This window comes from Oncorhynchus tshawytscha, linkage group LG26 (assembly GCF_018296145.1).
Source record: "Oncorhynchus tshawytscha isolate Ot180627B linkage group LG26, Otsh_v2.0, whole genome shotgun sequence".
In the NCBI taxonomy this organism is placed as follows: domain Eukaryota; kingdom Metazoa; phylum Chordata; class Actinopteri; order Salmoniformes; family Salmonidae; genus Oncorhynchus; species Oncorhynchus tshawytscha.
The window spans coordinates 34,885,012-34,957,100 of NC_056454.1; the positions used below are offsets into that span (position 1 = coordinate 34,885,012).

At 41.5% G+C, this 72,089-nt stretch overlaps 1 protein-coding gene across 7 annotated transcripts; it reads right to left on the reverse strand.

Annotated features, from left to right (window-relative positions):
• Positions 1 to 26,769: 26,769 nt before the first annotated feature.
• On the reverse strand, positions 26,770 to 57,983 carry LOC112225571 (zinc finger protein Helios). Of its 7 annotated transcripts, none has more exons than XM_042306516.1 (9): positions 57,790 to 57,983; positions 56,636 to 56,684; positions 49,774 to 49,820; positions 41,599 to 41,706; positions 38,361 to 38,549; positions 36,621 to 36,788; positions 32,885 to 33,022; positions 32,348 to 32,479; positions 26,770 to 29,437 (listed from the first exon to the last, which is right to left on the reverse strand). In XM_042306516.1, the coding sequence occupies exons 3-9, from the start codon at positions 49,805 to 49,807 to the stop codon at positions 28,575 to 28,577; spliced, it is 1,632 nt and encodes a 543-aa protein (XP_042162450.1). In that variant the 5' UTR covers positions 49,808 to 49,820; positions 56,636 to 56,684; positions 57,790 to 57,983; the 3' UTR covers positions 26,770 to 28,574. The 7 variants fall into 7 exon arrangements, with proteins under 7 accessions (XP_042162450.1, XP_024245421.1, XP_024245420.1 ...); XM_024389653.2 differs by lacking the exon at positions 57,790 to 57,983 and adding an exon at positions 49,072 to 49,126 and having other exon boundaries at positions 56,636 to 57,769; XM_024389652.2 differs by lacking the exon at positions 56,636 to 56,684.
• Between the last annotated feature and the right edge of the window lie 14,106 nt (positions 57,984 to 72,089).

Below are 72,089 nucleotides of genomic sequence, written 5' to 3' on the forward strand. Positions count from 1 at the left end.
GCCCGTCTGTAAATGTCAAATAGAGCTTCTGTTAGTAAGCAACATAACTCCAAAGAGGGGTTTGCACCGGGTGCGTTATATCAGAGGGGCAGCTGTGAAACACCCAGCGGTACACGTGGCAAGGTTGAAGTGCTGAGGTATGCCTCTCTCGCCTCACAACACCTCGTGCTTGACCTCCTGTCCAGTGGATGTTGGGGATCATAATACACGCAAACACAAGGCTACACATAGACCAATACATACACTCACACACGCAAGCGGCAAATTGCAGCAGATGAAGCATCAATATGGCACACAACTTCAGTCTGATATATAGACAGTAGAAAGAGCATAAGTAATTGCCTGGAAGTCTGGAATCGAGAAATACTACTTAAAATTATGTCACATTTTGACAACAATATTTTATTGTTCTAGTAATGTTTTAATAATTACTCAGACAAAATGTGTAGGTAATCGGCTAAACAGGTCTAATCACAAATGCAGCACGGACAGATTAGGCTATTTATTCCCTCCCCTGTCCTCTTATCTTTCAATCTCTTTTTTATCTAAAGGCTATTCAATCAACGTCCTGTCGTCCCGGCTTTATTGCATGTGTAGTTTTGAACAAACCGCATGCACAGGAGTGTGTGGTGCTATAGTTAATTCCTTGCTGTTCACAGGTCTATAAAATGTTTAGAAGCGAGAGTTGAGAACACCTGCCAAATCTGTTTTACTATAACAAGTTTTTAGAAGAAAAATAAATACATTTCCAATTAAGTATTGGTTTGTGTCTATGGTCCGTGCTCACAAAAGCGCTCTCTCCATCTCTCTGTAGTGTGTGTGTATGTATGTGTGTGTGTGTCAGTCAATCAGTCAGCGCGCGCTCTGTCCCTCTGCATGGCTCGGAGCTGAGGATAAAGATTTCCAGAGAGTTTCTCCGGTTCATACTACACTACCACCTTGTGGAGAGCTGCTCTGTTCCAAGCAGGGACCGACAATAAATGTGAGCAATGTAAAAAATTTAGTTCAGTTCTTTACAATACTCGCTTATAGGATATATTTTATATTTTTATTCCATAACCTATACTACCACTATTTATATACTACTACTGCTACTAGTACTACTATTTATATATTACTACTAAGCCTATAACAACTGATAATAATTATAATAATAATAATAATAATAACAATAAGAAGAAGTACCAGTAGAATAAGAATAGCCAGCAATTGTAATTACCAATTAGTATAAATAAATAATAATAATAATAATAAATGTGCCCTTTCAAAATGACAAAAGTACCTGGGACTTGTACACCAAAGCCAACAAAACACGTTGTTTTTCTCTGAAAACAAACAAACACACCAAGACGGACAGATGCACACTATAAATGCCCACCACCACCCCTTACTCTCACAGAGCGAAGGACGACGCGATATGAGAATAATGAAGCAGTAGCAGGAGCCAGGAGGATAGGGTGGACTTGGTCTTGGTTTGGTCTCAGTGATGTGATGTCCACTGTTTGTCCAAGCCAAAGGACACGTGTGACGAACATTCAGTGCGAACACACGTTTTCAATGGAGCCAGGGTGATTTTATAGCAGATATTAACGAAAATCAACATAGAGGGTATAGACAATTTAAAGTACAACACCGATACATTTGAAACAAAACGGACAAATGTGTGGGGACTGTTGCGGCACACAAAATAACACTTTGTTCCGTGCGCAACGCGCACGAGTGATAAGGGTAGCCAAACACCTTGCGCTGCGCATCAGCCAGGCAGACACCGAAATGTCAGTCACTCACCTGCTTGTGAAGAGCTTGTCCGAAACATCGCAGAAGTGAGCAGAAAGCCGAAGCAACAAAGAACCGATGCTAGTAGCTTCATTTTCAGGGGTTCTCAATAACTCCTTTGATTCACATGTCCAGAAGCAAAAACCCTTTCGGATTGAAAAATATGAAAATGTAGACGTAGCTTGTTGTGTCAATTTACAGTTAGGTTATTGATTTGGGTTAGTAGGCTAATTAGTCCATCTACTTCTTCTCCCGGTCTGGTTTATTTATGTCTCGTGAATAAAAGTTCAAACAGATTGATTAGCTTCCAACCAGGTTCCAAAGTAGCGCTGTAATATGGCTTGTCAAAATAGTAAAGCAATTCTCATCATGCCAATACTCTCTCGGAGTTGGTTAGTGCACGAAGCGACGTCTCGCAGTCTAAGAGACACACCCCCTTGCATGTTTGTGTCCTCCCACAGTCAACAGGATTGGTCGACAATAGTGCTGATTTATTGAAGCCCGCCTCCTAGAACTCCAGGGAGGCTCCCATTGGCTCTTTGAAGTTGCCAAAATTATTGAATTTGTTGCGTCGGTTCCTGTCGTGCCCCTCGCACCTGTCTCACAGTCTAGAAAAACATATTGCTTGTCAAAATTATGTATAATACCTGTTTTGGGAGACAAACATGTAAGCACAATAAACTATATACGGGCATTTTTTCTTACAGCTTAAAATACATTTCTAGAGACAGTTATCTAAGTGATAATAATTAATAACATTATGAGTAGCATAGGCAATGGTATTTATTGTCTTAGATAATGTGTTGTTTAGAATAGGACTGAATTCGTTGTGATTCAGCTTTGACTTTTGAATAAAAAACAAAACAAATGACAACTGAAGTTCGAGTCATTGGATAGAACGTAAATAGTGTCTGTCCACATCAGAACATCAGAACGACCTACCTCTCAATAACACTCCTCTCTCTCTGTCACACCTCAAGTGAGGTGTGACCACCCTCTGAGCTGCAATATGCCAAAGCAGTCTGGTCAGAAATGCAAATTGTTCTATGTTGGGCGCACATAGGATGTACACACGTACATACACACATACACTCACACACACACACACACACACACACACACACACACACACACACACACACACACACACACACACACACACACACACACACACACACACACACACACACACACACTCACACACACACACACACACACACACACACACACACACACACACACACACACACACACACACACACACACACACACACACACACACACACACACACACACACCACCAAGCCTTCTGCATGTTGTTTTTCCCTGAATTAAACTGTATTATGAATATTCATGTTACAATGTTAAAGAGGACTGTAGAGGTAAATGATAAGGTACACATATTAATGTGTTGATTTGTAAGGATACCTGGCCTACAATGATGACTGGCAGACATAATATTGGGTAATTTTTTAACTATGGAAAGGGACTGTTGCTTCGAGACTGAACAAAAAAAATAGCACAACATGTGTAGTGTCCCATGTTTCATGAGCTGAAATGAAAGATTCCAGAAATGTTCAATATGCATAACAAACAAAAAGCTCAAACATGTTATGCACACATCCGCTACATCTGTGTCCGCAAGCATATCTCCTTAGCCAAGATAACCCATCCACCTTTCATCATTATACAGGTGCACCTTATGCTGGGGACATTACAGTTTTTTTCGATTGCTAAACGACAGTGGACACAACTGGAGTCACATGTGCAAAACTCTAACTACAGTCTGCACTGCAGCAGTTCATGTGGACCAAACTCTAGTTCGTTTTTCATTGCTTGAACACAGTTTTCAAAACTCTACACACTTATCCCATGACTTTAACCACAACCTGCACAACACTGTGGATTTACAGCACTTTGTTCAAATGCTAACACACTGCTGTCAAAACTGTGAACCACACATTCAAAACGGAATAGATTTCAGCCTTGTGCCTTTCAAACACTGCTGATTGCAATTTCAGCTGAAAGGCTAAGCAGGTGTAAATTAACAGTAAATTAAAACATTACAGGAATCTATTTTGTATTGCAATTATAGAATATTTACACCGATATATGTTACAGTAAGTTTGACTGTAAAATATATTTTTACAACAGGACCCAAAGGCTGCCCCCAATAGGGGGAAGAGGAAAAATATGTTCAGATGCACAGGAAAATGCTATTGTTGACATGGTTGTTGTCAACAATGCAATAAAACTGCGGGAGATTCAAGATAGAGTGCTGGCTGATAATGATATATTTGAAAATGTTAATTCTGTCAGCACAACAACTATTGCTCGAGTCCTAAAGAAACACCAAGTTACAGTGAAACAGTTATACACTGTACCGTTCGAGAGAAACAGTGAACGGGTAAAAGAGCAAAGATACCAATATGTCCAGGTAAGACGTCTGAGGTTACGTACACAGCTATACAAAATATTTACAGTAAAAAAACACTAGCATTTCTACAGTAAAACTGTGCACTTACTGTTTTTCAGAGAGTAATGGAGGTGGAAGCACTGGAAAGACCACATTCATTTGTATTTATCGATGAAGCTGGATTTAACCTTGCCAAAACACGGCGCAGAGGAAGGAATGTTATAGGTCAAAGGGCCGCTGTGGAGGTTCCAGGCCAAAGGGGGGGAAATATCACCATGTGTGCTGCAATGGCCAATGATGGTTTGCTTCTCAACACACCACTCATTGGCCCATACAACACAGAAAGGCTTATAGCTTTCCTAGAACAGCTCTATGCTCAGCTAGTGCCAGCAGAACAGGGGGAGCCAGTAAGAAACCCCCAAGTTTTTGTCATAGTTTGCGATAACGTTGCTTTTCAACACTCTGCAGCTGTCACAGATTGGTTTGCAGCACATCACAGATTTATGGTTTTGTACCTGCCTGCATATTCACCCTTCCTCAACCCAATAGAGGAGTTTTTCTCTGCCTGGAGGTGGAAAGTGTTTGGTCACCACCCACATGACCAAATGTCTCTTTTGGAAGCCATGCGTGCCGGATGTGAGGACACGAGTCCAGAGGACTGCCAGGGATGGATAAGGCACTCCAGAAGATTCTTCCCCAGGTGCATGGCAAGAGAAAACATTAGATGTGATGTTGAAGAAAACCTGTGGCCTGATGCTAGAGAGAGGCAGGATTAGCCGCTCAATTATTTGATCGAATTACAGTATGTACTTTTAGTTTCTACCTTTTTTTTCTCATTACTGTAATTCCGTAAATTACTACAGACTATTGAAGCAAACTGCTAATTTTCATTTACCTTAAAGAATTATGTTCTAAAAAAAAATATAAATCATGTGAAAGAATGTCACTCTTTTCTTTGAAGAAAATATTACTTTGTATGAAGTCACTGAAATTGTTCAAACTGTAAAGATGAAAAGTTTGTATTTTCTGTATTGGTGTTTGATGCTAGTGTTTTTACTCTCAGTGTGTTCTGAGTGACAGTGTGTGTTATCTCAGTGAGGGTTGTGCATAGTGTTTGGCTGCACTGAGCGTGTTTTGAGCCATGTGTTAAGAGTTGTGTTGCTTGGAATGAGTTTTGCAGGTGATGTGAACTGTTTAGCTCAGGTGACTGTTGGTAGTGCAGACTGTAGTTAGAGTTTTGCACATGTGACTCCAGTTGTGCCCACTCTCGTTTAGCAATCGAAAAAAACTGTAAAAGGCCACTAAAATGTGCAGTTTTGTCACACAACACAATGCCACAGATGTCTACAGTTTTGAGGGAGTGTGCAATTGGCTTCACGGTTGGGATGGTGTGCTTCGGCTTGGAAGCCTCCCCCTTTTTCCTCCAAACATAACAATGGTCATTATGAACAAACAGTTTTATTTTTGTTTCATCAGACCAGAGAACATTTCTCTAAAAAGTAAGATCTTTGTCCCCATGTGCAGTTGCAAACCGTAGTCTGGCTTTTTTATGGTGGTTGTGGAACAGTGGCTTCTTCCTTGCTGAGTGGCCTTTCAGGTTATGTCGATTTAGGACTCGTTTTACTGTGGATATAGATACTTTTGCACCTGTTTCCTCCAGCATCTTCACAAGGTCCTTTGCTGTTGTTCTGGGATTGATTTGCACTTTTCGCACCAAAGTACGTTCCTCTCTAGGGGACAGACTAGAGGAACGCGTCTCCTTCCTGAGCGGTATGACGGCTGCGTGGTCCCATGGTGTTTATGCTTGCGTACTATTGTTTGAACAGATGAACGTGGTACCTTCAGGCTTTGGAAATTGCTCCCAAGGAGGAACCAGAATTGTGGAGGTCTACAAATTTTGTTTTTGAGGTCTTGGCTAATTTCTTTTGATTTTTCCATGCTGTCAAGCAAAGAGGCACTGAGTTTGAAGGTAGGCCTTGAAATACATCTACAGGTACACCTCCAATTGATTTAAATAATGTAAATTAGCCTATCAGAAGCTTCTAAAGCCATGACATAATTTTCTGGAATTTTCCAAGCTGTTTAAAGGCACAGTCAACTTAGTGTATGTAAACTTCTGACCCACTGGAATTGTGATACAGTGAATTAGAAATGAAATAATCTGTCTGTAAACAATTGTTGGAAAAATGACTTGTGTCATGCACAAAGTAGATGTCTTTACTGATTTGCCAGAAATATAGTTTGTTAACAAGAAATTTGTGGAGTGGTTGAAAAACGAGTTTTAATGACTCCAACCTAAGTGTATGTAAACTTCCAACTTCAAATGTGTATATATATATATATATATATATATATACATGTATAATTGATATAATTTAAATGTTGTTTGAATTGCTTTGTGTATTACAATGCTCACTGATTCCAAATTGCTTGACATACAGTGGCCTTTCAAAGAGCTTTCAATAAAGGCGATGTCATGAATATAAGCTCCGCCCACTCAGCTTTTCTTTTTAAACTTCCTGGTAGTTAGCCATGGGAGAGAAAGTAGTTTTCAGAATGACTGTTCAGGACCTTTAAATGTTAAGCAAATGGCCCTGTTTAACTTTATGTCCTTCTTTCATGTTCTCTTCAAATGATCCTTGAGTCCTTCCCCAAAGACTTTGAACATTGGAAGTTTGCAATGCTCACTTTGCAGAAAGTCACTAAGGACTGTTTTCTGCTTGAGTGCAAAATGAATAATGACGCATTGAACTGCCTGACATCTTCAGCACTGCAACTGTAGTTCTGACCTTTCACCACAGGGGGGAGGTAGACTATCACCTCCGAGGTCACAGTGTCATGATGCATTTAGCATAAAGCTAGCAGGTGGGATGACTCAATGCATGCCTCCCAAATGGCACCCTATTCCCTTTATAGTGTGCTACTTTTGACCAGAGCCCTATGGGTCCTGGTGACATGTAGTGAACTACATAGAGAATAGGGTGGGATACACACAATGACTCAAGCAGGTACCAACAAGTTTACTGTCTCAGTGTCTTTTAATTTGACACATCGGAACATCTTATCATTTAGACACATTGTTATTAAAATACGACTCAGTGTGATGAGCATTTAATATCACTGACAAGTGATTAAGAAATATTAAAATTAGTTTTCAATTTGAATAGGGGCTGCGGCTTATTCTCGCTCTTAAGCAACTCCAGTGACTGCCGTTTATCATTTTAATAATACCTCAAATGCAATTCAGCCCACTCTATTTTTTTCTTCAATTTCATTATATATATTTTAAAGATCGCTCCTCTGACAGTATCTTCTTAATGCTGTCAATTACATAATTTATTCCACAGATTATTATGAAACAGAATCATAAAACGATAAGGTTGTGTGTGTGTGTGTGTGTGTGTGTGTGTGCGTGTGTGTGTGTGTGTGTGTGTGTGTATGTGTGTGTGTGTGTGTGTGTGTGTGTGTGTGTGTGTGTGGGTGAGTGTGTGTGTGTGTGTGTGTGTGTGTGTGTGTCTACCTGCCTGCCTGCTTTAGCTCCCCTGGTGCCAGTGGTGTACCTAATCTAATACATAAGTCCCTGATTTGTTTAATGGATGAGACTTTGCTGCATGAGGCGAGCCAATAAAACCATAGCAGCCTCCAGAGGGCTAATGCCTCATAATGATTCCACACACACAATGTTCTGCAACTTATGAAGCAACTTTATCATACTCCTCCTCACACATCCCAGTGCTTATTTGTTTCACTGCTACCCTGCAACCAATGCAATCTCTCCCCCTGCAGCAAAGGGTATTCACAAAGGCTTGCAACCCAAATGTAACCCTATTCCCTATATAGTGCACTATTTTTGACCAGAAGAAGTGCACTATATAGGGAATAGGGTGACATGTGAGATGCATTTGTGGGCATTCATTCAACAGCCTGTCTGGCTGTCACAATATATTAACCACGTGTTGAATCAGAAAGGGAAGACAGCAGGCAGACTGTATTCAATGTATCAATGTGTCACAATATATTAACCACATGCTGAATCAGAAAGGGAGGACAGCAGGCAGACTGTATGGTTATTTAATGTATAGTACAAGCTAACTGCAGATTGAATACCAATAATCACATTACTAACCATGTATGTATTTGCCATTGGAAAGTGTGCCTTGACTGCATGGTACTCTAGGAAATAATCTTATGTATAACATGTTTATTGAAATGCTGAAAGTATACATTGTTTTTATAATTTTATCAGTAATTTACTGTATTAATCAATAGTATCATACTGTATAAACTGAATACAGTAGATTACCATAGATTGCACAGTAAAATACCGTACATTTGTTTTACAGCACACTGTAAGACCTTTCTCTAATTTCAACAGTTTCATAGTATTAATTATGGTGCATTGTGGGAAAATGTTGTGGGCAGGGAACGAGTCTCTGTCTCATTAACATATTTTAAGGCGATACTTGTAAGAGGCTGAATTTGTTGTACCCGTGTTTGAGAATGCTGTACCAATGTAAGTCATGTGCTCGTGGTGGTCTAACAATAATAAATAAAAAAGAAACGTCCTCTCTGTCAACTGTGTTTATTTTCAGCAAACTTAACATGTGTAAATATTTGTATGAACATAACAAGATTCAACAACTGAGACATAAACTGAACAAGTTCCACAGACATGTGACTAACAGAAATTGAATAATGTGTCCCTGAACAAATGGGGGGTCAAAAATAACAGTCAGCATCTGGTGTGGTCCTTAACCAGTTAACCAGTTACTACAACATTTTCAGTAACCGTTACAGAAACATTTTACTTGCTGTGACTGACTGTGACTGTGACTGTGACTGTGACTGTGACTGTGACTGTGACTGTGACTGCACTGAGTGTAAGTTGCTAATAACAAGAGCGCCTGCTAAATGACCAAAATGTAAATGTAAAAATCAAAACTTACTAAGAACACTGGGTAATATGTCGCTGCATGGGCAATTCCAGTAACATACTGTAAATTATATTACAGGGATATTTCTGGTACTGTAAAATGGATTACAGTAGCTGGACTGTAAAATATGTTATAGTAACTTATTGGCCAATTGCAGTCAGTAAGTTACTGTCAATTTTACACTAAATGTTTTACAGTGTACATTAAGAAGTGTAGGATACTGTGGGCAACACATCATTCCACACCATTCCACAACATAATTATCTATGTCAAAAACATCATTTGAACAATCTGGAAATCTAAAGACAACAGAGAACATGACAGACAGGTCTGTTTCTCTCCTTCTAAGCATCTATTCCCTTCCAATATAATGTCTGAGAAAATAAAATACATTCATATTTTATTGAAAGAGTGATTCATGTCCAATTCTGAGACACTGACAATATCCCAAATAGCACCCTATTCCCTATAGAGTGCACTAATTTTGACAAGAGCCTTCTGGGCCCTGGTCAAAAGTAGGTCATAGGGAATAGGGTTCCGTTATGGGACGCAGACTGTGGCTGTGGAGAAGCTGCAGTGCATACATGTATTTTTGTAAGAGCTCACCTTGTCTTTGAATAGATTGAGAATACATTCAAGGTCTTACATGTCCTCTTCACAAACAGATATTCTGTTCCCAGAAAGGCAAACGCTTTCAATGACAAACTTTACTGTAGAGTAGTGTACACTGGCTTCATTAGAGTGTGTGGTGGATAAAGCAAACCAGTATAAGCCTCAGCATTTATCTAAAATGCTAAATAATTATATTAAATGTCTACTCGTGTGACTGTAAGGTGCATTTCATTGTACCGCAAATTACATGAAATGCTTTGAAAGGCTATTCATGGCTCACATCAACATCATCATCCCAGACACCCTGGACCCACTCAATCCACATGCCACCCCAACAGATCCACAGACGTCACAATCTTTATTGCGCTGCCCTCACCTAATACCTATGTATGAATGCTGTTCATCGATTACAGCTCAGCATTCAACACCATAGTCTCCTCCAAGCTCATAACCAAGCTAAGGACCCTGGGACTGAACACCTCCCTCTGCAACTGGATCCTGGACTTCCTGACGGGCCGCCCCCAGGTGGTGAGGGTAGGCAGCAACACATCCGCCGCACTGACCATCAACACAGCCCCCCCCAGGATGTGTGCTTAGTCCCCTCCTGTACTCCCTGTTGACCCATTATTGTATGGCTGCGCACGGCTCCAACACCATCATCAAGTTTGCTAACAAACTGATCTTGGACTACAGGAAAAGGAGGCGCCCCCATCCACGTCAATGGGACTGTAGTGGAGCGGGTCGAGAGCTTCAAGTTCCTCTGCGTCCACAGGAATTAACATGGTGCAGACACACCCACAGAGTTGTGAAGAGGGCAAGCTGTAAGACTGCTAAACAAGGGTGCTAAACAAGACTGCTAAATAGCTAATCAAATGGCTACCCAGACATGGACCCTTTTTTGCACTAACTCTCTTACACTGACTATGCACACACACTGGACTCAACCCACACACTCACACATACTTACACTGACACCCCAACGCACACACGCACACACGCACACACACATACTGATGCCACACACACACACTATCACACACACACACACTTCCACATTCACCACATACGCTGCTGCTACTGTCTTATCTATCCTGTTGCCAAGTCACTTTACCCCTACCATTATGTCAGAGGAGGCTGGTGGGAGGAGCTACAGGAAGACGGGCTCATTGTTATGGAATGAATGGAACAGAGTCAAAAATGTGGTTTCCATATGTTTGATGTGTTTGTTATTGTTCCATTCATTCCATTCCAGTCATTACAACGAACCTGCCCTCCTAGAACTCCTCCCACCAGCCTCCTCTGCTATATGTACATCAGTATCTCAATTACTTTGGACCTCTACACATCTAACTCGGTACTGGTGCTCCCTGTAAATAACCATGTTATTTTTTTTACACGTTACTGTTATTGTGTATTTGTTCCTCGTGTCACTATTTACATTTTTTGAATATTATTTTTATCTCTAACTCTGTATTGTTGGAAAATGACGCGTAAGTAAGCATTTCACTGTTAGTCTACACATGTTGTTTACGAAGCATATGACAAACATTTTATTTGATATAGTTGTATTTTATTTGATACACCCCTCTGTATCTTCTGCATATGAAAAATACACTTTGATAAGATTTTTTGGGGCAAAACCCAGAAGCTGTAGGGTTGTAGGGGTTAAATCTTCAGATTAGGATGGGTTAAAACCAGTGATGTCTCATAGAGGTTTAGAGTTCCCTCTGAATATGTCTCTATCTCTATCTGCCTCAACTCTATGGGCTCCGCTCGCGAGTCACAGAGCAATAAGCTGCATTACCACATTACACACACATGATTACATGGCCAATTCCTCAGCCAACAACTCTCATCAGAAGTCACTGAAGAACCTACTGACTGTGTAATTGTTTCCCATTAGGGGAAATGTTCACTCCCATCCCATCACATCTCACCCTGGCGTTGTCTGCTGATGGATGTATGATGCTCAGTCGCCAGGCAGTGAGTCAAGATAATTCTGTATAAGGGACAGTGGGCTGTGGGGCTGCAGGACCATTCTGTTTTAAGACGCTCAATATCCAGTCAGTGAGGCAGGATCATTCTCTGTATATCGGGGGCCAGTAGGGGTTGTTGATCCAGTCTGAATGAGGGGCAGTGGGTTTGTTGATTCAGTCTGTGTATAGGGGGCCAGTGGTGGTTGTTGATTCATTCTCAATAAGGGCCAGTGGGGTTGTTGATCCAGTCTGAATAAGGGGCAGTGTGATTGATGATTCAGCCTGTATATGGGGCCAGTGGGGTTGTTGATTCAGTCTGAATAAGACTGAATAAGCGGCAGTGGGGTTGTTGATTCAGTCTGAATAAGGGCCAGTGGGATTGTTGATTCAGTCTGTATATCGAGGGCCAGAGTGGTTGTTAATTCATTCTGAACAAGGGGCAGTGGGGTTGTTGATTCATTCTGAACAAGGGGCAGTGGGGTTGTTGATTAAGTCTAAATAAGGCGCAGTGGGATTGTTGATTCAGTCTGAATATCGAGGGCCATTAAGGGTTGTTGATCCAGTCTGAATAAGTGGCAGTGGGATTGTTGATTCAGTCTGTATATCGAGGGCCAGTGGGGTTGTAGATTCATTCTGAACAAGGGGCAGTGGGATTGTTAATTCAGTCTGTATATTGAGGGCCAGTGGGTTGTTGATCCAGTCTGAATAAGTGGCAGTGGGGTTGATGATTCAGTCTGAATAAGGGGCAGTGGGATTGTTGATTCAGTCTGTATATCAAGGGCCAGTAGGGGTTGTTGATTCATTCTGAAAAAGGGGCAGTGGGGTTGATGATTCAGTCTGAATAAGGGGCAGTGGGGTTGTTGATTCAGTCTGAATAAGGGGCAGTGGGGTTGTTGATTCATTCTGAATAAGGGGCAGTGGGGTTGATGATTCAGTCTGAATAAGGGGCAGTGGGGTTGTTGATTCATTCTGAATAAGGGGCATTGGGGTTGTTGATTCAGTCTGAATAAATGGCAGTGGGATTGTTGATTCAGTCTGTATATCGAGGGCCAGTAAGGGTTGTTGATTAATTCTGAATAAGTGGCAGTGCCTAGGTTGAGGGCTGCCTGCATTGATCTCTCTGAGGGCTGCCTGCATTGATCTCTCTGAGGGCTGCCTGCATTGATCTCTCTGAGGGCTGCCTGCATTGATCTCTCTGGGGGCTGCCTGCATCGATCTCTCTGAGGGCTGCCTGCATTGATCTCTCTGAGGGCTGCCTGCATTGATCTCACTGTGGGCTGCCTGTATTGATCTCTCTGAGGGCTGCCTGCATCGATCTCTCTGAGGGCTGCCTGCATCGATCTCTCTGAGGACTGCCTGTATCGATCTCTCTGAGGGCTGCCTACATTGATCTCTCTGAGGGCTGCCTACATTGATCTCTCTGAGGGCTACCTGTATTGACCTCTCTGAGGGCTGCCTGCATTAACCTCTCTGAGGGCTGCCTGCATTGATCTCTCTGAGGGCTGCCTACATTGATCTCTCTGAGGGCTGCCTGTATTGACCTCTCTGAGGGCTGCCTGCATTGACCTCTCTGAGGGCTGCCTGCATTGATCTCTCTGAGGGCTGCCTGCATTGACCTCTCTGAGGGCTGCCTGCATTGATCTCTCTGAGGGCTGCCTGCATTGATCTCTCTGAGGGCTGCCTGCATTGATCTCTCTGAGGGCTGCCTGCATTGATCTCTCTGAGGGCTGCCTGCATTGACCTCTCTGAGGGCTGCCTGCATTGATCTCTCTAAGGGCTGTTAAGGTAGATAGCTTACATTGCAAATTGTTTGCCGGTCAGAAGCTCAGACAGGGTCAGATGTGTCAGGGTCAGAAGTGAAACTCCTGGATGAGGCTGAGAGGACTTTTCTCAAGTTATTACTGGGGTGTTTCGTTTTTTTCTCTCTCTCTCTCTCTCTCTCTCTCTGAGTTGTGGTTTAATGATGATTAGGGATATTGGAGGAAACATTTGTACACTGTACACTGCTGCCATCCACTGGATAAAATAAATTATTGTCTCTGGTTTGTTACTTTTTGAAATATACTGGCAACTACTGGGCATAGGTAGAAACTTCAACTATAGTAAACATGGCAAAAGATCCCATGATCATCCCAGGGTGTTTGAAAAGTGCTTAAGGGGTCTGATCATCATACTGCTTTATGGTAATTGAATGAATTAACCAGATGTTAATTTATCACGTCTTTATCCATATCTTGTCTCTTTTATGTGAAGCATTTTATCTAAGTGTAGTACCACTGGAGGGCAGCACAAGAGTGAGAATGAGTTCCGTTTTTATAGTAGCAGTAGTTTACTCACTAACTACATGGTTGTGTGTGTGTGCGCGCCCGCGTCAACACACACCTTGGCAGGACTTTACAGTTTGTGTTGATGTCCACCCTCGCAGTTAACCATGAGTGTGGAAACAAGACTGAATGACTGGTTTAATCTGAGCAACACTGAGAGTACAGCATCATACCACTCTGCCCTTGATGTCAATGCGGGGGCTGGGACTTGAGTAGACTCTCACAGCGTAGGGTTAAATCATATCACATTGGTCACATTGACTGATCAGTACTATCTGTTACGTTATGTGACTGAAGGAAACTTGAATGATAAGAGATCATTTCAGGCAAACCACAGGCTTCAAATGTCATGAATAACGACAGTTTGAATATGGTCATTGAACACATTATCTAGAGGCCGTATAAACCAGATTATCTTTGAGTTTGTAACCCACCAATACAAGCATGTTTTAAAAGGATTACAGAACTCATACTAGTAGCGCAACCCGACTGCACAACAGGACATTACACTACACCAGAGAGAGGCAGTGAGTGGCTTTCTAGAGATATTTCCCCAGATAGTTCACTTTGAAGTCAATCCCTATCCATGCATCTCTGCCCTGTATGTTGCAGCAGATCTGGTCTGTGTGCATGCATTGAATTGGTATCCTTATAGAAAGTTTAAGGGGTCCTATGGCACAGAGTTTTTTCATCTCTTTCTGAGTGTTGTTCTGTATCTAAGTCGTTTACTCCTGTCTTGACCAAGGCCCAGCAACCGCAAAGCTAACAAAAGAGCTGACATTTAAAAGGGGAGATAACCGTGCCAAGAGTTGCAGAGACAACATGTTTCTTTTCTCTCTTTTTTTTACCCAGAGGAGTGTCTCCCTTTAGCAGCCTCAAATAGAGATAGGTAGCAAGGTACAATGAAGTGCTGAAAACGCATCTGACTAAACACAGTCTATCTATTGTGGAAAGCCTATCTTTATTTACATATATTTCCTGTTTTCACTTCAGTTTAAGGCAGCTGTGAACCCAGTTATGTCAAACCACAGCTGTCTGTATCCTTGTATCCCCAGCTAAAACCAACAGCTTCTCCAACACCACAACCTCTCTCTCCCTCTCTCTCTCTCTCTCTCTTCCCAATACTAACTCACAAACCAAGCAACCACGCAGGTGTACGCTGATCCACAAAACCTGCCTGCCCGCCTGTCTGTCTGTCTGCCTGTCTGTCTGTCTGTCTGTCTGTCTGTCTGTCTGTCTGTCTGTCTGTCTGTCTGTCTGTCTGTCTGTCTGTCTGTCTGTCTGTCTGTCTGTCTGTCTGTCTGTCTGTCTGTCTGTCTGCCTGCCTGCCTGTCTGTCTGCCTGCCTGTCTGTCTGTCTGCCTGCCTGCCTGCCTGCCTGCCTGCCTGCCTGCCCGTCTGCCCGTCTGTCTGCCTGCCTACCTGCCTGCCTGCCTGCCTGCCCGCCTGTCCGTCTGTCCGTCTGTCTGTGTCTGTCTTCTCTTTCGCTCTCCCTCTCTCTTTCTCTCTCTCTCTCTCTGCATGCCGTTTGCACCAAAGTTCCCCTAGTGAGAAGAATTGCTATATAACTTGGGAGAGAGAGAAAGAAAGAGAGAGAGGGAGAGAGAGAGGGAGAGAGAGACGAAGGAAGGTGGAAGTTTCCCCATAGTCCAACATCCTCCTCACATGTACATCTCAACCTGCTCTTTGAGCTGCCTGACCACAAACCAGCCCACATTACCCATAGGCCTTTGCACTGACACCAGGTTGGTTTGGTTTCAGAAGTCATCCTAATAATCATTCCTTACAGAACATTACATTGCTCTCTACTGTCATAGGAAATACACATTAGATTGTTGTGCCTAAATGTAACCCCTAGACAACCGAGAGGTTAAAGCACAGCGTGAGCCATAGATTAGTGTAGCGACCCCTGGAGGAGATGGTGCTTGGACCCTATGATTAGTACATTATCCAGCTTAAATGTACATATTCCAGTGTACCTCTGTGAGATGGGTTCTTTGGTAAACAATGACAGTGCCAGGAGAACTGTTTCCAGTGTAATAGATTTTAGGGCTAGACTACTGCCGACATCAGTTGAGCTGGATTCCCCTAACAACACTCCCCAGTCCTTACAGCTCCTGTCTGGAGGCCCCTCCCATTCCACTCCCTAACCTTACTGACATGGTTCTGACACTGTGCTGAACTGAACTGAACTGACATCACATTAGTCAATCTCTGCACTGCGAGCGTCTGCACGCACAGGAACACGCACACACACACACGCACAAATATCACAGTCTCTTTATCTAAATTTCTATTCCTAACATAGGTCCTAAGACAGGGCTGAGTGGTACAGTAACCTGGGTTACCATAGAACCCTTTTTGGTTCTCGCGCCATTTCTCTAGCAGTCTATGGCCTGGACCTGCATTGTCTTATGGATGTGTGCTGGGTGTTTATTGGAATGAGAGAGAGAGAGAGAGCGAGAGAGGTAGAGAGAGTGGGAGAGAGAGTGGGAGAGAGAGAGAGAGAGAGAGAGAGAGAGAGAGAGAGAGAGAGAGAGAGAGAGAGAGAAATGGTGTGTGTAGCAAACCAGCCCTAAAATCCCCATGGTCAGGCAGGAAAAACAGGAATAAGAGTCACCAGGCAGTGATTGCACAACTACACAGTGGATATATCTGGGCTTAAGATATCAGGAACCTCCTCCTACTGTAACGTCTAACTCACAAGACAATGCCCTGCCATACAGCCATACAAACGGCTGGTTATTTTCCAAGCTTAGACAAAGCCAGAAACGGAAAAATGGAATTGAATCATATACAGACTACAGTAATCCTTGCTGAGGTGATATTAATAAACTGTTTTTTTGATCAGGTAGTCAAGTACTCTTTTACAACTGGGTCACATCTTAGAACAGGCCTGATCAGTTTATTTTTACAGGATACCAGAGAAACTTCAAAGAGGAAGTATCTCACAACGATGGCTCAGCTTAGCGCAGGGAGGCCAGGGGCCACTCAGTCTTTTCTCCTGAAGTAAAAAAACTATAGTAGTCTGGCTGTATGGCCTCCTACACACTTGAGTTGTACCCCTGATGTACAACACATTTGGAACTACGGTTGTGATGCAACTGAGGGTTTTTCTGCACAAACATGAATACATAAGTGTTGTGAAGAAACCACGCAGTGATAATTTTTTGTTTGTTGTGAAGACTTTGTTTTATCACAAAAATATCAGTTTTATCACAACCATTGTGTGAAATGTGTTGTACAGCGTGAGTGTGAACAGGGTGAGAGAGAGAGACAGTATGGGGTCCCTAAGTGAGATTTGGTTGGGGGGCACCCCCATCTTGCAGTAAAACATTTTAGTGGCCCCCCTCTTGACGGTGGAGACATTTTTTTTTGTATGTGAATTTCCTGCAATTCTACATATTTTAACACTGGGAAAAGACAAAATGCTGCAATTCTACATATTTTAACACTGGGAAAAGACAAAATGTTGCAGCGTTAAAGCAAGTTTTCTGCCATTATTCACATTTCACCATAGGATGGAAAGAACTGCAGTTTAAAAAAAATTAGAGCATGCAATTCTACTAATTTTGCCATAGTATGGAAAGAACTGCAATTTTATTTGAAAAAATCATGCAATTCTACTCATTTTGCCATAGTGCAAAATAAATGTTGAATATTTGCAGTTCATCCTGCAATTCTACCTATTTTGCCATGGGGTGGAGAGAAATGTTTGTGTCACGCCCTGACCTTAGAGATCCTTTTTATGTCTCTATTTTGGTTTGGTCAGGGCATGAGTTGAGGTGGGCATTCTATGTTTTGTGTTCTATGTTTTCTATTTCTGTGTGTTTGGCCGGGAGTGGTTCTCAATCAGAGGCAGCTGTCTATCGTTGTCTCTGATTGAGAACCATACTTAGGTAGCCTTTTCCCACCTCTGTTTTGTGGGTAGTTATTTTCTGTTTTGTGTGTCTGCATAAGACAGAACTGTTTCATTTGTTCTGCGTTGTTATTGTTTGTTCTAGTGTTCAGTTTTATTACAAATCATGAACACGTACCACGCTGCATCTTGGTCCTCTTCTTCAAACAGCTATTACAGTTTGTTGATTTAAAGCACTTATCCTGTACTTCTACACATTTTATAATTACTTATGCCATGTTAATAAGATATCTAGTTAACTAAAGGTAGAATAAATAAATAAAAATAAGAGACCTGAGTGAGAATGACTAACAAAATCAATGGGGGCCCACTGGAGGGCAGGGCCCCTGGGTAAGTGCCCGGTCAGTTTTCAACCATGATTACTACAAGTTTAGATAGCTGGTTAGATTAAATACCAATCAAACAATTGTTAGCTGACATGGCTAATTGAGTGACTGACATAACAAGAGAAAAACTGCTGATGCACAACCAAATTTAGAAATTGCACCTGGTGTATTCTTACTCTCAATACACATCACTGTACACGTCACTTCCTGTTGAACACGGAACGAAGGAGAGATCGGTTTGTTGTTTTGGAAAGTTTTGAACATTTTTTGAGTAGTTTTAGTAGCTAGCTACCATTTGAGTTAGGATCCAGCGAGGTGTTTGGAATCAGTTGCTGGCGCGCTACAGTACTATCTGTCCAGTGATCCTGCCGACCAAGGCCAAGCAACTTTTACTGGTTCTAACAGCTGACCTACCAGCTTGCTGCCAGCTCTTAGCAAACTGGTAAAAAAAATGGTGTTTGATCAAATACAATGCTGTTTCTCTGTAAACAAATTAACAACAGACGTTCATTGGAATTATAGAGAAGGGCACTCAACATGTATTGCACTGACACAAATGTCTGATGATTGGTTGAACATTTTTTATAATAATAGGATTGAGGGGGCTGTACTGTTAGATTTCAGTGTAGCCTTTGACATTATTGACCTTTTGTTGAGAAAACGTATGTGTTATGGCTTTTCAACCTCTGCCATATTGTGGATTCAGAGCTATCTATCTAATAAAACTCAGAGGGTTTTCTTTAATGGAAGCTTCTTTAATGTCAAATATGTAAAGTGTGGAGTTCCACAGGGTAGCTCTCAAGCCCCTCTACTCTTTTCTATTTTTACCAATAATCTGCCACTGGCTTTAAACAATGCTTGTTTGTCCATGTCTGCTGATGATTCAACCATATACACATCAGCAACCACAGCTAATGAATTCACTGAAACCCACAAAGAGTTGCAGTCTGTTTTGGAATGGGTGGCCAGTAATAAACTGGTCCTGAACATCTCTAAAATGAATCAAATCAAACCAAATCAACTGACTGTATGGACGGAGACAGTATATCCGGAGAGAGACATAATTCCTTGAAACCATACAAAATGCCAGAAACTGAAAAATGGAATTGAATAATATACAGACTACAGTAATCCTTGCTGAGATGATATTAATAAACTGTTTTTTTTTTTATCAGGTAGTCAAGTACTCTTTTACAACTGGGTCACATCTTAGAACAGACCTGATCAGTTTATTTTTACAGGATACCAGAGAAACTTCAAAGAGGAAGTCTCTCACAACGATGGCTCAGCTTAGCGCAGGGAGGCCAGGGGCCACTCAGTCTTTTCTCCTGAAGAAAAAAAACTGAACATTAGCAAGTAAAATACTCGGAAGCGGTGGATGGTGTGCACGCCTCCTGAGTCGGACTAGAAGTCCACTCCGAATATCTCTTCTCTTCTCCGGAATTACGTTTTTAGACATTTTTGAAAACATATTCAAAATGAAAAGCTCAAACGTCTTGAGTCAATAAGTATTCAACCCCTTTGTTATGGCAAGCCTAAATGAATTCAGGAGTAAAAATAAGTTGTACGGATTCACGCTGTGTGCAATAATGATTTTTGAATGACGACATAATCTACAGTGCCTTGCGAAAGTATTCGGCCCCCTTGAACTTTGCGAACTTTTGCCACATTTCAGGCTTCAAACATAAAGATATAAAACTGTATTTTTTTGTGAAGAATCAACAACAAGTGGGACACAATCATGAAGTGGAACGACATTTATTGGATATTTCAAACTTTTTTAACAAATCAAAAACTGAAAAATTCAGCATGCAAAATTATTCAGCCCCTTTACTTTCAGTGCAGCAAACTCTCTTCAGAAGTTCAGTGAGGATCTCTGAATGATCCAATGTTGATCTAAATGACTAATGATGATAAATACAATCCACCTGTGTGTAATCAAGTCTCCGTATAAATGCACCTGCACTGTGATAGTCTCAGAGGTCTGTTAAAAGCAGGTCCGAGATACTGTTGTGAAGAAGTTTAAAGCCGGATTTGGATACAAAAAGATTTCCCAAGCTTTAAAAGCGTTATGTTTGGGGCAAATCCAACACAACACATCACTGAGTACCACCCTTCATATTTTCAAGCATGGTGGTGGCTACATAATGTTATTGGAATGAATGTCATTGAAAAGGACTAGGGATTTTTGGAGGATAAAAATACATGGAATACAGCTAAGCAGAGGCAAAATCCTAGAGGAAAACTTGGTTCAGTCTGCTTTCCAACACACACTGGGAGATCAATTCACCTTTCAGGAGGACAATAACCTAAAACACAAGGCCCAATTTAGCCTGGAGTTGCTCACCAAAACAACACTGAATGTCCCTGACAGGCCTAGTTACAGTTTTGAATTAAATTGGCTTTAAAATCTATGCAAGACTTGACAATGGCTGCCTAGAAATGGTCAACAACCAACTTGACAGAACTTGAAGAATTAAAAAAAGAATAATGTGCAGATATTGTACAATACAGGTTGGCAATGCTCTTAGAGATCTACCCAGAAAGACTCACAGCTGCAATCAATGCCAAAGACGCTTCTACAAAGTCTTGACTCAGGGGTGTGAATAATTATGTATATTAGAAATGTCTTAATTTCATTTTCAATACATTTGCAGAAATGTACAATTTACAATGTGTCAGTATGGGGTATTGTGTCTAGATGGGTGATAACATTTGCATCTAATGGCACATTTAAAAGTGTCCTATACAATAAGGGCATCTGCTGTACCCAGGTTATGTCGGAGAAAGTCAGAAATAAATTATTCTGTTCTAGTTAAAAAAAAGTTATCACCCTTCGATTAAATTGAATTAGATTACATTTCCAATGTCCTCACCAACGTGGAAATTCTGTAATAGTAATGTACAGTACCAGTCAAACGTATGGACACACCTAACCATTCAAAGGTTGTTCTTAATGTTTTACTATTTTCACAATTGTAGAATAATAGTGAAGACATCAAAACGATGAAATAGCACATATGGAATCATGTAGTAATCAAAACAGTGATATATTTTAGATTTTAGATTCTTCAAAGTAGCCACCTTTTGCCTAGATGACACTCTTGGCATTCTCTCATCCAGCTTCATAAGGTAGTCACCTGGAATACTTTTCAATTAACAGGTGTGCCTTGTTAAAAGTAAACGTGTGGAATTTATTTCCTTCTTAATGTGTTTGAGCCAATCAGTTGTGTTGTGACAAGGTAAGGGTGGTATACAGAAGATAGCCCTATTTGGTAAAAGACCAAGTCCATATTATGGCAAAAACAGCTCAAATAAGCAAAGAGTAACGACAGTCCATAATCACTTTAAGGTCAGTCAATTCAGAAAACCATCAAGCACCATGATGAAACTGGCCCTCATAAGGACCGCCACAGGTAAGGAAGACCCAAAGTTACCTCAGGAATTGCAGCCCAAATAAATGCTTCACAGGGTCCAAGTAACAGACACATATCAACATCAACTGTTCAGAGGAGACCGCATGAATCAGGTCTTCATAGTTGAATTGTTGCAAAGAAACCACTACTAACGGACACAAATAATAAGAAGTCTCTGCTTGGGCCAAGAAAAAGTGCATTGTACATTAGACAGGTGGAAATCTGTCCTTTGGTCTGATGAATCCAAATGTGAGATTTTTGGTTCCAACCACTGTGTCTTTGTGAAGTGCAGAGTAGGTGGTCGGGTGATCTTTGCATGTGTATTTCCCACGTGAAGCTTGGAGGACGAGGTGTGATGGTGTGGTTGTGCTTTACTGGTGACACTGTCTGTGATTTATTTAGAATTCATGGCACACTTAACCAGCATGGCTACCACAACATTCTTCAGCAATATTCCAGCCCATCTGGTTTGCGTTCAGTGGGTCTATCCTTTTTATTTTAACAGGACAATCACCCAGCACACCTCCAGCCTGTGTAAGGGCTATTTGACCAAGAAGGAGAGTCATGGAGTGTTGCATCAGATGACCCGGCCTCCACAATCACCCAACCTCAACCCAATTGAGATGGTTTGGGATGAGTTGGACCGCAGTGTGAAGGAAAATCAGCCAACAAGTGCATAGCATATGTGGAAACTCCTTCAAGACTATTGGAAAAGCATTCCAGGTGAAGTTGGTTGAGAGAATGTCAAGAGTGTGCAAAGCTGTAATCGAGGCAAAGGGTGGCTACTTTGAAGAATCTAAAATCTAACAAATATTTTGATTTGTTGAACACTTTTTTGGTTACTACATGATTCCATATGTGTTATTTCATAGTTCTGATGTCTTCACTATTATCCTCCAATGTAGAAAATAGTAAAAATAACAAAAAAACCTTGAATGAGTAGATGTGTCCACACTGTATATGAAAAGTAGGTAGGTGAAAAGGTTCTATTTCCGCGGCGTACACCTCACTGACAATATGAAATGGTGCACCCACACAGACAGTGTGGTAAAGAAGGCACAACAGTGGCTCTTCAACATCAGGAGGCTGAGGTCTTGGCCCTCACAAACCCTCACAAACCTTTACAGATGCGCAATTGAGAGAATCCTGTCGGGCTGTATCACCTCCTGGTAAGGCAACTGCACCGTCCGCAACCGCAGGGCTCTCCAGAGGGTGGTGTGGTCAGCCCAGAGCATCACTGGGGACACACTGCCTGCCCTCCAGGACAACTACAGCCCCCGATGTCACAGGAAGGTCAAACAGATCATCAAGGACATCAACCACCTGAGCCAAGGCCTGTTCACCCCATTATCATCCAGAAGGCGAGGTCAGTACAGGTACATCAAAGCTGGGTCCGAGAGACTAAAAATCAGCTTCTGTCTCAAGGCCATCAGACTGTTATATAGCCATCACTAGCCAGCTACCACCCAGTTACTCAAACCTACACCTTAGAGGCTGCTGCCCTATGAACATAGACTTGTACTCACTGGTCACTTTAATAATGGAACACGAATCAGTTTAATAATGTTTACATGAGACTCTCATTAACACGCTGGTGTTCTCCGTTTTTCTCTGCAACCCCCAGCGTCTTGGGACTCGTCTGAAGTCAGTACAGCTTATCTGCCAACTTCTGTCTTTCCCTTTCCTAAAAGTTTGGGCTATATACTAATCCGACTCCTATCTGCAAAGGTGAGACTCTCACTGACACGTACACCTTGGTTGCTTTGCTCTAGGACGCCTCACAAGACACCTCACAGGCCTCACAAGACTCATCTGAACGTACCATGGTATCAGTTGAAAAAATGGATGTAAGTATATAAGGAGACTGTTTAGTGCCAAAAATAAGGGGTTAAATACATGTAATATATATATATATATATATATATATAAATGTTTCCTGATCTTTCTTATACCTCTAAGATATATGTTCACGTTGTAAATCTGTTAATCAGTGCATTTGTAAGGGCTAATAGCAGTAAGGCCAAAACACTTTTTTCATCAAAAAATTTGTTTTTGTATTTTTTTTATGCTTCATGGGTCTTAGGCTCTTATGGGTTAAGGTGTTAGGATACATAGATTGTGTGCGGTTATCTTTCACCATACAAACTGGTAATAACTTGTATCATCCCACTTGACATCCATACAAAACAATCTATAATTTAATAGTGGAAAGCTCATGTCATAAACAAATATTTAGCTATTTACAGCACAGTATCTTCATTTCATTTCAATGATGTTGGAAGCAAACTTCAGTAGCAACATTGGTTTTGGTAATACCTCAATATTCTCTTCAGGTATTTTAATTTGTAGCATTTGTAACATCACAAAATTCACCAATTTCAGAGATGAACCTATCAAGGAAAGCAATATCCCAAATGATTATTTTTTACATTTAGTTTATCAAAAAAATATGTATTTTAAGAAATACAAAAGTAGAAGTACATAGAAGACAAATACCTGAGTACCCCACATGATAATCATTACAACAAATATATAAGTGCACATTCCTAACCCATTTTCATAGTGCCAAAATAAACACCATATTTAATATGTATACAACAATACACAGTAACCCTCTTTTACCAGTTTTGTTGGTTTGCGCTTAAGAATAATAAAAAAGCATGTCATTTTCACAAAACTATTCATATTTTACATTTACCAAGAAAAATATAAATCTAACTCAGTTTTTAGTAAGTATAAAAATGTATCACAATCAGGAGCGTCACTAATTCCACTTCAAGTATGCTCTTCATCTAGGAGTGTGGAGTCTGTCAATAATATCACTTCTTCTTTGTGTTCATATAGGCTCATATAAGTTCATATATAGGCTATAGCCTACAGATATATTTACACATGATGCTTCAACTTTATATTTATCACTCTTTAACAAGGTTGTACAAACAGAGGTAAGACGGCTCGTACAACAGCGGTAGGTCCAAAAACAAGCACTTTGAGCTAAGGCCTCTACATATACACACAGTAAAAGCTGCAGGTGAAAAAAATAAAAAATACATTTAACTATACACTATCGAGTTCACATTCAAAAACAATCATCTGTATTCTTTTCTTCCCAGTGACTTTTTGTGAAATAGATAATTCTTCAAAAGTCTAATCTTGGTGCTGACACTGTCTTCCTCAATGGGGGAGTTGCTATAGCAATTTCTGCACACAACGATGCTTTTGGAAGGAGAGAATAAAACAGAATACAAACAGATTATCTACAGGGACAAATATAACATATAATGTATGTTATATTTATACTCTGCATAAATGTTTTTGTAAGAGATAGTAAAGCAATTGTGTGCTGTTTACTACAGGTGGTATGACATATGTTTTTCATACAGAACCAGTCAGAAATTTGGACACTCCTACTCATTGAAGGATTTTCTTTATTTTTTAAAACTATTTTCTACATTGTAGAATAGTAGTGAAGACATCAAAACTATGAAATAACACGTATGGAATCATGTCGTAACCAAGAAAGTGTTAAACAAATCTACATATATTTGATATTTGAGATTCTTCAAAGTAGCCACCTTTTGCATAGATGACAGCTTTGCACACTCTTGGCATTATCTCAGCCAGCTTCATGAGGATAAGAGGTTTGCCTTGTTAAACATACATTTTTTTTAAATGTCTTTCCTTCTTAATGTGTTTGAGCCAATCAGTTGTGTGGTGACAAGGTAGGGGTGGTATATAGAAGATAGCCCTATTTGGTTAAAGACCAAGTCCATATTATGGCAAAAACAGCTCAAATGAGCAAAGAAAAACATCATTACTTTAGGACATGTAGGTCAGTCAATCCAGAAAATGTCAAGAACTTTGAAAGTTTCTTAAAGTGCAGTCTTAAAAACCATCAAGCACTATGATGAAACAGGCTCTCATGAGGACCACCACAGGAAAAGACCCAGAGTTACCTCTGTTGCAGAGGATACATTCATTAGAGTTACCAGCCTCAGAAATTGCAGCCCAAATAAATACTTCACAGAGTTCAAGTAACAGACACATCTCAACATCAACTGTTCAGAGGAGACTGCGTGAATCAGGCCTTCATGGTCAAATTGCTCCAAAGAAACAACTACTAAAGGACACCAATAATAAGAAGATACTTGCTAGGGCCAAGAAACATGAGCAATGGACATTAGACCGGTGGAAATCTGTCCTTTGGTCTGATAAGTCCTAATTTGAGACTTTTGGTTCCAACCGACTCAGAGTATCTGAACAGATGATCTCCACATGTGTGGTTCCCACCGTGAAGCATGGAAGAAGAGGTGTGATGGTGTGTGGGTGCTTTGCTGGTGACAATGTTGGTGATTTATTTAGAATTCAAGGCACACTCTGCATTCTGTAGCAATATGCCATCCCATCTGGTTTGTGCTTAGTGGGACTATGATTTGTTTTTGACCCAACACACCTCCACGCTGTTTAAGGGATATTTGACCAAGAAGGAGAGTGATGGAGTGATGCATCAGATGACCCGGCCTCCACAATCACCCGCCCTCAACCCAATTGAGATGGTTTGGGATGAGTTGGACCGCAGTGAAGGAAAAGTAGCCAAGTGCTCAGCATATGTGGGAACTCCTTCAAGATTGTTGGAAAAGCATTCCAGTTGAAGTTGGTTGAGAGAATGTCAAGAGTGTGCAAAGCTGTCATCAGGGCAAAGGGTGGCTACTTTGAAGAATCACAAATATAAAATATATTTTGATTTCTTTAACACTTTTTTTTTTACTAAATGATTCCATATGCGTTATTTCATAGTTTTGATGTCTTCACTATTATTCTACAATGCAGAAAATAGTACAAATAAAGAAAAACCCTTAATTGTGTAGGTGTGTCAAAACCTTTGGCTCTCTAAAAATGATTTCTTTGCATCATGCTTGCTTCATAGCGAGCTGTTATGTTTGTGGATTTGTTTAGACAAAGAAAATAGGCAGACATATAATAGACTTAAGACAATTATAACATAGAATAGGCCTATACCGTTGCATTAGAACACCTATAGAAATATATGTTATCAAAGATATAGGTGTGATTAAATACAAAAATAGGGGCGCTCATTTAATAAGAATAATGCAGTGTGGGAATGTACAATGTACAATAGTATATGAGATACTACAACAACTAAAAAGTGTAAACAGATACTATTGCCAATACTTTACAGTAACAATAAGCTGTTGCAATAGAAGTACCGTATGTCTGTTGCAATATGAGTAGATATATAATTTGTCCACGTCGCTGTCATCTAAACAGAAATAAGCTGCTACTTTGACCAGGAAGGTTACATAGACCAGGCAGGAGAGGAGAAGTTTGAATTGAACAGTGAACTGTTCCTGGCCATATACATAGGGCCATTCCAATGGCCAAAGACTATCAAGACAAAAGACAGTGTCAATTCAAAATATGGTATACGCTGCAAAATAAACAGAACAACAGCGACATTACATATTTTGCCAGCAAAATATGAGTTATCTAAAAAGCAGTATGTATATTGTCTTATGCATTTGTCCAAGTGCACCTAGATTATCATATTTGATCCAAATCAGTGCCATCTTCCTTCATTGGCATTATCCTTCTAAAAAGGCTCTTAGTAAACTCTAAACCACACTGCTTTCTGTCTACTTTACAGTAGCAGTTTATCAGTTTAAAGTGCATTGGGCTAAATGCTTTCCACATCATTCATATCCACTGTACAGCAAAGTTCGGATCAATTCTATTTTAATTCTATCAACAAAAAAAGTTAATTCCAAATTCCTATGCCAATTTTCCTCATTGCTTTTTTTCATTGACTGAATTGAAATGGTATTGATCCCAACCCTGGAGTACAGTGGAGAACATGCACTGACATGTAATCTGCAGAAAGCAGCCTGTTCACTAAAGACACATGAGTGGAGTAAAGGCAAGTTGCGAGAAAGATATGTGAAGTTGCTATTGAACCAGGGAGTGCCTCATCCATTCCTCCACATCCCTCAAGGCATCAGGCTGCTAGTGCAAGAACAGGTTTAGGGAGGCAGGTTGCAGTGCTTTTCCTTTCCTCTGTGAAGTGTTGTGGAACTGATAAGGTTAAAGGAACTGTTCTAAGGAAAGCAGATAGTTAGCTAGTGTAATGAACAAAACTTTAATAATACATTTGTATACAATGTCTGGAAAAGTAAATCAATGTCTGAGTAAGTCTCTCTCTCTTTCTCTTTTATTTTCTTTCTTTCTCTCTTTCTCTCTTTCTTGTTCTCTCTCTCTCTCTCTCTCTCGCTCTTCTCTCTCTCCCTCTCTAATGTGGCTGGTGTGACAACACGTCTGAGCAGTTTGCAGTTAGCAAGGCTTTTGACATAAGACAGAGAAGATGTGTATTGCATGAAATGGTTTGGGTGGTGGAGTCAGGGAAAGCCCCCTTGACAAGTTGAGCTCTTCCATGGCAGTCTGTGTTGCAGCAAACAAGTGCAACAATACAGTATGCAAGACAAGGACAGTGAAACGACTTATAAAACTATAATATAACTACTCACAGTATTAGTTGCTCTTTGACAATCTCAGAGACAGACCACAACAAAACTGAATAGGTGTACTTGTTCTTTGTGCTCTTTTTCCCACACAAAGAAATCCCTCACTTCAGATGCATATCTCAATTTTAAAATCTTCAAAACACCTTAAAAAATGAAAATGTGTATTTGGCCCAGACCTTCATATATTTGTTTGGAATTATAAAGTCAGTATCATTATGCTGCAGCAAATGTTAGTTAGTATTCTCTGCCTTGGTTCGCTGCATTGATCACACACAGTTAGTTCAACATCACAGTCCTGGGGTGGGGATGGGGAGGGACGGCTCCTGTCTTGTCCAGCCCTCTACTGGAAGGTGTGTTCCCCGCGGACGATGTGAGATGAGAACTCGTAGCGGTCCTTACTGTGGTGGCCACAGATGTTGCACTCCAGCGGGTCCCTGTAACCATGACAGCCCATGTGGATGGTGTACATAACGTGGTCCAGGAAGAGAACACAGCAGTGCTCACACTGGAACACCCTCACCTCCCGGCCTTCTCGCCCAAACACACGCACCCCGTCCCGACTTGTCTCTGCCGCCTCTCCCCGGGCCACCTCCGCTGTCAACCCCACCCCAGCTACCTCAGCCCCACCTTGCCCCTCCTCTCTCCCGCCATTGGCTGGGTTGGGTCTGGACCTGGGTCGGGGGTGGGGGTTGTTTCGGTGGTTCCTGTAGTAACCCAGCCTCTCATGTGGGCTGCTCCGTGCAGATTCGGCCGAGTCCAGCCCACTGTTGCTAGGACACTCTCTCTCCTCTCTGGTACCCTGGAGCTGGTGCTGCTTGGGTCTGGTGAGGGCGATGGGCCCGTTGGAGGAGGGAGTAAAGTCAGGAAGAGGAGGGTGCAGAGGTGAAGGATGAGGTGGGGCGTCCCGGCTGCTTGGTCGGTCCATACGGTGCCCTGGCCCTGGTTCCAGGGGGTAGACGTGGTGGAAGAGGGGGTTGCCCATGTTTACCACCTCAGCCATTGAGAGGGATGGGTGTGGACCGTGTGGACCGTGTGGATGGGGGTGGTGGACCAGGGGTCTCAGGGAGTCAGAGCCCAGGTAAGATATGGCGTTGTTGATAGCCTGGTCCATCATGTGAGCCTGCATCAGCTCTGCCTCCTTCTCATACTTCAGACTCATGTCATAGCTCAGCTCTGGGTAACTGTAACGCATCATCTTCTCACCTGCACAGAGCACAGAATACATATTACCACAATGAAACTCACATATGTATGGAGAAAGTGTCTGGTTGAATGACACCTCTTGAAACCATGTTTAGCGACAACAAGTATACTATACATACAAGTGTAAATATATACTGTAGTATACAGTGCCTTGCGAAAGTATTCGGCCCCCTTGAACTTTGCGACCTTTTGCCACATTTCAGGCTTCAAACATAAAGATATAAAACTGTATTTTTTTGTGAAGAATCAACAACAATTGGGACACAATCATGAAGTTCTACGACATTAATTGGATATTTCAAACTTTTTTAACAAATCAAAAACTGAAAAATTGGGCGTGCAAAATTATTCAGCCCCCTTAAGTTAATACTTTGTAGCGCCACCTTTTGCTGCGATTACAGCTGTAAGTCGCTTGGGGTATGTCTCTATCAGTTTTGCACATCGAGAGACTGACATTTTTTCCCATTCCTCCTTGCAAAACAGCTCGAGCTCAGTGAGGTTGGATGGAGAGCATTTGTGAACAGCAGTTTTCAGTTCTTTCCACAGATTCTCGATTGGATTCAGGTCTGGACTTTGACTTGGCCATTCTAACACCTGGATATGTTTATTTTTGAACCAATCCATTGTAGATTTTGCTTTATGTTTTGGATCATTGTCTTGTTGGAAGACAAATCTCTGTCCCAGTCTCAGGTCTTTTGCAGACTCCATCAGGTTTTCTTCCAGAATGGTCCTGTATTTGGCTCCATCCATCTTCCCATCAATTTTAACCATCTTCCCTGTCCCTGCTGAAGAAAAGCAGGCCCAAACCATGATGCTGCCACCACCATGTTTGACAGTGGGGATGGTGTGTTCAGGGTGATGAGCTGTGTTGATTTTACGCCAAACATAACGTTTTGCATTGTTGCCAAAAAGTTCAATTTTGGTTTCATCTGACCAGTGCACCTTCTTCCACATGTTTGGTATGTCTCCCAGGTGGCTTGTGGCAAACTTTAAACAAGACTTTTTATGGATATCTTTAAGAAATGGCTTTCTTCTTGCCACTCTTCCATAAAGGCCAGATTTGTGCAATATGCGACTGATTGTTGTCCTATGGACAGAGTCTCCCACCTCAGCTGTAGATCTCTGCAGTTCATCCAGAGTGATCATGGGCCTCTTGGCTGCATCTCTGATCAGTCTTCTCCTTGTATGAGCTGAAAGTTTAGAGGGACGGCCAGGTCTTGGTAGATTTGCAGTGGTCTGATACTCCTTCCATTTCAATATTATCGCTTGCACAGTGCTCCTTGGGATGTTTAAAGCTTGGGAAATCTTTTTGTATCCAAATCCGGCTTTAAACTTCTTCACAACAGTATCTCGGACCTGCCTGGTGTGTTCCTTGTTCTTCATGATGCTCTCTGCGCTTTTAACGGACCTCTGAGACTATCACAGTGCAGGTGCATTTATACGGAGACTTGATTACACACAGGTGGATTGTATTTATCATCATTAGTCATTTAGGTCAACATTGGATCATTCAGAGATCCTCACTGAACTTCTGGAGAGAGTTTGCTGCACTGAAAGTAAAGGGGCTGAATAATTTTGCACGCCCAATTTTTCAGTTTTTGATTTGTTAAAAAAGTTTGAAATATCCAATAAATGTCGTTCCACTTCATGATTGTGTCCCACTTGTTGTTGATTCTTCACAAAAAAATACAGTTTTATATCTTTATGTTTGAAGCCTGAAATGTGGCAAAAGGTCGCAAAGTTCAAGGGGGCCGAATACTTTCGCAAGGCACTGTATGAATATGAGTGCCTGTCAAAGTTGAACCTTTTCCCTTTTGAGAAGCTAGGCATTATGTTCTTGTTTTTCGTATTGCATTATCTCAGAGGTTTTGTGTTTAATAGTGGAAATCCCCATCTATCTGAATGCACTGTTTAACCCCTCCAGAACAGGGATGCGGTGAGCTGTTTTGCCCCTCTCTCGATAAGAGCTATGGCAGAGATACAGGTGTAACAAACCACAGAGTGAAAAACATGCCCTCGTCTCTCTCATCCGCTCTCTGTGTCTCGCTCTATCTAATAGTGCAGTGAATTATACCTCATAAACAAAATAATTGTGTTCAACGCTAATATGCCCACTAAATTTTTACAACTGTTTCGTAATACAAAGAAAAATAATGTTTTGATTATGTATTTATTGTAATTGAATGTAGAAATACAGTGAATAAGACCAATGGATCTGAAATCTAAATCTAAAACAATCGAACAAAAGGCTGAAATCTGTGATTAGTGTGTTCATTTTAAATCAAGGTAATATTTTTGTTGCTAAACCTCTGCCCAGGCTCGCAATTCCCGTTTTTGCATGCATAAACTCATCCTGTAACAGTTCGGTCAAACTGAACATAAAAAATCTAAACTGTAAACTGAATTTAACATAACCTAAGGTAAAATTCAATCAAAAAATGGAATTAACTAAATACCCCACAAAATACTCAGTGATATGAGGTAGATGCAAAACGTAAACAATATGGTGGGTCAATTTCTGTAACAACTAAGAGTGTTGACGTGAGAGGCTGAACTCCTCAGCTGTTTTGGTGCCCTGGCCACCACGCTGTGAACAGCATGAAGCACCCATGCGCATGCACAAACACTGTGTGTGACTGTGTGAGAGCAAAGTGTTGCATCTCACTCATCTCAATATCTCCGGTGCTGCTCGTGGTAAAGTAATTTTGCTGAGTCTACCTTTAATAACACATGAATAATTATGAAACCCTGAAATATTTCAAATAGTTATTGTAAAGAAAAATGAAATGATGTATTGTCTTTTAAATACAATAGTTATATAAGCTTATATGAGTAATTGTGAGTTAGTGATCCTTGGGGTCAATACATCATTGTGCGCCCCATCACAGGAAGTGATGTGATGATTCTTACCCACAAACTTTTGTGGGGTGGTGCTCTTCCTCTTCCCCATGTTACTCTGCAGTCTCTCGATGACTGGTGGGCGGTCGAAGGTTGCCATGGCAACAGCCTCGGCCAGGGGCCTCTGCTCTTTAGGGACCTCACCTAGGGGTCAGAGGTGTGTGTGTGTGTGTGTGTGTGTGTGTGTGTGTGTGTGTGTGTGTGTGTGTGTGTGTGTGTGTGTGTGTGTGTGTGTGTGTGTGTGTGTGTGTGTGTGTGGAAAAGCAGAATGAAAGTCTGCACCAAGGCTTGTAGGTAGTAGGTGGCTGGTGTATGAATGTCAAATAACTAAGTAGAGTTTACAGGGTACTCGCACTTACTCTACAATAAGGAGGCAGAGAAATACAATTGGTCTTCAATTGAACTTCATGCTTGAATGATCATTTATAAAAAGAGAAAGTGCAAGGTGCAGAAAAGTGACAAACAAAGCAGACGTTTCCACATCTATACCATCAACAGTGCTGTACCATATAGCACGTCTCTGTACCAGAGCAGGACATTGACACTCACCTGGATAAGGTCCGGTGATGGAGGTGGGATCCATGGCAACACTCTGAAGGTAGTTATGGCAACGCTCTTTATGCTCCTCCAATGAAATCCTCTGTTTGTAGCTCCGCCCACAGTAGTTGCACTTGTGTGGTTTGCCCACTAAACGAGAGAAATTATATCAAAATAACAAAATATTATTTTAATAGACAGATGGATGGACAGAGACAGAGAGTGGGCATGGTCCAAAGCATTTTTGTGGTGACGCAAATCTACAGTATGTGAACTCTCTAGGAGGTTGTAGTAAACGCATAGAACCTGTGGAGAACAGAGTCTATGTGAACTTTCTAGGACAGTGTTCCCAACTCCAGTCCTCGAGTACGCCCAATAGTAGACCTTTTGGTTGTAGCCCGAGACAAGCACACCTGATTCAACTTGTCAACTAATCATCAAGCCCTCAATGAGTTCAATCAGGTGAGTTGGTCCGGGGCTAAAACAAAAATGTGTGCTGTTGGGGGTCCTGGAGGTCTGGAGTTGAGAAACACTGCTGTAGGAGGTTGTAGTAAACAAACAGAGCCCATGGAGAAGACAGAAAATAGAGGAGGGCTATGATGCGCTATGGAGTAATTATGCTCCACAGTTAGTAGGATCCCTCACACAAACCAGACTCTCCAATACAGACTTGTCCCTTTCATACACCAAGGAACAACTGTTACAACTCTTCCAGGCGCCAAATACTAGTTTACTACTATGTTGCATAATTCAAAGGGCCTGTAGGCCCAGTACAGAGACAGTCAATACGTTCTGCATCCCTTAGTGGGAGGAAAATAACTCCAACGTTAGACCTAAACAATGCATGTGTTTCTCCTCAGCAGCTGGAGGTGGGAAGTGATTCATGCTGCCAGTTCCATTCAGATGGGGTTTATGCTGGTGAGACTGGCCAAAACCTCACCTAGCTTTCCCACAGAGAAGATCCATCGGTTGATCCTTCCTTCCTTCCTTCCTTCCTTCCTTCCTTCCTTCCTTCCTTCCTTCCTTCCTTCCTTCCTTCCTTCCTTCCTTCCTTCCTTCCTTCCTTCCTTCCTTCCTTCCTTCCTTCCTTCCTTCCTTCCTTCCTTCCTTCCTTCCTTCCTTCCTTCCTTCCTTCAATCCTTCCTTCAATCCTTCCTCCCTTCCTTCCAATCTTTCCTCATTAATTTATGAATTCATCTTCATTCGTTCACTCATGAATGAATTACTCATTAATGAATGAATGAATGAATAAATTCACAATGAGTTGGCGGTCCAGACAACACCCACCAGTGTCCCAGACTCTGGCCCAAAATAGGAGCAGTTCACGTGATGAAATGTATAGCAGAGGTGACTACGTCACTAGAAACTACCTGACCTGTTACTGTGGGAATAACATGTTTCAGTCTGATAACTAAGATACTTTTATCTAAAGGGACTTACAGTCACGCGCGCATAGATTTAACGTATGGGCGGTCTTGGGAATCAAACCCACTACCCTGGCATTATAAGAATACAATGTTCTACCAACTGAAGTAATATAATGTCACGGTAATGGAAAAACACCCCGAACTGTCTGTCTGCTCCAATGATCTAGGCCAAAGCACCTGCGAACTGTCGCCAGCTGCCAGCCGCAATGGGCAGTTACACTTTCATGTTGGAATAGGCAACACACACACACACCTCATTTACACAACCTCCCCCACGTGGCCTTTTGCAGATGTTGGATGTATCACCAAAATCCCGCTTTCAGCAGCTATTCTTGAACATGCAAATAGCCTCAACGCTCTCAGCCTTTAGACTCAGTCGGCTGCATCTATTTGGGTGACAAACAGGAACCTATTGTTTCTTGTCTCAGAAACCTTTTATTGTCTCATGTAATGTCAAAAACGAGTGACCCCATAGCTCTCCATGTAGCATCTAAAACACCTCCAAGAATAACCAATCACATGCACACTGCACATTTGCACAGCAATTCTAGGAATGATTTCATATTGCCATTCAACAATGTGTTTGTGATGGGTTCAGATACTGTACAACACAATCCATGCAGTGCCAATCTGTGACACCTACAGCACCCAAAGTCACAGGAAGGCCAAAAAGATCATAAAGGACAACAGATATTACTGCATTGTCTGTACTAAAAGCACAAGCATTTCCCTACACTCGTATTAACATCTGCTAACCATGTGTATGTGACTAATACAATTTAATTTGATTTTGATTTTGATTGTACAATACATTGTCAGTCTCTCTCTGTTTCTCTGTCTCTGTCTCTTTCCCCTCTCAATCTCTTCACCTGTTTCCTGGCACTGTGTCATGTGTCTCCCAGGGGGCAGGGAGGGACAGAGAGAGAGAGAGAGGAGAAGGGAGAAGAGCCCTTTCAACTACAGCCTTGTACGTAAGAGAACGGCATGCGAACCTACTCCGAGGGGAGGGGCGGAGGGGCGGAGGGGATTCAAACAGTAGGTAGGCTGAAGGCCGGGGGGGATTCATATAGTAGGTAGGCTGAGGGGCAGAGGGGATTCATATAGTAGGTAGGCTGAGGGGCGGAGGGGATTCATATAGTAGGTAGGCTGAGGGGCAGAGGGGATTCATATAGTAGGTAGGCTGAGGGGCAGAGGGGATTCATATAGTAGGTAGGCTGAGGGGCAGAGGGGATTCATATAGTAGGTAGGCTGAGGGGCAGAAGGGATTCATATAGTAGGTAGGCTGAGGGCCAGAGGGGATTCATGTAGTAGGTAGGCTGAGGGGCAGAGGGGATTCATATAGTAGGTAGTCTGAGGGGAGAAAGGGGATTCATATAGTAGGTAGGCTAAGGGGCGAAAGGGGATTCATATAGTAGGTAGGCTGAGGGGCAGAGGGGATTCATATAGTAGGTAGGCTGAGGGGCAGAAGGGATTCATATAGTAGGTAGGCTGAGGGGCGAAAGGGAATTCATACAGCACTACTACTTACTACACCTTCATTTGCTGCCTACACTGACTGGAGGAGAGTGAAGAATGAATTTAGCCTAAAAAACAGGATGTGAAAATTAGAAAAAGGTCAAAAGAGAATGAGAGACAGAGAGAAAGACAGACAAGAGACAGAGAGAAAGACCCTCTGGTTATGGGTAGCTGCATATGAGTACTTCTAGGAGGACAACACTAGAGATGGCGGCGTACTGTTGTCTGTCCTGTGTCTCAAAGACACGGCATTGGAGACCACAGAGAGAGAGGGGTCTTTGATGCAGAGCTAGGACAGTGAGTTACAGTTAGAGCAACACAGCACAGCGTTTCTTTAGTCTCCCCATATATCTACAGAGAACCCGAGAGTTCCTTTCTGAGGAGACTAGACGTGAGCAGGTTATAGGAATGAAAGGAACATCATGTCCTGGGTGCCTAACCACAGCCCTTGTCTGTCTGCAAACAAAGCTTCAGAGAGATGCATCCATCCAACAATGAGAAACAATGATATTTGTGGGGACTGTTGCTAATCTGTCTCACACAAACTTAGACACAAGTCAGACGAGATCATGCTTTTAGTTACTTCGAGACAGACCTGTTCTATAGCCTGTTCTATAGCATCAACTATTTGACAAGTTGAGAATTTATTGAAACCAGGATATGATACTCAGTAGTAACCACAGGAATAAAAAAAAGTTAAAGCAAGCATGACTCAGTATAGAGGGAATAGGTGAATAAAGGAGTCACAGAGATGAGGAGGAAGAGGAGGAAGAAGAAGGAAGAACAGAGGCGGCAGAGAGGCTGACCTGAGTGTGTGCGTAGGTGGCCTGTGAGTGCGTCACGACGGCGGCAGGCGTAGCTGCAGAAGGGGCATTTGAAGGGCTTCTCCCCCGTGTGCAGCTTAATGTGTCTCAACAGGTTGCCCTTCTGAGTGAACGACACACCACACTGGTTACACTGGAATGGCCTATCACCTGAGAGGGCCACAGGAAGTGTTACACTGGAATGGCCTATCAGCTGAAATGGGCACAGGAAGTGCAAGCTCGCTTCACTCACAGTCCCACTTTAACATAGTGCCAGATCAGCAACACACAATAACCACAGAAACTCAGCAACCTAGTCTTGAGTTGCCACACTTTTCACTGGGATTTTGGACCGAACGAACTTAAGTACAGAAATTGAGGTTCACAGCGACCCAACAACAATCAACACATTTCAATGGTAAAACATGTACGTCATTTAGCAGACACTCTTATCCAGAGAAACTTATAGTAGAATAAATATATTTTCATTTTTTTTTTCTTTTTTCGTACCAGTCCCCCACGAGAATCAAACCCACAACCCTGGCGTTGCAAGTGCCATGCTCTACCAGCTACACAGGACCTATACATGGCTGGACTGTGGAGGTGAACAAACCCTAAACTCGTCAATTGCTAACCTCGTCCTCAGCCTCAATTAAACAAACCCTAGCTGAGACTAACAAACATTGCCAATATTACTTCAAGGAGGATTTTCAGTGCAGAGAAAAACAAACTGCTGTGTGGTTTCTGATGTGCACTGTGTACTATTGATGCATTTGAACTAGATCTTACTGTAGTAACGACAGAGATATTTATATCTCCAGAAATAGAGTGTGGTGAGATGAGGTGTTAGCTCTGTTCCTATTCGCTCTGGGTCTCTACTACAGCTTTCTCTCTTTCTATCACCACACAGTACAGTAGGTACATAATTACAATGTTTCCGTCCCTAACCAGACCCAATGTATGGTTATAGGAGGGACAAACATACACACATGCACACACCATATGTATAAGTTAAAAGTATTATGTTAAGCGTTGCTGTCAGAGTGTCTTCAGATGGAAGACGGTTTAGAGAGTCTTACATTGTGTCTTATAGTCTTGCATTGCTAAACGTGCTGTATACGTTTAGTGCCCAGTTTTACCATCGGTGAGTGTGTGTTTGTATGTCTCTATGTACATAGTTCTCCTGGTTCACAACTAGACTACAGCACTCTCATCATCATCATCATCATCGTCATGATCATTATCATAATGATGATCCGCTCTTGATCTGCAGCCCAACAATTGAAAATCTGATCCTAAATCTGTGACGACCGAGGCACAGTAAGGGCTAGGGAACAGGTTGAGGAAGATTCCTGGGATGTTTTCCCTGAGAATGATTCAAAGGCTCAACTATTGTCTTCTAGAACACAGCAAAGCTTTTCACCTCCACACCCAATGACACAAAAATAAGCCATTTCTGACTCAAGCATTATAATTTTCTTCAAACATAGGATAAGTGACGTGTCTTTAGTCTGTCAAATATCTCGTACTGAGCTACAACGTGAAGTATCCATTATCTGCCATTTTGTATTATATATAACTAACAGGTTTTTTCAATATGCTAGATGTTAATGGTAAAACATTGACAATCCTCAGATACATCAGAGAGTATTGGGTCATTGGTGTTCAATATAGCGTACATACGGGTTGGGCTATATACTGTAGAAGGGACATAAGAGGAAACAACTTTAGAGAAACATTTACCATTGGGCAGCCGAGTTCCTGGGTCACATGACCCTTCTGACCCGGGGACCCCATCCTGTAGGTTGTTTGGGCTGTCAATCATGGGCTCCTCCAAACCTGATCCCTCTTCCCCGCTTTGGCCCATGTCCTCTGCTGTGGTCCTCCTGTCCCCTTCATCTTCTGTCTCATCTTCCTGTTTGATTGTGTTTTCTAGAAGAGACCAGTATGACCAATCAAGTTATTGTTTGATGGTTTTTGGCTAATTCCATTATTTTTGTGGGTGATCCTTGTTTCTCAATAGGTGTGGGAACTGAAGGTTGGGTTTGTACATCTTGTAAATCTCTTTCTCTTTGACTAACTCCATTGATAGGAATAAGTTCATCCAATCTGCATATCATTTCCCCTGGCGAAACAAGTGATATAATGATACTCACAGTATTAGGAAAGTTTATGCTAAACCCCCTGAGACAGAGACTCTCCACATCTGACTAACAATTACACTATTTTAATTGTAAGCAACTATAAGTGCTATATTTAAACCTGAAATTCCTGGAATGCACATAGTTAACATGTTATGTAAAGATACACTTGGTTACTCCCAGAAATGGACTGTGTGTAGTGATGTGACATGCTCTAAACATTATTGGGGAGGAGATGAGAAACAGGCTTGTCTAGTTCCAGTCAGTCCCTGGGGAGAAGAGGGAGGGAGGAAGAAGATGAAAGAGGAAGGACGAGGGGGAGGGTAATGTCCTAGCCTAGCCTAAACAGGTGCTGCTGCTGAGCCCCTGAGGTTTTCCACTTGACTGGGTTAGAGACTGGCTGGATGGGATGTGGGGGAGGGGGGTGCTGACTGACTGACTGACTGACTGACTAAAGGCAGGAAGGCCTCTGCTGGTTTTCTACTGCCACAAGACTCCTAGTATCTGTGACTGACAACACACACACACACACACACAAACGTAACCACAGAATAATATTCAGAGATCCAGAGATTGTACACTCCCATACAATGCATTTGTTTGAATATAGGGACCTTTAAGATTGAACATAGGTTACAGGGACCTTTAAGATTGAACATAGGTTACAGGGACCTTTAAGATTGAACATAGGTTACAGGGACCTTTAAGATTGAACATAGGTTACAGGGACCTTTAAGATTGAACATAGGTTACAGGGACCTTTAAGATTGAACATAGGCTACAGGGACCTTTAAGATTGAACATAGGTTACAGGGACCTTTAAGATTGAACATAGGTTACAGGGACCTTTAAGATTGAACATAGGTTACAGGGACCTTTAAGATTGAACATAGGTTACAGGGACCTTTAAGATTGAACATAGGTTACAGGGACCTTTATGATTGAACATAGGCTACAGGGACCTTTATCATTGAGCATAGGCAACAGGGACCTATAAGATTGAACATAGGCTACAGGGACCTTTATGATTGAACATAGGTTACAGGGACCTTTAAGATTGAACATAGGTTACAGGGACCTTTAAGATTGAACATAGGTTACAGGGACCTTTATCATTGAACATAGGTTACAGGGACCTTTAAGATTGAACATAGGCTACAGGGACCTTTATGATTGAACATAGGCAACAGGGACCTATAAGATTGAACATAGGTTACAGGGACCTTTAAGATTGAACATAGGTTACAGGGACCTTTAAGATTGAACATAGGTTACAGGGACCTTTAAGATTGAACATGAGCAGAAGGTGACTCCTTGCAATCCTTTAGACACGGCTGTTTGTGATTTGTGACTGACCATGATCACAGGGTGTGTACGCAAGGAGACAAAGCAATAGCCCCAAACCTCTCACACCTATATCCATCTCATACCCATGTCCCCTTAGGCTCATAGACTCCATAAACACAAGGGAGTGTGTGGGGTGATTGCTTTAGGGATGACAACAATGTCCACTGTGGTGTTTGCTTTAGGGATGACAACAATGTCCACTGTGGTGATTGCTATAGGGTTGATGTCATCCATCTTTCTCACAACATAGGACACATAGAATTCAGGACTCCTGCTATTGTCAGCAATGACATGACAATCTCTGAAACAACATGGCAGTCTTTTCTTTAGCAATATTCCCCCTTTATCTATATCCCTGTCTGACCTGAAGGAGCCCCTGTTCTACTAACAGCATGACATTGAGGTTATCATCCAGAACTGTATCCTGGCAACACGGAACTAGCAGATCGAGACGAGCTCTATTGGTTTTCATATTTTCCTCCCAGACGAGGGGTACGGGAGATGGGATATATAAAATGACGAGCCCTGCACTTTGCTGTCGCAGCTGCCTGTACTTGAGATGGTTGCTGTGACAACAGTGTATCGTAGAACTCAGATGAATAAAATATAAAGAAAGAAACTCCCAAAGCATGGGTCATGTTACCAAGGAGGAGAAACTAGGTATCCAAGCTAATAGAAAAGTGCCATCATAGGCAAATCTGAGCTTGGGTGCCTGTCCAACCCATAGCTGTCTGTGTCTTGAACACCTCATAGTTTACATCACCCACATAGTTTACATTCCCCTCATACTGTAATTGACATTACCCTCATAGTTTTGCTAGTGGCGCTGTTGAGGCATTTAGCTGAAGTCAACGAGAAAAGCATTTAAAATGCTCTACCTTACTAATAGTTTGATTGTAAACATATAGCAAACATGTTCTGTAGTTTTGTACAGTGACACAACTGGTCAATTTCAAGAGAAATTCAGCGTCAGTCAGTGTTATGTTACAACAATGGTGTCGAAGCCGAGTGGTGTTAGGCAACTTCCGGGTCAGGATGACACAGGCTGTGTCAGTGGGAACGATCCACCTCTTTAACACTGTAGTCTGTGAGAGCTATCTCCCTCTTTAACACTTTAGCCTGAACCCCAAATCTGTTTGTGGGGTCTTGCAGACTCCTATTAACTATTAATGACCATAGGAGTTGGCAAGCCGGCATAAACAGATCTGGGACCAGGGTACTAATCGTGGGGGATGCTGCGGGAAACAGCTTCCCTTTTCTGCTTCAGCTACCACATGGTGAATAGCACCCTCAGCTCTTCCTCTTTCTGTTCATTTAGGGGAAGGGAACTATGCAAGACCCTTCAGATAAGACATGCGTTGATAAGATAAACTGTTTCTCTTAACACACAAAATCCTCTTGAGTGTGGGTGTGTGCTCGTGTGTATGTTCCTCTCTGCATCCATACATATGTGTGTGTGTTTGTGTGCACGTATATGTTCAGCAACCACTCACCAGTGGGTGAATTAGGATGCTGGAGCTGCTGTCCATTGGGTGTGTTTGCCGACAGGTCCACCAACATTCTAGAGTTCTCTGTCTTCCTGGGAGGGCAGTCTCCGTTACCTGGGAGACAGACAGACAACAAGAGAGCTGGGAACATCGCTCTGCATTGCATTGCACTGCATAGCACACATAAGCATACAACTCCATCTGTACAAACAGCATAACACACACACACACACACACACACACACACACACACACACACACACACACACACACACACACACACACTGTCACTCACACACACACACATTGCTTTTGATAGGTGTCAGTTGAAGCAATCACACCTTGCCAAAATAGTGACAAAACACCTGATTACCTGGGGATAATCTTAAGCTTTGTTTCACTTATGTTAAGAGGAAATCATTTAGCAAACTAGGCCAGGAGGCCAGTGTCAATATGGCTATTTGTATGATACCCTGTTCCGGATCCTAAACAGCAAATGTTCCAATGTTGAATCAACTCTGACAATTTTAAACTTAAGACTGGGCCAGTGTGTATATGGGTCCACTTTCATTGTTAACACTGTGTTGGGCCTCCCAGGTGGCGCAGCGGTCTAAGGCACTGCATCAAAGTGCCGAGGAGCCACTACAGCCTGGGGTTCGATCTATGACCAGGAGCACCATAAAGCAGCACACAACTGGCCATGCACCTTCCGGGTTTGGTCAGTGGGTTTTCTTTGGCTCATCTAGCGACTCTTGTGGCGGGCCGGGTACCTGCAAGCTGATGATGCTTGTCAATTGAACAGTGTTTCCTCCGACATATTGGCAAGGTTGACTTCTGGGTTAAGTGAGCATTGTGTTAAAGGTCATGAATAGCCATAATCATGTTTTTACTCAAATGTGATGATATTTGGATGAAACCAGATCAAAGTATGATGACCAAAGTATAAAAAATGACTTTTGCTTCGACATTGATAAAGTTTGATCATAAACCTTTTCACTCATCATTTTTAATGTTCCATTCAGGATTATCCAAATACTGGGAAAAAAATATGTAACTTTGTACAACTTTAATACACATATACAGTAAGAAAATTTGTCCCAATACATTTGGTCCCCTAAAATGGGGAGACTTTGTACAAAAAGTGCTGTATTTATAAACAGATCACCCAATAAGGATAAAAAATACATTTAAATTAAAGCTGTCTAAAACTCTGTTTTATAGTTTTACGCAATTTTACATGGGAATCAGAATGACAGTTTGGGACCGTTAAGAAGTAGTGGGGCTTGGCAGGTCATGTTTCGGAGGATGCATGTCTCGACATTCGCCTCTCCTGAGCCCGTTGGGAGTTGCAGCGATGAAACAAGGTCGTAACTACCAATTGGATATCATGAAAATGGGGTAAAATTATAAATAATAAAAAAAATAACACTGTACTTAGTGCTGATGCTGTTACACTTGGTCAGTTTTAGGGAATTATCACATTCAGTGCTATGCAATAACACCTCATATATAATTTTTAACACTAGTGTGTATATATAATAAACAAAAATACAAACACAACATGTAAAGTGTTAGTATCATGTTTCATGAGCTGAAATAAAAGATCCCAGAAATGTTCCATTTGCACTAAAAGCTTATATTTGTGCACAAATTGGTTTACATCCCTGTTAGTTAGCATTTCTCATTTGCCAATTCACCTGAAAGGTATTCATATCAAGAAGCTGATTAAACAGCATGATCATTACACAGGTACACCTTGTGCTGGGGACAATAAAAGGCCTACTCTAAAATGTGCAGTTTTGTCGCAAAATGTAATGCCACAGAAGTCTCAAGTTTTGAAGAAGCGTGCAATTAGCATGCTGACTGCATGAACGTCCACCAGAGCTGCTGCCAGAGAATTGAATGTACATTGTTCTACCATAAGCCACCTCTAACGTCATTCTATAGAATTTGGCAGTACGTCCAACCGGCCTCACAACCGTAGACCACGTCACGCCAGCCCAGGACCTCTACATCCAGATTCACCTGCGGGATCTTCTTAGACCAGCCACCCGGACAGCTGATGAAAAAGACAGACCTCAGAAAAAAAAAGTCTGGTTCATCCTTGGGAGCAATTTCCAAATGCCTGAAGGTACCACGTTCATCTGTACAAACAATAGTACGCAAGTATAAACACCATGGGACCACGCAGCCGTCATACCGCTCAGGAAGGAGACGCGTTCTGTCTCCTAGAGATGAACGTACTTTAGTGTGAAAAGTGCAGATCAATCCCAGAACAACAGCAAAGGACCTTGTGAAGCTGCTGGAAGAAACGTGTACTAAAGTGTCTATATGTCCAGAGTAAAACGAGCCATATTTTGTCACAACCTGAAAGGCCGCTCAGCTAGGAAGAAGCCACTGCTCCAAAACCGCCATAAAAAAGTCAGACTACAGTTTGCAACTGCACATGGGGACAAAGATCGTACTTTTTGGAAACATTTCCTCTGGTCTGATGAAACAAAAATATAATTGTTTGGCCATAATGACCACTGTTATGTGTGGAGGAAAAAGGGGGAGGCTTGCATGCCAAAGCACACCATCCCAACCGTGAAGAACAAGGGTGGCAGCATCATGTCGTGGGGGTGCTTTGCTGCAGGAGGGACTGGTACACTTCACAAAATAGATGGCTTCATGAGGAGGGAAATTATGTGGATGTATTGTAGCAACATTACAAGACATCAGTCAGGAAGTTAAACCTTGGTTGAAAACGGGTCTTCCAAATGGACAATGACCCCAAGCATACTTCCAAACTTGTGGAAAAATGGCTTAAGGACAACAAAGTCAAGGTATTGGAGTAACCATCAAATCTTTGACCTCAAGGCCTACACACCTGACTCAGTTACACCAGCTCTGTCAGGAGGAATGGGCCAAAATTCACACAACTTATTGCGGGAAGCATGTGGAAGGCTACCCGAAACATTTGACCCAAGTTAAACAATTTAAAGGCAATGCTACCAAATACTAAATTGAGTGTATGTAAACGTCTGACCCAGTGGGAATGTGATGAAAGAAAGAACCTGAAATAAATCATTCTCTCTATTATTATTCTGACATTTCACATTCTTAAAGTAAGTGGTGATCCTAACTGACCTAAAACAGGGAATTTTTACTCAGATTAAATGTCAGGAATTGTGAAAAACTGTATTTGGCTAAGATGTATATAAACTTCCGACTTCACCTGTACCTCTTAAGACCTTATTTAAGATAACTTTTTTTGCCTAATAGAGTGGCCTGAAACTCACTTTCAACAGACACAATTATGCTGGTTTGCAAAGTGATATGTAGTTTCTATTCGACAGCAGCCAGAGTTAGGATGGCAACAACCAAAATGTTTATTCATCTGAAACCTGCAATCCAAACAAATTTGTAAATTAGACTACCTAAACCATTTAAACTGGAATAACCATTTCATCAACGGGTGCTATAAATCTAACTAACTGATTGGATTAGTTTAGAAAATGTGTATTTAACTTTGTGTAGCATAAGATTAATATATCAAACAATCAAAGAACATGCCAAAAGACAGCTGAAAAAAAACCTATCCTAAAAAAATCTACCTGCAGGAAAGCATGCTGGGAAATATTTCAATGATGGGCGTGGTTTTAAACTTGTGGCGAGGCGGCATTTGCCACAGAACTTTTCAAAATGTATTTGGGGGAAGCACATGGGGAGTGTGGCGAAGTCAGTTAGGAGACCTGCGCCAACTCCCCGTGCTTACCGTGGAGAGAGATGTACCGGGCAGGCACCGTGTAATGCCGTGAGGCACACGGTGTCCACGGTATGTGTGCATAGCCCGGTGCAGTACATTGCAGCACCTCGTATCGGCCGGGCTAGAGTGGGCATCGAGCCAGGTGCCATGAATCCGGCTCAGCGCATCTGATCTCCAGTACGTCTCCTCGGGCCGGGGTACATGGTACCAGCCCTACGCATGGTGTCCCCGGTTCGCCAGCACAGCCCAGTGCGGGCTATTCCACCTCACTGCAGAGGCCTGGCTAAGGGGAGCATTCAGCCAGGTAGGGTTGAGCAGGCTCGGTGCTCCAGACCTCCAGTGCGCCTTCACGGTCCGGTCTATCCGGTGCCACCTCCACGCACCAGCCCTCCAGTGGCAGCCCCCCGCACCAGGCTGTCTCTCCATCTCCTTCCTACAGGTTCTCCCGCCTGTCCAGTGCTGCCAGTCTTCCTCCTGCCCAGCGCTGCCAGGGTCTCCCGTCTGTCCTGAGCTGCCAGGTTCTCCCATCTGTCCTGAGCTGCCAGAGTCTCCTGTCTGTCCTGAGCTGCCAGAGTCTCCCGTCTGTCCTGAGCTGCCAGAGTCTCCCGCCAGCCAGGAGCTGCCAGAGTCTCCCGCCAGCCAGGAGCTGCCAGAGTCTCCCGCCAGCCAGGAGCTGCCAGAGCCGTCAGCCAGGCGCTGCCAGAATCGCCCTTCACTCCGGAGCTGCCGGAGTCTCCCGTCCGTTCAGTGCTGACGGAATCTCCCGTCCATTCGGGACCGGGGGCCCGGGTCCCCAGTCCGAGGTCGGCGGCGAGGGTCGCCGTTTTTAAGAGGCCACGGAGGCGGATAAAGAGGCGGAGAAAAACTATGGTGAAGTGGGGTCCACTTCCCGCGCCAGATCCGCCACCGCGGACAAACGCCCACCCAGACCCTCCCCTATAGGTTCAGGTTTTGCTGCCGGAGTCCGCACCTTTGGGGGGGGGGGTCTGTCACGTTCTGACCTTAGTTCCTTTGTTTTGTCTTTGTTTTTAGTATGGTCAGGGCGTGAGTTGGTGTGGGAAGTCTGTTTGTTTTTCTATGTTGTATTTTGCGTTTGGCCTGGTATGGTTTCGTTAGTCTCTGATTGAGGCAGGTGTCATTAGTCTCTGATTGAGAATCATACTTAGGTAGCCTTTTCCCACCAGTGTTTCGTGGGTGAGTGTTTTCTGTGTCTGTGTGTTCCACACGGAACTTCGGTTCTTGTTTCTGTCTTTCACTTTGTTATTTTGTATTTGTATAGTGTTCAGTTTGTATTATTAAAATGGACACATACCACGCTGCAAATTGGTCCGACCTCTCTTACTCCTCATCAGAGGAAGACGAATCCGTTTCAATCTGCATAGTCTAGCCTACTATGCGCCCTGTGCCACTTGCCAGGTTAAACGAACCGGTAACATTGTGAATTTATAGGCCATTTGTTTTTGAGAAAATGTCAACGCGATCAAATTTGGTTTATATTCTCACATTCTTTAAAATATAGTTAATATGAACAAGTACAAGATTGCTGCAGTTTGACTGGCTTTTCATCCTCCCCAAGGACAGGAGCTTTTCCAGCAGTTTTTTAAACCATGTGATCTGCTTAGAAAAACCCTGGTCCCATTGTAGCCCATTATAAACCTTTTTACAACAGATTTTTTTGCCATACCACTCTGGGACCTGTGGTGCCACCTCTGCAGGATTTTGATGAGAATGTTGTACTTTCCACAGAGTAATACTGACACAATCACACTCTCACACTCAACTCTGGTTATTAACACCAACACTGGGATTATTTTGGACCACTAAGTAATAATTTAACACCAACAGAGTTAATGTAACACCTGAATAAACAGTATAAATGTTACACTGAAAAATCAACACTAGGTAACACTGGCCCATTTGCTGTGTAAGTCCCTAATCTAACACAGTGCCACACCGATCTTTGCAATCCGTTGCTAGTTCCCCAACAACACGTCCAGTAGCACAGATATTTTCCCTGGGTGGTCCACCATCCAAGTCCCAACCAGGCCCATCACTCAGGCTTAGGAGCTCACCAGGCCACCACAGGAGTGCAGGATGGAACATGTATTGCTAGTGGCTACTGCATCTGTCAGCCTCATGTCCTATCCATACAGATCAGATCAGATTGCATCCTCTTAGCACCCACCCTGACACACAGGCAAGGCTATAAGATAGCTGTCCTGTCCACTCAAAGGTAGAGCTGTCCAATCCCTTCTACAGCCTGACCCTAGGGGAGCCTCTCAGCCAAAACAGAAGCAACACCACAGCACCTCCACTGACCCAGGTGTCAAATCCCACATGAGCCACACCAGAGCAAAGACAACACTTTACCAGCTAGCACATTATACAGGAAAGTACCGGAGATGTCATAGAGACAATGGCCACTTCAGTCCAACAGTTCATCTTCAATCTTCATGCTTCCCCCATGGAGACTAAAACAAAATGCTAGTATTATATGTGGTAGACTAGTGTTCCATTGTTGTGATTGGCTGCTGCTGAGTGAGGCACTCTGGGAGTCGCGGTCCATGACCATGATGACACAATCCCTGGGTCTGGTCTCAGGTTGCAAGCCACGCTGAAGTTGAAGGAAATCTCAGGTGACCAACGGGCGGCTATCCCTTGGCAGTGCTGTCTGTCGTAGAGACAGGAGTCGCTCTATGCCTGGATACGACAGGCTTTCCCATTACTGTGCTAAGTGTTGATGCCTTGACGACTCTGTGTGGTCGATCAGGTTAGGTAAAGGCACAGTACAGTGGCTCAAAGATGATATGTACCAGTAGCATCGGAATGTTGATGGTCCTATGTTTCATGTTCTTGTAATTTTTATTGAAAACCTTAATGGCATTTAGCTCAAACGTGTTCGTCATCTGCTATTCCTCATACAATCCTTAAAATTGCAGCTCATTGCTCCCAAAGTGAACCCGTGGGCCAGATTGAGGAGTAACTGGGGCAGACAACACATACAAAACACACACACACACAGTTTGCTGTGTCAAAATCAGAGCTTTGACTGGCACCATACATTAGTTGACTCAATACTGTATGAACCGCCACAACATTTCTGTGCATCAGGGCCAAGACCCAGATGACTTGTATAGACAGGGAAGGTAACCAGAGAAAGATGATGTGTGTAACGCATCAGATATAGACGGTTCCATGTGTAGGCGGCGTGGCCAAAAGGAAAATACAATTTATGAAAATGGCAAAGAGAGAACAAGACCTGATAAACATGATGGCTTCTGTAGGCCGTTTTATGAAGTGAGTTGAGAACGTGTTTCATCAAATGATCATCAACATCTGGTTGGCTGGTTAAATATATACCGTACTTTACAAGTGGGGAGCACTTCAATAAGCCACAGATACTGGAATGACATGAACTTTGAACAAGAGGTTTGGAACTGTGCAGGACTATTTCCTTATTTCCACACAGGCAGCACAGGCAGGAGCAAGGATCTGGTTTTTCCAGTCAAACCATCAACCTCCAGATCATTCCTCCACACTGTAAGAGACAGAGATCTCATTCATCAGCTTGCCTTTAACAATTTAGAGGAGATATGGCAGTATGCTTCAAACATGGATTGGAACAGAGGGCACTATAATGGCTATATCCTACTCCATCCTACTTCTTCCTTCACACTATAACCTCACTATACCATATTTTGCTCCAGTCATCCCAAAACTATTTTCAACACCTGCAACAAGGAGTTGTCAAACTCCAGATGATCAGTGTGTTCTATCAGAGGGAATCTGTGGAGGGGAGAAAGAGGAGGGAAGTATCACTGTGCCTGGTACAGCACCACCCTACTGATAAGACATCTCTAGGGGAGCCAAGAAGTAGTTGGCCCTTTTACAGGATCAGAACACATGCAGCTCGTGTCTCTCTCCTCTTATCGGATTAGTAAAGCAGAATGACTTCCTCATCTCAGCTGTGTGGAACACGTTCACCTATCCTTGCGTACACTTCCATATCTGTATGAGAGTCAACTGTATTTGTTAAAAAATAGTGTGGCCTCAGCCTTGCCCCATACCTTTGACCATAACTCAGCTGTGCAAAACATCACAACATCATGACATTCTCAAATGTATGATTGCTTTAGCATAAAACCACTTTAGGAATCAATAACTCTCAGAAACAACCAGAAATCAAAGAGGAGACTGGACTAAATACTAATTCCAGTTGGATTATAACCAAAATGATGACAAAACGGCCTCAAAATGTGGAAAATTGATTAGAAAGACCATACAACAACATTAAAAAACCCACATAAAATGGTGAATAAGAGACACATCCAGCATCCACAACTTAAAACACGATGTCACAAACCTTTTAAAGACTTTTAAGAGTTATTTGTCAATATTATTTTGGTTAGAGCATGATTGAAGAGTTGACCTACTTGCAGAGTATACATCAGTTGCCTCTGTTTCCATAGTTGGGGGAGAGCTGTAGGTAATCAAAAAGAAACAGTAAGTTAGAGCACTCCAGCTGTATCACAGTGCTTACTCTCCTTCTAACCTCTTCTAAATCCTAATGGAATAAAACAGTGTATACTGTTTGGTTGGAGTGATTTATTTGTACATTACTTTAGGTAACAGTTTGTAATAGATTTAATGAATGAGCCATTATGAATGATTATAAATATTTAGAAATGCCGAATTAGAGGATACATTGATTTTGAAACAGGCATGATTAATATTTAACAAATATATTCCAATGAAAGTTGAGTGAAAATAAATCAATAAAATCTATTACTGATAACATTTGAGAATGTACAAACATGATACAGAGTTCAATATGAAGACAAAGATGCACATGTTTTAGTTTTGGCTTTTGAGGTTCCGAAATACTTTAATCTAGCATCCCTGCAACATAAAACTCTATGGTTCAACTTCCCAAAATGCTGCTGAAGTGCTGGTTAATTGTAAAGTTTTAGCCTCTGAATAGAATACAGTGGTTCATAGAAAGTTGCGCGATTAGAGAAGTAACAAATATATCAAGCTAAAACTATATTATGGGTTATAAATGTACATAGAGACAGAAGACAAATGTTCCCAGTTCTAGTAGTTTCAGACCCTCTGAACAAAAGGCCTTAAACTCAAATGAAATATGTCTGAGAATATACGGTGCATACCACCACTGGCCAATTTCATGTCTGCGATCAGGGTGACATTTTGTATACATGTATTATCTGTTGGAGGTTCAGGTGAGATTGTAAACTATTGATGTTTAATACACAAGATAAGTACACTCAGTGCACAAAACATTAGGAACACCTGCTGTTTCCATGACAAAAACTGACCAGGTGAATCCAGGTGAAAGCTATGATCCTTTATTGGTGTCACTTGTTAAATCCACTGCAATCCGTGTAGATGAAGGGGAGGAGACTTTTAAGCCTGGATACAATTGAGACTTGGATTGTGTGTGTTTGCCTTTCAGGGGGTGAAAGACAAAATATTTAAGTGCCTTTGAACGGGGTATAGTAGTAGGTGCCAGAGATACTGGTTTGTGTCAAGAACTGCAACGCTGCTGGTTTTTTCACACTCAACAGTTTCCATGTGTATCAAGAATGGTCCACCACCGAAAGGACGTCCAGCCAACTTGACACAACTGTGGGAAGCATTGGAGTCAACATGGGCCAGTATCCTGTGGAATGCTTTCGTCACCTTGTAGACCCGATGAATTGAGACTGTTCTAAGGGCAAAATAGGGTGCAATTCATTATTAGGAAGGTATTCCTAATGTTTTGTAAGTGTAAGTGTATGTTCATTGTGCGTGTGCGTGTGCGTGTGTGTGTGTGTGTGTGTGTGTGTGTGTGTGTGTGTAATTATCCTGAACTTCTGAAATACTGAATATGTCCTTTTCTGCAGTCAAATGTCACTGCTAAATTGGACTTTCAGGGTAATAAACCTATCAGTTCCAGGATTACTCTCTCTGCTTTCCTAGACGTTTTTGTTATGTCTGGTCAGGTCACCTGAGATTAAATAAGAGTTGTACCCCTTGACTTTTCCGACATTTTGTTGTGTTACAGCCTGAAGTTAAAATGTATTTAATTCAACATTTTTGTCACTGGCCTACATACAATACCCCATATTTTAAAGTGAAATAATGTTCTTCAACATTTTTACAAATGTATGAAAAATGAAAAGCTGAAATGTCTTGAGTCAATAGGTTTTCAATCCAACTGTGCTGGCAATCTTAAATAAGTTCAGGAGTAAAACCGTGCTTATCAAGTCACATACTAAGTTGCATGGACTCACTCTGTGTGCAATAATAGTGCTTAACACACTTAACATACTTTTTTAATGACTACATCATCTAACACATACAATTATCTGTCAGGTCTTACAGTCGAGCAGTGAATTTCAAACACAGATTCAACCACAAAAAACAGAGAGGTTTTCAATGCCTTGGGAAGAAGGACGTAAAAACCAGACATTGAATATCCCTTTGAGCATGGTGAAGTTATTAATTTCACTTTGGATGGTGTATGAATAGACCCAGTCACTACAAAGATACTGGCGTCTTTCCGAACTCAGTTGCCAGAGAGGATGGAATCTGCTCAGGGATTTCACAATGAGGCCAATGGTGACTTTAAAACGGTTACAAAGTTTAATGGCTGTGATAGAAGAAAACTGAGGATGGATCAACAACATCGTAGTTACTCCACAATACTAACCTAAATGACAGAGTGAAAAGAAGGAAGCCTGTACATAATGAAAAATATTCCAAAACATATTTTCAATAAAGCATGAAAGTTAAACTGGAGAAAAAAATGGCAAAAAGATTAACTGTCCTGAAAACAAAGTCTTATGTTTGGGTCAAATCCAACTCAACACATCACTGATTACCAGTCTTCATATTTTCAAGCATGGTGGTGGCTATATCATGTTATAGGGAGTTGTTTTGGGGTGGTTCAAAAATAAACGGAATAGAGCTAAGCACAGCCAATCCTAGAGGAAAACCTGTTTCTGTCAGCTTTCCAATAGACACTGGAAGACAAAATCACCTTTCAGCAGGACAATAACCTAAAACCTCCGCTGTACCCGCACCCCACCATACCCCTGTCTGCGCATTATGCCCTGAATATATTCTACCATGCCCAGAAACCTGCTCCTCTTATTCTCTGTCCCCAATGCTCTAGGCGACCAGTTCTGATAGCCTTTAGCCGCACCCTCATACTACTCCTTCTCTGTTCCGCGGGTGATGTGGAGGTAAACCCAGGCCCTGCATGTCCCCGGGCACCCTCATTTGTTGACTTCTGTGATCGAAAAAGCCTTGGTTTCATGCATGTCAACATCAGAAGCCTCCTCCCTAAGTTTGTTTTACTCACTGCTCTAGCACACTCTGCTAACCCTGATGTCCTTGCTGTGTCTGAATCCTGGCTCAGGAAGGCCACCAAAAATTCAGAGATTTCCATACCCAACTATAACATCTTCCGTCAAGATAGAACTGCCAAAGGGGAGGAGTTGCAGTCTACTGCAGAGATAGCCTGCAAAGTAATGTCATACTTTCCAGGTCCATACCCAAACAGTTCGAACTACTAATTTTGAAAATTACTCTCTCCAGAAATAAGTCTCTCACTGTTGCCGCCTGCTACCGACCCCCTCAGCTCCCAGCTGTGCCCTGGACAACATTTGTGAATTTATCGCCCCCATCTAGCCTCAGAGTTTGTTCTGTTAGGTGACCTAAACTGGGATATGCTTAACACCCCGGCAGTCCTACAATCCAAGCTAGATGCCCTCAATCTCACACAAATCATCAAGGAACCCACCAGGTACAACCCTAACTCTGTAAACAAGGGCACCCTCATAGACGTCATCCTGACCAACTGGCCCTCCAAATACACCTCCGCTGTCTTCAACCAGGATCTCAGCGATCACTGCCTCATTGCCTGTATCCGCTACGGAGCCGCAGTCAAACGACCACCCCTCATCACTGTCAAACGCTCCCTAAAACACTTCTGTGAGCAGGCCTTTCTAATCGACCTGGCCCGGGTATCCTGGAAGGACATTGACCTCATCCCGTCAGTTGAGGATGCCTGGTCATTCTTTAAAAGTAACTTCCTCACCATTTTAGATAAGCATGCTCCGTTCAAAAAATGCAGAACTAAGAACAGATACAGTCCTTGGTTCACCCCAGACCTGACTGCCCTCGACCAGCACAAAAACATCCTGTGGCGGACTGCAATAGCATCGAATAGTCCCCGTGATATGCAACTGTTCAGGGAAGTCCGGAACCAATACACGCAGTCAGTCAGGAAAGCTAAGGCCAGCTTCTTCAGGCAGAAGTTTGCATCCTGTAGCTCCAACTCCAAAAAGTTCTGGGACACTGTGAAGTCCATGGAGAACAAGAGCACCTCCTCCCAGCTGCCCACTGCACTGAGGCTAGGTAACACGGTCACCACCGATAAATCCATGATTATCGAAACCTTCAATAAGCATTTCTCAACGGCTGGCCATGCCTTCCGCCTGGCTACTCCAACCTCGGCCAACAACTCCGCCCCCCCGGCAGCTCCTCGCCCAAGCCTCTCCAGGTTCTCCTTTACCCAAATCCAGATAGCAGATGTTCTGAAAGAGCTGCAAAACCTGGACCCGTACAAATCAGCTGTGCTTGACAATCTGGACCCCCTATTTCTGAAACTATCCGCCGCCATTGTCGCAACCCCTATTACCAGCCTGTTCAACCTCTCTTTCATATCGTCTGAGATCCCCAAGGATTGGAAAGCTGCCGCAGTCATCCCCCTCGTCAAAGGGGGAGACACCCTGGACCCAAACTGTTACAGACCTATATCCATCCTGCCCTGCCTATCTAAGGTCTTCGAAAGCCAAGTCAACAAACAGGTCACTGACCATCTCGAATCCCACCGTACCTTCTCCGCTGTGCAATCTGGTTTCCGAGCCGGTCACCGAGCCGGTCACCTTACCCTAGTGAAACTGACTATCCTACCGATCCTTGACTTCGGCGATGTCATCTACAAAATGGCTTCCAACACTCTACTCAGCAAACTGGATGCAGTCTATCACAGTGCCATCTGTTTTGTCACTAAAGCACCTTATACCACCCACCACTGCGACTTGTATGCTCCAGTCGGCTGGCCCTCGTTACATATTCATCGCCAGACCCACTGGCTCCAGGTCATCTACAAGTCCATGCTAGGTAAAGCTCCGCCTTATCTCAGTTCACTGGTCACGATGGCAACACCCGTCCGTAGCACGCGCTCCAGCAGGTGTATCTCACTGATCATCCCTAAAGCCAACACCTCATTTGGCCGCCTTTCGTTCCAGTACTCTGCTGCCTGTGACTGGAACGAATTGCAAAAATCGCTGAAGTTGGAGACTTTTATCTCCCTCACCAACTTCAAACATCAGCTATCTGAGCAGCTAACCGATCGCTGCAGCTGTACATAGTCTATTGGTAAATAGCCCACCCATTTTCACCTACCTCATCCCCATAATGTTTTTATTTATTTACTTTTCTGCTCTTTTGCAAACCAATATCTCAACCTGTACATGACCATCTGATCATTTATCACTCCAGTGTTAATCTGCAAAATTGTAATTATTCGCCTACCTCCTCATGCCTTTTGCACACATTGTATATAGACTCCCCCCTTTGTTTTCTACTGTGTTATTGACTTGTTAATTGTTTATTCCATGTGTAACTCTGTGTTGTCTGCTCACACTGCTATGCTTTATCTTGGCCAGGTCGCAGTTGCAAATGAGAACTTGTTCTCAACTAGCCTACCTGTTTAAATAAAGGTGAAATAAAATAAAATAAATTTAAAAAACACAAGGCCAAATATACACTGGAGTTGCTTACCAAGACAACGTTGAATGTTTCTGAGTGGCCTAGCTAGTTTTGAGTTAAATCTGATTGAAAATGTATGGCAATACTTGAAAATGGCTTTCTAGCAATGAGCAAATACTGTACAATCCAGGTATGCAAAGTTCTTAGAGACTTACCATGAAATACTCACAGCTGTAATCGCTTCCAAAGGTGATTCTAACATGTATTGACTGAGGAATGTGAATAGTTATATAAATGAAATATTTTTGTATTTAATTTTCAATAAATGTGCAAAAATTCCTAAAAACATGTTTTCAGATTGTTATTGTGGAGTATTGTTTGTAGATGGGTGAGAACAAGAGTCTAGGTAATCCATTTGGAATTATGGCTGTAACACAACAAAATGCTGAATAAGTCAAGGGGTATGAATACTTTGTAGGGCACTGTATGACTCACAAGAGGACAATAAAGTCATATTTCAGGTGTAAAAATAAAACCGCATTAAGGCCCAATCTTGAGGACAGACCAAGCAAAACATGCTCTACTGTGAACTATCATACAGATGTCAACATTTTGGCAAATGTCTTGTGTATGATGGCCACTTTTCTCTACATACAATAATAATCACACCAGACATATTTATAACAAGTCAATAAAAAATGGTATGCACTTTGGCTACATTTTCCTTCATAATGAACACTTCAATAATTGGGAAACCAATTACAATGGAAATATTTGTTTTACCTAAGACTAGGAGAGATAATATGTCTGTTTTTTAAGAGTATGTTCTATGGAAAAAATAGTAAAAACTATATGCTGAATTAAAAGTCATATGTGGTTGACTAGGCTATTCAAATACATAAATACATACTAAATAGTTGTTAATACTCTAAACTTTAGAGCGCTTAGCAGCCTAAGTATACAAGTTATTACATTCAGTCAATATATTTTATTTTATACTTTTGACAATTGAGATTATAAGTGCTTCGTCAGCAATAAACGGAAAGCCCTTAAGAATTTGCACCAACAATCCGCGCCTCCGCTGTGGACACCTGTCCCTAGACGCTCAGTCGTGGCACGTGTGTTGGCTTATCTGACAGCCCAAGATCTCCCTTTAGTTTAAAACAACATATGGGTTGATTATTTTAATTACACGATCGAAATCAAGCCATATGTTGACAGAATCAGCCGCCACCTGTTATTGTATGATTTGAGCAATCGAATGGGTAGCCCTGTCAATTTATCGATCAATCGCTCAGAAAAAGTAAGCAGAATGAGGACCTTTGAAGTTAAAAGTTCATCTGTTGCGACTAGGTAAAAACAATGCTGTTATGCTATTATAAATGTGTTACAAAGTTAGTACGCAAAGTATTCGTGTAGGAATGGTAGCCTAATAATTTTAAATGCATAATAATTTGTATGATTCTGATAACCAGACTTGATAAATTGACAAAATGTTCAACTGAATATTACCTTTCAGTGTCTCCCCTGTGATCTTCGTCAATGGAAGTCGCACCTCGTTCTAAAATACAAATTAAAACCCCCAGTTGTCTAATATGTATTTGATAGACAATTAATAATGTAGGGTCTACTCTCCTCTTTTTAAAAAGTAGGACACCTAAAATAAAAACTTCAGTTGAATATACCACGGTCCTGTCCTGCATACAAACTGAATAAAGTTTAGGAACATGGCAGCACACTCCTCAATAAGTAGCTTTGGTAGTTACTTCCTCTGTGCTGAACTAGCCCGTCAACTTTTTCACCTCAGCCCGCACGCACCTTCCCTTTATGTACAGTATGTATCCTATAATATTCTATGAAGTACACCTTGATTAGCCAAAATATGGGCACTTCAACAGTTATAGACTGTGTGTTACTGGATTTTGTATTTATTACAGCAACAATGAGGTCGGGGAAGATATAACTTGCTTTTAGACTAAATGAAAGAAACAAAGGAACAAAAAAAGAAAGAAAGAAAGCGTAGAATATAACTGGATCCACCGGTTCCTATGGAATTAGCCAAATAAAAGGAGTAGGGATCAGCCTATTTTTGGCCGAGGGATTCTAAGGAATCGGATAAGCATCGTTATTCAAAAGGTATTGGATGAGGTCTAAGAGTGAGTGTGTCAGTGGGCAGTCCAAGAGAGATATGACAGGCTGATAGTCCATGCTGTCTCGTAGTAACCTGTCATTCACATGCAGGTGCAGGTAGAAAGATATTTCAACAGACGAACGTCTCCTCAACTATTGTGCCCATTCTGTCTCTATAGCCTAATTCAATAAAATACGAGATTATCTCCCTTGACACTGCAATTTGGGTTCAAAGCATTTCGAATCATGTCATAGAAAGACGTTGCAGAAGCCCCCACTGCTGCATCAACAGGTATCCGATCATTGTGCAGTCCAGAGCCGTCTGATGTTTATTAGTGAAATGCACCTGTCTCGCTGAATTCCTTGTCTGTGTAGATTGCAGCACGATCTGCATTGTCTGGAATCTGGATCAATGGTCGGATGTTGAGCGTTTATCCACGGACATATTTTAGATCATCATCATAGCAGACAAACTGTCATCCTTGTAGGCTAAATAAATATATAATCATCGCTATCTATTTTCTTTATTTCGTTACCTTATTATCGCAGGAGATTAAATAATCCCATCACCTATGCTGTGAGGTAAGAACTACACATGTTCACCCATTGGAATGTCTTGCTTGGAATACAATGTAATGTAATACAGTAGTTCCGCAGGCAACAACAGTTAATCCCCCGATACTTCCTCCATCTTCGAAAGCAGAGCAGACGAGCCGCGGAGTGTCTGTTCTGGGAACCTGGTCTAACACAGAGAAACGGATCGCTCTCTCTCTGGCTGTCTGTGCTGTAGCTGCTCGGAAATCGATTACAGTACTTCACAGCCTGTTGCTTTTGTATTTAACACATTGACAAAAAGCTTAAAATAACAGTAAGGCATTTTTATTTTGAGTAAATGGTGAAAACAATGATTGAATTTGACAAATTAGGATGATAATAAATAAATGATAAAAGGATCATAGTAATAATAAAGCTAATAGTGCTTATTAATTAGGCTACGGTTGATACAGCACTCATAAAAATATTTATTGTATTACTAAGCAATGGACAATTAAGTATGAATAAAAATGTAAGAGATACATACATGAACACATATTATAAACAAATTACTATTACTATTAATACTACTAATAATAATTATTATGGGAGTCCAATTGTTTGCACATATTTTTGATGCCACATTTGCCTGCATTTAGGCCATTGCCTAAGAGTTCTAATTCATTAAAAACATGGAAACAAACACAAATGCATTATATATCTTATTGGTTATCTATTCTAATAATTTCTTGTCAGAAGTGGTATAAGCAAGAAGCTCTGCATTGTACTGTAGATTCATTATTCTCCCCCTCTGCTCCCTCCTGTGGCAAAGACCAGACTGAAATGATCTCCTGAAGTACAGCACAGTATTCAAGAGGTATGGTTGTCAACGCATGCTCTAAAAGCTGCTGTACAATCACAATGAAAATAAACTAAAAAAGAAACGTGAGAGAGATGTGACATTCAAAATATGTTTTCATGTTTTGTGTTGTTCTTGTGTCACAGATGAAAACTTTAGGTCATCTTAGTCACTTCCAATAAGTGGTTAGATGTTTCACTCTTTAGATTTGATGACACCTTACTTACTGGTAATGAAAATAAGGTCATGTGAAGTACCTTTAGCCATAACGACACACTTTTGTCACAGCAAATATATACGTAACCCAATAAAATACATTTTCAACATTTCATTTATATTAAACAGAACTTTTGATAAGAAGAAATTAGCATAATGAATCCTCTAATAAATATACATATATATTTAAGCCATAATAAATACTTATATATGTTTCTCAATGTTTATTAACTATATGGATTAATATAATACATAACATGAATGAATCGTATGTGCATATATCATTTGTAATGCAGTGTGATATATCGATTGTGTCCTGAACATTTGTATGAATTAAAATATGTTTTGGATTATCATTTCAGAAATGTTTAGTAGGAAAGTAGGATATTAAACTGTCAGAAACATATATAAAATGTAATATATAGAATTAGAACAAAACATTATTCAGATGAGAGGAGCCTATGATTCCAAAATTGAAGATTTCACACTTTTTTTGGTTGATTTTCTTTTTTTTGCTGCAAGATAACATTTGCCCTGCTGGAAAGTGTTAACCTCCATGTTTATTTTTCACAGTAGCTCCTGGATTTTGATTTGAAGGAGTCTGACAGTCAGTAGACACCCACCCTGAGAGTGATGTTAGTGTAGGGGAAGTTTCCACTGTTCATGGTGGTGTTTGAAGTGGAGGGGAAACCGTTACAAGCCCCTAAACCACCCTCACATCTCTTTCTCTCTCTGTCTCTTTCTCTGTCTCTCTCTCTCTCTCTCTCTCTCTCTCTCTCTCTCTCTGTCTCTCTCTCTCTCTCTCTCTCTCTCTCTCTCTCTCTCTCTCTCTCTCTCTCTCTCTCTCTCTCTCTCTCTCTCTCTCTCTCTCTCTCTCTCTCTCTCCTCTCTCTCTCTCTCTCTCTCTCTCTCTCTCTCTCTCTCTCTCTCTCTCTGTCTGTCTGTCTGTCTGTCTCTCTCTCTCTCTCTCTCTCTCTCTCTCTGTCTGTCTCTCTGTCTCTGTCTGTCTGTCTGTCTCTCTCTCTCTCTGTCTGTCTGTCTGTCTGTCTGTCTGTCTGTCTGTCTGTCTGTCTGTCTGTCTGTCTGTCTGTCTGTCTGTCTGTCTGTCTGTTTGTCTGTCTGTCTCTCTCTCTCTCTCTCTCGCTCAAAATAGTCTGGGAGAAGATAACTTCACTCACAGTAAAAGTTTAAAGAAACTAGGATTATTGCTGATATATAGCAACTACTGTCCCTGAAAACCATGTAAGAATTAAAACATGGAGAATTGTATCATAAAACCACTCATTAGAAAAACAGCTCCAAACCACAAGGCCATCTCTCTTCCTAGTATTCAGCATCTAGTCTCCAACTAATTTTTTCACTTTTTCCCACACCATCAAGCTAAATAATTTTGCCACACAAACAGTTATCATTAACCTCAGATGGACTCTTTCAGAATAGAGAAAAGAGAGAATGCATGACCTCAGGTTTAAGTGAGTGCCTCTTCACACCTACATTAAGGTCACTGATGATGTTGTGGCTTGATATTCTGTAGGGGATAGAAGGAAAGCAAAGATGTGAAATTACTTGTGCACAGTGGTGTAGTGGGGGCTATATGCCGGTATACACAATATAGCCACGGTAGTTTTTTTCAGTGGGCGTATACTCACAACGTAACAAACTGCTGGAAATGTACAGTTAGCTACTGTAGTTATACAGTGCCTTCGGAAAGTATTCAGAGCCCTTACTTTTTTCCAGATTTTGTTACGTTACAGCTTTATTCTAAAATTAATTACATCGTTTTTTCCCCCTCATCAATCTACACATAATAACCCATTATGACAAAGAACAAAACGTTTTTTAGAAATGGTTGCTAATTTATAAAACATAAATAAATAAATAAATAAATACATTTTACATAAGTATTCAGACCTTTTACTCAGTACCTTCCTGGAGCACCTTTGGCAGCAATAACAGCCTCGAGTCTTCTTGGGTATGACGCTACAAGCTTGGCACACCTGTATTTGGGGAGTTCCTCCCATTCTTCTCTGCAGATCTTCTCAAGCACTGTCAGGTTGAATGAGGAGCATTGCTGCACAGCTATTTTCAAATCAAATTGTATTTGATTATTTTCAGGTCTCTCCGGAGATGTTCGATCGGGTTCAAGTCCGGGCTCTAGCTGGGCCACTCAAGGTCATTGTCCTGTTGGAAGGTGAACCTTTGCCCCAGTCTGAGGTCCTGAGTACCCTGGAGCAGGTTTTCATCAAGGATCTCTCTGTACTTTGCTCCGTTCATCTTTGCCACGATCCTGACTAGTCTCCCAGTCCCTGCAACTGAAAAACACCCCCACAGCATGATGCTGCCACCACCATGCTTCACCGCAGGAATGGTGCCAGGTTTCCTGCAGATGTGACACTTGGCATTCAGGCCAAAGAGCTCAATCTTGGTTTCATCAGACCAGAGAATCTTGTTTCTCATTGTCTGAGAGTCTTTAGGTATTTCAGTCTTTATTTACATTTTTAGCTAAACGTATAGGGTATTGTATGTAGATTGATGAGGATTTTTATTTTATTTAATCATTTTTAGAATAGGCTGTAATGTAACAAAATGTGGAACATTTCAAGTGGTCTGAATACTTTCCGAAAGCACTGTACATTTGAAGTCAATACACCTTAGCCAAATACATTTAAACACTGTTTTTCACAATTCCTGACTTTTAATACTAGCAAAAATTCCTTGTCTTAGGTCAGTTAGCATAACCACTTATTTTAAGAATGTGAAATGTCAGAATAATAGTAGAGAGAAGGATTTTTTTCAGCTTTTATTTCTTTCATCACATTCCCAGTGGGTCAGAAGTTTACATACACTCAATTTGTATTTGGTAGCATTGCCTTTAAATGGTTTAACTTGGTTCAAATGTTTCGGGTAGCCTTCCACAAGCTTCCCACAATAAGTTGGGTGAATTTTGGCCCGTTCCACCTGACAGAGCTGGTGTAACTGAGTCAAGTTTGTAGGCCTCCTTGCTCTAACACGATTTATCAGTTCTGCCCACAAATGTTCTATAAGTTTGAAGTCAGGGCTTTGTGATGGCCACTCCAATACCTTGACTTTGTTGTCCTTAAATCATTTTGCCACAACTTTGGAAGTCTGCTTGGGGTCATTGTCCATTTGGAAGACCCATTTGCGACCAAGCTTAAATTGCCTGACTGATGTCTTGAGATGTTGTTTCAATATATCCACATAATTTCCCGCCTCATGATGCCATCTATTTTGTGAAGTGCCCCAGTCCCTCCTGCGTGGAGGTCCCATGGTGTGTGGTCCCATGGTGTTCATACTTGCATACTATTGTTTGTACAGATGAACGTGGTACCTTCAGGCGTTTGGAATTTGCTCCCAAGGATGAACCAGACTTGTGGAGGTCTACAATTTTTTGGCTGATTTCTTTTGATTTTCCCATGAAGTCAAGCAAAGAGACACTGAGTTTGAAGGTCGACCTTGAAATACATCCACAGGTACACCTCCAATTAACTCAAATGATGTCAATTATCCTATCAAAAGCTTCTAAAGCCATGACATAATTTTCTGGAATTTTTCAAGCTGTTTAAAGGCACAGTCAATTTAGTGTATGTTAACTTCTGACCAACTGGAATTGTGATACAGTGAATTATAAGTCAAATAATCTGTCTGTAAACAATTGTTGGAAAATTACTATTTATTATTATTTTTGACAGACCTTTCATTGAAGGGTGTTTCTTTCTTTTTACTGTATAGCACAAATTTAATCATTTTGCTCCCAAAAAAAGTGTTAAATGAATCAAAATACATTTTAAAATACATTTTATATTTGAGTTGCCACTCTATGCCTTGATGAGGTTTGCACACTCTTGGCATCCTCTCAACCAGCCTCATGAGGTAGTCACCTGGAATCCATTTCAATTAACAGGTGTGCCTTATTAAAAGTTAATTTGTGTAATTTCTTTCCTTTGTGACCTAGAAGTCCGTCACTGGCCGCAGGCAGCATTTGGTTCTTTAACGCACGCACACATTCATCACTCTTCCCTGCTCCAATATCAGCTAAGGTAACAATGTGGGTCGACACACAACTCTTCTGTCTTAGTACATACATTTTACACTTGTCAGTGTTCATATTTAATATAAGCAATATTTATTATACTTATCTATGTTGTGGATGAGCGTGTTGTTTGTTTATTCTGTTCCTCTCTCTCTATCTCTGTAGCTTCCGGGTATGCTGGATAAGGACCCGAGCTAAGGGAATTGGGCTGAATTTGTAGTGCCTGTCCCGAATGGTTCATTCATATAAATGGGCATATTGAAAGACACTGTCAGTTGTGATGTAATTTTGTAAATATTATGTTGTGATGTTGTTTCATAAACATGTTGCAATGTATATACTTTAATATGTTTAGTTAAATGGAAAATATAGGTTTGACTAGGTAATTGCTTAATTAATTAGTGTTAATTGTTCTGAGGGGAGGGGCTAGCCCTACAAAAGGAGCCTCTCTTTCAGTTCATGGAGAGGCATTTTGGATTGAGCTGTGGATGGGGTTGCATTGTTTTTAGCTGACCCATAAGGTATATGTTTGATGGCAGTACTGTTGTTTATGTTCCAGAATCACTTTGTAAATTAACACCCTTGCACAGAAGAACTTTTGCGGCTCCGCCATCTTTTTATTTTGATAGAGGTTAGATTTTCCAGTATAGCCTTCTGGCCTACTCTACGTGACACTTCATAATGTGTTTGAGCCAATCAGTTGCGTTGTGACAAGGTAAGGGTGGTATACAGAAGATTTGGTAAAAGAGCTCAAATAAGCAAAGCCTAGTGGTTAGAGCGGTGGGCCAGTAACCAAAAGGTTGCTGGTTCAAATCCTTGAACCGAACAAGGCAGTTAATCCACTATTCTTTGGTAGACCGTAGTTGTAAAAAAGAGTTTGTTCTAACCTCTTGAAACTAGGGGGCACTATATTAATTTCTGGAAAAATAACGTTGCCAAAGTAAACGGGCTATTTTGTCAGGACAAGATGCTATAATATGCATATAGTTGACAGCTTAGGATAGAAAACACTCTAAAGTTTCCAAAACTGTAACATATTGTCTGTGAGTATAACAGAACTGATATTGCAGGCAAAAGCCTGAGAAAAATCCAGCCAAAGTCTTGCTTTGGCTGTAAAGCATAATTTCAAAATCTGAGATGACAGGGTGATTAACAAAAGGCTAAGCTGTGTTTCAATATATTTCACTTGTGATTTCATCAATATGAATATTTTCTAGTAATATTTTTTGTCCATTGCGTTATGCTAATTACTGTCAGTTGATGACAGTTCTCCCGGATCCGGGAGAGGGAGTTCCACGAGTTAACTGACTTGCATAGTTAAATAATATAAATTAATAAAAAGTAAATGGGTGGCTACTTTGATGAATCTGAAATATATTTTGATTTGTTTAATACTTTTTTTGGTTACTACATGATTCCATATGTGTTATTTAATAGTTTTGAGGTCTTCACTAATATTCTATGTAGAAAATAGTACAGGCCCGCCTGCTGGTTGTGCGGGATTGTTTAAGTCCCCCGTGTTTGGGGCATTTGTTTTGGTGGGCGCCCCATGTTTCGTGGGGTTGGCGTATGTTCACCGTTGTTGTGCATTAAAAGGTATTAGCACTACCCTGAACTCTCTGCTTCCTGCACCTGACTTCTCACACCCACTACACCCCGGACGTTACAATTAGAAATTTACCTCAATGCTGTCACACACTGTTTAAAACAGTTACTGTCTACTGGGGGACCACATCTGTTTGATCATGCCGTTGATTAAAGTAACACAATATTGTCATTGGATTAGTTGTCAATATCCAGTGGCACACAATGTGGTGATTACACATCTTGTAACCATTTCATGAAGAAATGTCTGGAACATCCAAGGTGAAGAAAGGAAGTATATTTATTAACCCTTTTTGCCAGTGATCTACTGTATACCACAGTTCATCACAGTTTGTATGTCAAAGGGAACAGTTATTGTATGATGCCATGAAAAATAACCATAACACCCATACATTAATGAAATTAATATTTTCTCTCAGTGCCCACAATTACAAACTTTCTGACAGATCTGTAGATATAGTGTCTGTCCCAAATGGTTTTCTATTCCCTATATAGTGCACTATGAAAAAAGGTGCCAATGACTAAATGTCATCATCTCCACTGAGGTTGGACAGAATGTCTCTTCATGCATAAGACACACACACAGAGAGAGAAAGACACACACACATACAGAGAGTGACACACAGAGAGAGAGCGAGAGAGAGAGAGATAGACAGACATACACAGAGAGGGAGACACACACAGAGAGGGAGATACAGACACACATGGAGAAAGAGAGACACAGAGAGGGGATGACACATAAACATGGAGAGAGAGAGAGAGAGACAGAGAGAGAGAGGATGTCTGAGAGTTACAGGAGCAGGCCCGGTTTTAAGTCTTGGCGCTGCGGCTGCATATCTCACAGAGACAGCGGAGGGGATTGCATTGTATTTCACACCCAGAATGCAATCGAGGGTGAGCAGCAGCATACCATAGACCTAACATGAGTTTGTCAAATGTAATGTGTCTTGCCGTCTTGTCTGAACCATCATTGTGACATGCTTTCAAAGCTGGTTGCAAATTCTTTTTTTTTTAAACTGTAGTTGTTCTCTCGTATCATTTGAGTCGTCCTGACACATACTCTGCAGCTTACATCTCAGATCAAAACACAAGTCTCTCTCAACAGTCCATATACATGTATGATACAGTTTACCAAGCTACCCATTACTCCAGACTGGAAGAAGTTAAGTGAACTATGGTTTTCTTAAGAGTAGATTTAGTGTAGCTTAACTAAAAGGTAGTTCACTACATCCAACCTATTTCGTAAAAAAAATCATATGTCATAGACTACAAATTTCAAGAACAGATCATTTTGGGCTCATACGTTAATAGAATATGTCATTTAGCCTACTGAAAATGTAATTTAGCCTACTACAAACACTACCTAGATTTCAATTTAGCTCAATTACCAGCAATTACTATGTATTTCACTACTCCCCAAAACAGTTTTTTACCCAACTGTCTAGGCAGAAGATAGTGCTGAACCTTTCTGGAAAACACACATACTGTACGCCTAATAAACGAAAAGGAAGAGATTGTGACCAGCACCAGCTTTGACAATGGTTATACTTTACAGCATTCCAAACAATGTAATCTCTGAAGTGTCACAGAAACACTTCCGTGATCCACTTTGCTATTTATAAGATGGACGTGATGACACGTCAAACTCACCAGTGGAGGCTCTTCAGAAGAGGACCATCCTCATAAAAATGTAAATAGTGAAACATTGAAAAAGGTATCCTTTTTGGATAAAGCTATTCTAAATATAATCACGTCACCAAATAATTTATTAAAACACACTGTTTTGTACTGTAGCCTCAACAGCACTCTGTAGGGTGTCACCATCGTGTAGCCGGAGGATAGCTAATTTTTTGTATCTTTCCCTGGGTACATTGACTTCAATACAAATCTAGGATGATCATGGTTCTCACACCCTTCCATAGACTTGCACAGTAATTATGACAACTTCCAGAGGACGTCCTCCAACCTATCAGAACTTTGGCAGCATGAACTGACATTTTGTCCACCCAATCAAAGGATCAGATAATTAATTTAGTACTGAAACTATAAGCTACAGCTAGCTAGCACTGCAGTGCATAACTACTCATATGGTGAGTAGACTCAAAGAGAGAGAAAAACAATAGTTTAACCGTTTTGAACAAGCTAATTTCTTTAAAATTCAAGAGAAGCAAGAGAAAGATAGAGAGAGAGAGCTATATTTAGTTGTATTATTTTTCACTTTCACTTAGCTAGCGAATGCAGGTATTGTAGCTAGTTTAGCCTAGTCAAACACCCCGCTGAAACAGAGAGGGATGCTATGTTAGCTCAGCGGCTATGGCTATCCAATACTGGAACTCTTCATTTTATTAGACATGTTGACTATCTATGACATTAGCTAATATGGGGAAAACAATGTAGCCTGTGTGTAGAGGTTAGCGGTTATGATATGAAGGTTCTTTCACCTGGTCACAGACAGTGGTGTGTTGTGCACTGAAGTCCACAAGCGAAGGGAAAAGGTGAGAGGAGGAGAGTGTGTAGATGCGAGAAGTAATTTTACAACTAGCAAAATTATCATGCTGTTTGTATGTGGCTGCTATGAAAGTGTACTGTGTTTGTGTGTGATCAGATGTGTATTCATTCCGCCCATTCTGTTGAAAAAAAAATCTTAAATGGAATCAAATGGAATGAAACAGGGATAAACATACCTGCATTTGTCCAATTGAAACTATCGCTTGCAACTTTTGGCTAATGATTACACCCTAGATCAGCCAGATGCAGGCAAGAGTGTGAAAGTGTTACCGACTATCGCCTTGACTACTCAAAATGTTCTCTCGACCTGTGCACCTATGTTGTAAACTTCAATTCATAGGCTAGGTTGTAGTAACCTCATGATAGGTAATGGTGAAAATTTGAGTATCATGTAGTAGCCTACACCAATCAATGTTACATTGAGCTGGGTGAATGAAATATGAATGACAGTCATCCAATATGCTCTAATAGAAATAATGCTTATAAAAAATGAAAAAAAAAATGTCCTCCCTCATCTTAAATGTCACTGACCGCCACTAAACTCAGTTACATGCGTTAATAGGCCTGCTGCATTGAGCATGTGTGGGCTTTATCTATCTTTTAAGTGTCTATTTATGGCTTGGCTGAATGAGTTGTCCAATTTTCCTGAATCCCAATACACACAGACACAGAGATACTCTGATACCAACGCTGATTTACTCAGGCCTGTCGAAGACACATTTTGGAGCCACAGAGGATCACAGTATGGCGCTGAAAGCCTGACTGGGTCTCTTATCGATTTGTTTTCTGAGAAGCGAGATGAAACAAGATGTCAATTGAAAGTCCAACAGGGTAGTAACACACCATGGCTTCATCCCCAAAAAGGGTTGCAAAATTACGGGAACTTTCAATAAATTGTCTGGTTGTCCAGAAATCCTGCTTATTCTCTGCTGATTCCGGAAGTCCTCTAACCAGGATTTGGGGAAACCAGGGAATTTAGTTGTATTTGAAATGCTAGTCCCAAATGGCCATTGGTAAAGAAGTTGGTAACATTTGGTTGATTTATAATTGAGATGAAGACATTTTCTAAGTTATAAATGTCGACAAAGCGAGACCAATAGATTCTTTATAGATTTTATATGTTTTAATAATTTATTCTTAGTATGCTTGAAGACACTGGGCCGTGAAATTGCGGAACCACAACATGAGAAAATAAAGACATTAAAAACAATCAGATTTACATCTCTCTACCCACACAGAGCAAAGACAACGTCTGTGTCTTTTCCTAACAACAACCTTCCTATCATGTGTGTGTGTGTGTGTGTGTGTGTGTGTGTGTCTGTGTGCGCAAGTAAAGGATTCATAAATTTGGCATAACTGTGTGCCATAAGCACCAATGTCGAATGTGACGTAACCCACTATGTCAAACATGACATAAACCTGTGCGTTATTAATGGTTGCACAAGCAACACTTAATAAAAGCTTTATAAATCATATTCAATTGAGGCTTCACAAAGCATTTATAACCTTGTCATGGAAGAGCATTGCAAACACCAGGGTAGTGGGTTCGATTGCTGGGACCGTCTACAGTATACATAGAAATGTATGCACGTATGACTGTAAGTTCCTTTGGGTAAAATTCTCTGCTAAATTGTATTTGTTTTTCCAGGTTTTGAATTTCCCAAAACCGTCTCTGCTTTTCCCACAATTTTAATAGAAGAAATTGGATTGTCTGCAACAATGCTTAATTAACCCACATCAGCGGATGACTTTTGAGTTCTGGGGAAAATCTACAAAACTTTCAGTTTTGGGTGTAGTTGCCCTGTTATTCAGTGTACATGCCTTGCACTAAGTTTGGTTAGCAGCGTTTCTGTAATGCAGTAAGAGAACATGTGATGAGTTCCCAAATCAAATGCCCACTTGTTGTGCCATTGGATTGCAAAAAATTAGTAAGTTAATAATTTATTTATTGTAATTTATATTCATTTGTAGTAGTTAAGTGTTGAGTTAGATTACAAAGCTACCTTGTTTTTTCAAATAATTTCTGTGACTTTACAGCAATCGCTAGCTAGTTAGCTAGCAAGATAATTCAATTTAGCTAGCTTGCAGGGTCAGCTAAATAACAATGCCCCTAGATACAGTCACGTCTCATTGTCATGTCATAATTTTTGCAAATGAAAGAGGAAATGAAAGAGGAATATAATAATATGAATCGAAAGGAGCTTCCCATCTCCCAATTTAGAGTATTTTTTTATTTACTAAAGTAGAGGTTAATTATTAGTATTGCTAAAGGTACTGCATAGGTGTAAACATTATTTTTTAAAGCAAGAGATAGCACTTGTATAGCCTAAGAAATGAGCAGAAATATGCAGAAAGTAGTTTTGAATCCATTTTATTGAAGGGAAACAATAACAGTTTTTATTTTTTAGGCAACATAGTGATATATTCTTATATACTGTACAATGACGAATTCAAATACAGAATACTATTCTTCTCCCATTTTTTTAACCAATTCCCCCACCCACAAGGGGTATAAACAACAACAATAAATACGAATAAGATAATATTTACAAAGCAAAAACATGAAGAACATAAATCAATCAACCCTAATTAGCACATGTAGGACAGTATGCAGGTGTGTGTGCATGGACTTTGCAGATGTATTTATCACATGTGCAGCACATAGTATGTGTTTTACAGTCCTTCTTTAGTGGGCAGAATTGGGATCTCCTAATCTTGCCTGCCCCAGCTGCAGCCTCAAGTTGACTTAAGATTCAGCCCCCTGAATAGCTTTCGCAAGCGCTGCAGATGCTCCTGTGCAGGGGAGGCGCTCCCTTCTTTGAATATGTGGGGTTACAAGTGCCTTTCCCAGCTTCTCCAGGAACACCCTCCTCTTGTTTCACTTATCAGGCATCCAGGTAGGGTTGATCTTGTTCCATATCACAAAGGAATTGTATGAGGACAAATCAGGTATGTTATGGAAGATGGCCAGGGGCGACTGGGCAGTTATCCTCCTGCAGCTGGAAGTTACAATCCCCTTGTCCAGGTTTTCCACGCCTCCTTTGTTGTGGTTGTAGTCCAGGATGATAGCTGGCTTCCTGTCCTTACGATCACTGATCTCAGACGTTTTGTGCTGTGTGCTCAGGAGGACCATATTCTTGTTCCTCTTTGGGAGGTAAGAAACTAGAGTGATGGGGGTGAAGGCCTCTCTCCCCTTGTTGTGAGGAGTGCAGGGGGGGAGCTCAGGCTTGTTCTTTCTAACTGTGCCAACCATGGTGATCTTCCTCTTCAGGAGTTGCTGGCTGAGTTCAATCAGTAGCACACATAATCTCAATTTCTCAGTGTGTGTGTGTTTGTGTGTGTGTGTGTGCGCACCAAGATGATTTGGAGTAGTCCAACCTGAGGCTTTATTACTACCTGTTACAATTTTGTGGCTGATCTTTCAGCAGGTGTTGGGTGAAAGTGTCAAAGACGTGACTGGGCCCAGCACCACACATTATGGCTTGTTATATTGTTGTGTGTTTGTGTACTGAGGAACATGTAACTTGGTTCTAGAAGAAAGCCACTTTCTATTGCTTTATGTTGGGGGCTTTCAACAAGGTAAGTATTTCTTGGTGCACCGTCATCCCCAGGCTATTGCACACATAGCACATATAAGCCTGGAATATCAACCGTTCAAAGTTGGCCTTAGTGGGAGTGACCATAGACTAATATGGGAGTGACCATACTAAGTAAACATTTTGTCATCAGGCTATGTCCTTTGCTAGCAAAAATATGGTTGTCACTAGTTCACACACCCACAAAGTCATAATTATAGCTAAACCCTGCCAATTGACACAATTGATCTAGTTAAAATGTGATTTTAAACCTAATCCTAACCTAGAAGGCCAAGTTTGATGCGTTGGTCCATCAGTCCTTCCACACATTTTGGCGGAAGATTCTGGGAACATGATTAGGTATAATGTCTAACATGACTTCACTTGGTGCCGGAGGGTCTTATCGGCTCTAAACCAACTATGAAATTTTGTTTGTTTTTTCGCGTTGCTCGTAACTTCTTTTGTACATAACGTTGCTGCTTTAGTCTGTTATGACCGAAAAGAGCTTCTGGACATCAGAACTGAGATTACTCACCTCAAATTGGACGAGGAGTTCTTCTTCAATATGTCGGACGCTAGGGATATACTACGAACACCCGCCCAGGCCCAGATCCCCGTGATTCGCTGGAAAAGGAAATGTACGCGTTGCGGAAAGAGATCAGGATGCCTTGTGAGGATCAGGCGACGAGTGTCTAATCTGCCCTTACCTTCCATTCTGCTAGCTAACATTCAATCGCTGGAAAATAAATGGGACGATCTGAAAGCACGTACAATATATCCGACCAACGGACATAAAAAATGTAATATCTTATGTTTCACCGAGTTGTGGCTGTACGACAACATTAAAAACATACAGCTGGTGGGTTATCGGCAGGACAGAACAATAGCCTCTGGTAAGACAGAGGAGGGGGCCTATGCATATTTGTAAAAAATAGCTGGTGCACGATATCTAAGGAAGTCTCAGGGTTTTTCTCATCTGAGGTAGAGTAGCTCATGATAAGCTGTAGACCACACTATCTACATAGAGAGTTTTCATCTGTATTTTTCGTCTAAATACCACCACAGACCAAAGCTGGAACTAAAACCGCACTCAATGAGCTGTATTCCGCCATGAGCAAACAGGAAAATGCTCATCCAGAGGCAGTACTCCTAGTGGCCGGGGACTAGGAAAATTAAAAAGTTTTGCGTAATTTCTATCAGAAATTAAAGCAGATGCTAATCTACAGGACTGTTTTGCTAGCACAGACTGGAATATGTTCTGGGATTCTTCCGATGGCATTGAGAAGTACAACACATCAGTCACTGGCTTTATCAGTAAGTGCATCAAGGACGTCGTACACACAGTTACTGTACATACATACCAAAACCAGAAGCCATGGATTACAGGCAACATTTGCACTGAGCTAAAGGGTAGAGCTTCCGCTTTCAGGGAGCAGGTCACTAACCCAGAAGCTTATAAGAAATCCCGCTATTCACTCCCGACGAATC

Bases quoted from the DNA above. Each gene is read 5' to 3' on its own strand.
- LOC112225571 (XM_024389650.2), bottom strand. From the start codon at position 56,826: ATGCAGGACAGGACCGTGGTATATTCAACTGAAGTTTTTATTTTAGGT. The intron at 49,821-56,635 runs GTAATATTCAGT...GATTACCTACAG, and splicing joins CACAGGGGAGACACTGAAAG to CTCTCCCCCAACTATGGAAA. The intron at 33,023-36,620 runs GTCAGCCTCTCT...TCTCTCGTTTAG, and splicing joins CCACCTACGCACACACTCAG to TGGGCAAACCACACAAGTGC.